This window comes from Callionymus lyra, chromosome 19, assembly GCF_982586985.1.
Source record: "Callionymus lyra chromosome 19, fCalLyr1.hap1.1, whole genome shotgun sequence".
NCBI classification, from domain to species: Eukaryota; Metazoa; Chordata; class Actinopteri; order Syngnathiformes; family Callionymidae; genus Callionymus; species Callionymus lyra.
Genome location: NC_141836.1, coordinates 16,739,294 through 16,799,792, shown reverse-complemented (window position 1 = coordinate 16,799,792; position 60,499 = coordinate 16,739,294). Strand labels below are relative to the sequence as shown.

The 60,499-nt window shown below is 38.7% G+C and overlaps 6 protein-coding genes across 9 annotated transcripts; 1 reads left to right on the top strand and 5 right to left on the bottom strand.

The window, feature by feature from the left end:
- Positions 1 to 6,093: 6,093 nt before the first annotated feature.
- On the bottom strand, positions 6,094 to 15,694 carry LOC148059746 (extracellular matrix protein 2). Its single transcript, XM_087781437.1, has 9 exons — positions 15,590 to 15,694; positions 14,802 to 15,008; positions 14,525 to 14,747; positions 14,295 to 14,410; positions 13,186 to 13,318; positions 12,966 to 13,117; positions 12,759 to 12,898; positions 6,326 to 6,652; positions 6,094 to 6,259 (listed from the first exon to the last, which is right to left on the bottom strand). Exons 1-9 carry the CDS (start codon positions 15,692 to 15,694, stop codon positions 6,094 to 6,096), a joined length of 1,569 nt encoding a protein of 522 aa, XP_087637563.1.
- Positions 15,695 to 17,701: 2,007 nt separating this feature from the next.
- Positions 17,702 to 25,773, bottom strand: tktb (transketolase b). Its single transcript, XM_087781263.1, has 14 exons — positions 25,503 to 25,773; positions 22,013 to 22,130; positions 21,830 to 21,943; positions 21,127 to 21,224; positions 20,841 to 21,032; positions 20,652 to 20,779; positions 20,376 to 20,572; positions 20,137 to 20,301; positions 19,541 to 19,697; positions 19,350 to 19,480; positions 19,192 to 19,275; positions 19,037 to 19,133; positions 18,826 to 18,945; positions 17,702 to 18,220 (listed from the first exon to the last, which is right to left on the bottom strand). Exons 1-14 carry the CDS (start codon positions 25,607 to 25,609, stop codon positions 18,048 to 18,050), a joined length of 1,881 nt encoding a protein of 626 aa, XP_087637389.1. The 5' UTR covers positions 25,610 to 25,773; the 3' UTR covers positions 17,702 to 18,047.
- Positions 25,774 to 26,955: 1,182 nt separating this feature from the next.
- On the bottom strand, positions 26,956 to 29,641 carry lrrc23 (leucine rich repeat containing 23). Its single transcript, XM_087781597.1, has 8 exons — positions 29,411 to 29,641; positions 29,219 to 29,322; positions 28,838 to 28,958; positions 28,625 to 28,766; positions 28,429 to 28,559; positions 28,232 to 28,368; positions 27,946 to 28,150; positions 26,956 to 27,876 (listed from the first exon to the last, which is right to left on the bottom strand). Exons 1-8 carry the CDS (start codon positions 29,465 to 29,467, stop codon positions 27,841 to 27,843), a joined length of 933 nt encoding a protein of 310 aa, XP_087637723.1. The 5' UTR covers positions 29,468 to 29,641; the 3' UTR covers positions 26,956 to 27,840.
- A 659-nt stretch (positions 29,642 to 30,300) lies between these two features.
- rbm10 (RNA binding motif protein 10) lies at positions 30,301 to 38,419 on the bottom strand. Of its 3 annotated transcripts, none has more exons than XM_087780778.1 (23): positions 38,305 to 38,419; positions 37,789 to 37,851; positions 37,299 to 37,710; positions 37,043 to 37,213; positions 36,738 to 36,807; positions 34,949 to 35,022; positions 34,143 to 34,229; positions 34,008 to 34,068; positions 33,791 to 33,946; positions 33,468 to 33,628; positions 33,289 to 33,386; positions 33,142 to 33,229; positions 32,903 to 33,065; positions 32,770 to 32,834; positions 32,623 to 32,704; positions 32,454 to 32,545; positions 32,185 to 32,373; positions 31,729 to 31,887; positions 31,562 to 31,618; positions 31,290 to 31,484; positions 31,139 to 31,186; positions 31,013 to 31,068; positions 30,301 to 30,921 (listed from the first exon to the last, which is right to left on the bottom strand). In XM_087780778.1, exons 2-23 carry the CDS (start codon positions 37,797 to 37,799, stop codon positions 30,831 to 30,833), a joined length of 2,586 nt encoding a protein of 861 aa, XP_087636904.1. In that variant the 5' UTR covers positions 37,800 to 37,851; positions 38,305 to 38,419; the 3' UTR covers positions 30,301 to 30,830. The 3 variants fall into 3 exon arrangements, with proteins under 3 accessions (XP_087636904.1, XP_087636906.1, XP_087636905.1); XM_087780780.1 differs by having other exon boundaries at positions 32,770 to 32,831; XM_087780779.1 differs by having other exon boundaries at positions 38,367 to 38,397.
- A 393-nt stretch (positions 38,420 to 38,812) lies between these two features.
- LOC148059742 (rho-related GTP-binding protein RhoA-C-like) lies at positions 38,813 to 43,734 on the bottom strand. Of its 2 annotated transcripts, XM_087780800.1 has the most exons (5): positions 43,657 to 43,734; positions 41,115 to 41,270; positions 40,773 to 40,893; positions 40,571 to 40,701; positions 38,813 to 40,427 (listed from the first exon to the last, which is right to left on the bottom strand). In XM_087780800.1, exons 2-5 carry the CDS (start codon positions 41,268 to 41,270, stop codon positions 40,254 to 40,256), a joined length of 582 nt encoding a protein of 193 aa, XP_087636926.1. In that variant the 5' UTR covers positions 43,657 to 43,734; the 3' UTR covers positions 38,813 to 40,253. The 2 variants fall into 2 exon arrangements, with proteins under 2 accessions (XP_087636926.1, XP_087636925.1); XM_087780799.1 differs by lacking the exon at positions 43,657 to 43,734.
- Positions 43,735 to 44,865: 1,131 nt separating this feature from the next.
- On the top strand, positions 44,866 to 54,012 carry dhx35 (DEAH-box helicase 35). The gene is made up of 21 exons (XM_087780783.1): positions 44,866 to 44,942; positions 45,289 to 45,416; positions 45,493 to 45,585; positions 46,806 to 46,883; positions 46,967 to 47,071; positions 47,143 to 47,204; positions 47,270 to 47,339; positions 48,090 to 48,149; positions 48,358 to 48,470; positions 48,605 to 48,701; positions 48,764 to 48,922; positions 49,710 to 49,920; positions 49,993 to 50,117; positions 50,284 to 50,338; positions 50,443 to 50,633; positions 50,706 to 50,783; positions 52,160 to 52,289; positions 52,367 to 52,448; positions 52,514 to 52,585; positions 52,662 to 52,773; positions 52,844 to 54,012. The coding sequence occupies exons 1-21, from the start codon at positions 44,903 to 44,905 to the stop codon at positions 52,880 to 52,882; spliced, it is 2,100 nt and encodes a 699-aa protein (XP_087636909.1). The 5' UTR covers positions 44,866 to 44,902; the 3' UTR covers positions 52,883 to 54,012.
- Positions 54,013 to 60,499: the final 6,487 nt, after the last annotated feature.

Below are 60,499 nucleotides of genomic sequence, written 5' to 3'. Positions count from 1 at the left end.
TGTAAGTCACCGCTGTGATTTGAACTAATAATCTCCAGTTTACTAGAGAGGCACTTCAATTCAATTCAATTCAATTCAATTCAATTTTATTTAAAGTTTCTTATCATAACAAAGTTATCTCAAGACACTTTACAGTTGAAGTCAGACCATAGTTGATTAAGGAAAAACAGATCCCAGCAATACAACAATGAGCAATAAGTAAAACACTGTACAGTGAGCTATGGCGAGGAAAAACTTCATTTTAGAAGGCAGAAACCTCGAGCGGAACCAGACTCATTGTTGACGGCCTCCTGCTTTGACCGGCTGGGAGGAAGGATGGGGGGGTAGACAGATGGATGAAGAGAAGAGTGAGGGAGGATATAGTAAGACAAAATAGGAGTGTAGGAGAGTCCATGGAGGTGCTGGAGAGAATTCAGGATCTGATGACGTGGTGAAGATCCTGGATCAGCAGCAGCTCTGGAGGTGGAGCCCTTGGGCTCCGAGAGAGAAATAAAAAGCTGTGGGTTTAAACTGCACAGGTGATGAATGTAATGCAGAAAAGAAGGATATACAAAGCTCAGAGTCTAAATCGCTTCCAGCATTCTCAGCCTATAGCAGCTAAGATAAACAGTTAGGATTTGGGAAAGCTGACCCACAACACCATATTTCTTAATTTAAAAGATTTAGAGTTAGGTCCCTCAAATAAATTATTTTTGATTGACTTTACTAAGAACCAATAAGGCGGTGCTGGGATTTGAACCCAGGATCACCTCTCTACTTTGTCAGTTTAGCCACTGCACCTTATTTTGTTTAGTAGATTGCAAATTGACACATTTTCAATCATTTTATACTATTGACTGATATTTGGGATGGGAGACACTGCTAGGACTTGAACTAATGATCTCCTGTTTATTATACAGGCATTATGACCATCGAAGGCTGAGCACCATTTCTGTTGATTTCATAGTCGGATGGTGAAGTTAAACTCTCTTTTCTATTTTGCATGTACAATATTGCCAGATATAGGCAATGTAAGGCACTGCTAGGATTTGAACCCAGGATCCCCTGTTTATTAGACAGACCCTTCAACCAACTAAGCAACAGCAACTTATATTGTATACCAGATAAAAAGGATAATAAAGCACTAAACAGATTTATTTTTTATTTTTTATAAAGTCTTTTGCATGTAACATATTGCCAAACAAAGTTGGTCTAAGGCACTGTTGGGATTTGAACCCAGGATCCCCTGTTTATTAGACAGGCCCTTCAACCAACTAAGCAACAGCAACTTATATTGTATACCAGATAAAAGGATAATAAAGCATTAAACTGATTTTTTTTTTTATAAAGTCTTTTGCGTGTAACATATTGCCAAACAAAGCGGGTCTAAGGCACTGTTGGGATTTGAACCCAGGGTATCCTGTTGACTGGACAGAAACTTAGACCAATTCAGCAACAACACCAAAACATGGGCAGTACAATTACAAACTGATTTGTTTTTCGTAGTCATTTGTATCTTAAATATCGCCAAGCAAATGGATCCTATGGCAGGGTTGGGATTTAAACCAAGGACCAACTGCTCGCTTGACTGGAATTTTGGCCAACTGAACCACGGCATGTGTTACAAAGTAAATAGTGGAAAATTAAAGTAAGCTAACACACTTACCACCAGGTTTGTCCATGTAGGAGCAGGTGAACACAGCTGGAGCAATCATCGGTCAAGACTTCAGCCAACTTGGCGACACACACACACACACACACACACACACACACACACACACACACACACACACATTGTATATCAACACACATGCTCACACTAACAAGTGGGAACACTAATCACTGTGTACAGGCAAGTCGAACACTCGTAGGACAAAAAGAGTTTATTTGGATACCAAGCCCTGGAGCTGCCGACCAACTCCATAATCAAGTGCACCACAGCCAGAGTGGGAGAGACGACAGACGGAGAAATACAGAGCGGAGAGACTCCAACTACGAAATGAAAGAGCAGGAATGTTATCTGCGAAGCCATCTATCAAAAACTGACCACTGCCAACACCCCTGCAGGCTCCGGCTCCCGAACGCAGCCATGATGTTGATTATGTGGATCAGAAACGTTGGCTCAAATATATTTTTTTATTTGAGTTAAAAGCTTATATTTTGGTAGCATGTTAGCTGAAATGGCCGCCCAGGGTTTCTTCTAGATCTCGGTGTGAGATTGTCGCTGCATTCTCTTGTTTGTGTGGCTCTTATCAGCCGGAACTTCCCCCTTGTCAACAAACACAGGAAGCGGTCCGGGAACAGATGGATCACGCCAGGAAATCCTCACGGCATTAGATGTAAAAATCGAAAATAACGATCATTTGATTGTCGCTCGACTAGATGCAGTACGACTGTGAGCCTGCGGTTGGTCTGACAGTGATGTGTCGCTTGTCAAGTGTACAATTACGCACAAGTTCACCGCATGGAGAGGAGCTTCGGTCCAACGTGTGATTACTGGCAGAGAAGGAGAGAGAAAAGTGTAAATTTGGGTTTACGACAAGTCTTAACAAGTAAGGTTTATTTGTCACTTATCACTTTGCACTAAAAATAATATATTTTTGATTCACATTATAAACGACACATATGGTCTAAAAACATAATTCCCTTTATATTATCCTTTATGTTATGACCAGGTTCTTCGAAGATTTGAATTCATCCTTATCAGCCTGTAACGGACAACATACCCCATCGAAGAAATAATACATATGTTTGTTTGTCCAAAGTATTTCTGTCATGACAATGTCGCTGTTTGCAGCTAGCTTTTGGACTCACTGGGCTAGCAAGAATACCAGCTGGTTTAGAATTAAATTTAGCTCACATTACTGTTTTGATTGTCATAACTTATTTTTAATTCATATTATATGTAGATATTTATTATATTTATATTATAATTATCTCTCAGTAAAAGTGTGTTTTTGATTTTTTTTTATGACACTGTATCGATATCCAACTGCAGTTTATTGATTTGTTTTATTTAATTAAAAAAAAGAAATATGTTTTAATTCTTTCAAACAATAATTTATTTTAACGTTGGTTCTTTTATGGTTTACATTTCAACAATGTATATGTAAAATAAAATGATTCTGTTTCTTGTTTTTTTTTAACAATTTACATGCAAATATTGACGTTTGTTAATTTTTAAGTTGCAAATAAACTTCCGATCGCTAGATGGCAGCAGTCATTACGACCTCCGCAGCCTAAGAAACAATGAAAGCCTGCGATATAATTGCGATGACTGAGCACCGGAGGATACAGTCGACTCCAGCAGCTTTTAAAGCCGATGTAAGGACGTATTTTGGTTTCAAAACAAATGAAAGCAGTTACAACTTTGTTAAGAGTCATGTGGCCTGTTAATTCTGCAACACCAGAGTCAAGTACTCAACAATACTACAAGTATATTCTTGTTCCTACAGTTTCACAATATATCATATCGTTGTCCCTTTATTGTACTTCGAGATTCTTTACAATACACATCCCTAGTAGAATTAACATACATGTTGTTTCAATAAAGTTATAAATGTACTTATATTACGGTAATAAAGTTAAAGTGGTCAAATGCAATGAGAAACAGACAGAAAGAGTAAATTCTATGAAAGATTTTTTTTATTGTTAATTATAGTTCAGACTAAATGCACCATCAAGAGAAAGAAAACACACAATTAGAATTCTGCGTCTTACATTTGTCTTCGCTCCATTTCTTCTCCGCCACCCTCCACTCTTCCACTTAGGTGTCGTATCCTATCATTTCCACAGGTGCTATTTTCACTAAATTTGCAGCCACCCATCGTTCTTTTTCAAATTCCCAAGCAGACGATGCATTTGTTGGGAAAATACATTTTAGGGCGTAAGGTGTCACTTGCTCGAGACGAAGGCATGTTGTATTCAAACACGTTTTCTTCTGGTAGTCAGGCCGGGGATCTGCTTGACAAGCAAAGATGGTTCCACTGTGAGAGCACCAGGATGTGGGAAGTCACTTTGTCAGCGGGGCTGGCAGGCGACCAGGACACCAGAGCTCGAGCGGCTTTACTTCCCAGACAGGAATAAAAGCTCCGAACATGCTCTGCCTCCATGCCAAGCTCTGCTTTCTTGCCACGTCTCTCTGGACTCCACATTCTCTGCCGCACATCTCATCTTTCAGTAATCAGCTCAGCGTTTTGTTTTTCCAGGAACAATGGTGCCAGTGTGCCTCTTCAATGATACTATTGTTCCGCGCCAAGGTGCGCTCGCGGTCACCTTTTTACGATGCTTCTCGTTTCCCTCGACCTTTACCAGCCTCCCTGACGTCACGTTGGGGGACCTCAAGCCCAATATGGATCCGGTTGTTTCTGCATAAGTCTGATGCTAATAACCCCCTCTGGTTTTCCAAAATTGTATTTAAATTGTTATGCAATCTCTCCTGTTTCTTGAGGCTTCATCAGAAAAAGAAAATATTATTATTATCATTTTCCACTTATATTAATACAATTTAAAGTATATTTTCTATACTGTGATCCAGTGGAGCCGTGCATTTCAGCCCGTCAGTGACGACATACTTAGTCCAAACTAAATGAACACTTCTAATAATAGCATCAATACGACACCACGGCTGGAGACTTATACAGAATCACTCAAACACATGACATGAACCTGAATAAAGGCTGTTCAAGCAACAGTTCACTCCAGGGCAAAACAAACAATAAGCACATGTTCAGCATTAAGAGTAAAAAAGTAGGATCATAGATAAATGTGACAAATCTCAAAATAAAAGCTGATTTTAAAAGATTAGTCAATACAGTTTAATAAGTCAATAAAAGCTTTAGTGACAAGTTCACGGTAGTTTTTCGATTTTTTTCTTTCACTTTTGATCCATTACGAAATAAATGTCAAAACATGTTAAAAAATACAAATTAAATGCTTGCACTCACCAACAAGGATCGCCTTCACGTCGGCTAGTTACCGGAATTAAAAGCCATCCTTCAGATCTCAATGTCTATCAGTTTTCCTCCTTCAGCCCTGGTGTATAGTTTTTTAATGTTTTGTGTAAAAAACAAAGTGCTTATCCATTCACAGGACACTTACCTGATTGGATAAATGATCTTCCATGAATATCTATCTGTAACATGATTGGATGCAAACTGCACCATTATATTTTAAACTAGAAACAGTCCGTCCATCCATCCATCCGTCTATCCATCTAACTATCTATCTATCGTAATTATTCAAACAGATTCTTTACCCAAATATATGTAGATATTTATTATATTTATATTATAATTATCTCTCAGTAAAAGTGTGTTTTTGAATTTTTTTTATGACACTATCGATATCCAACTGAAGTATATTGATTTGTTTTATTTAAAAAAAAAAGATGTTTTAATTCTTTCAAACAATATTTTCTTTTAACGATGGTTCTATTATGGTTTACATTTCAATAATGTATATGTAAAATAAAATGATTCTGTTTCTTGTTTTTGTCAACAATTTACATGCAAATATTCACATTTATTCATTTTTAAATAGCAAATAAACTTCCGACCGCTAGATGGCAGCAGTCATTACGACCTCCGCAGCCTAAGAAACAATGAAAGCCTGCAATATACTTGCGATGACTGAGGACCAGAGGATACAATCGACTCCAGCAGCTTTTAAAGCCGATGTAAGGACGTATTTTAGTTTCAAAACACATTTAAAAATGTAAAACATTTTAATGAAAATATCCACAGCGTTTGTTCCTCCATGGCTAAAGGAACAATAAAACCCCTGCGACCAATGACTTAGGATGAGAGGATACAGTCAATTACAGCAGGTTTTAAAGAAAATGTTTAGTTTTTATACATTTTGGTTCGACAGTCATGTTGTTCGTAAATTCTGCAAAGCCAGATTCAAGTACTCGAGCAATACTTCACTATTGTTCCTATTCCTAGTATTGCAATATACCGTGTTGTTGCCCCTTTATCGTGCTACATATCTTATGGTCAGATTCTTGCAAATACTCACCCCTAATTTCCACAACACAATATGTCATTTGAATAATAGTTTGAGTGATTGTAAAACAAAAGAATAAGAGCAAGATGTGATCAATTTATTGCCAAGTTATTTCTCCAGCTGTGGATGGAGGGTCAGTCCTTCGGTGTGAGAGAGGCAAGAGAATGTGTTTGGCTGAATCTTCTCCACCGACAAACGATTATTTTCCAGGCGGATCGAATCCAGGGTCGACCCGGATTTGCTCGGATGACACACGGCCCACTTCCCCAGCAGCCTGGAACCAAAAGGAACATCTGAATAACGACCCTGAGAACCAGAGTAATCCCCAGATCAGAACTACCTGACCAGGTTGTTGTCCAGCCTCAGCACACGCAGGTTCTTGAACCAGCGGACGCAGCGAGGAACCGTCTCCAGACGATTGTGATCCAGCGAGAGCTCGGTCAAAGATCGGTACGTCCCGACAAAAGAGTCCCGCTCGAGGCCTTCATCCGTCAGGACGTTGTGCGACAGGCTGAGCGAGCGTAGCCCGGGACGCAGGTGCCGGAATGTAGCGGCAGGAATGTGGCTGACATTGTTGTGGTCCAGAGACAGTTGGAGCAGAGAACGAGGGAGACTCGGCGGGATGGAGGTCAGTCGGTTATGGGACAGGTCTAGGGCCTGAAGGCTTCTGAGATGAAAGAGACTTCAGTTTATACCTCGACATCTGTTTACAACTAGCAAAACAAAAGCAAAATCAACATTTGTCAGCAGGTTATCAAAGATAGCTCAATAGCTGGGACAGTTTTACATAAAGTAAAAGCAAAATATATGTAATTTTAAAAGTCTTAAAAAGCAATGGGAAGCCATCTCTATTGGGAAAGAATCTGTCAGTATTATGTCATTTCACGATCTAGAAAATCAGTGATCCATAACACAACACTCTATCTCTATAACCGAGAATGTCCTGTCTAGTCTTAAAGCATCAATTTCATGAAAGTCTTTGTGTACAATTAGTCTGGACATCAGGACGTTTTGTCTTCTTCCGTGTACAATTAGTTGAAACACCAAGGTTTGGCAGGGACACTCTCTTTTACTACGATGCTCGACACAAGCTCACGACTGCGGATCTCACGGCATGTTTTCCTCTGGAGTGAAACAACAAAAACATTTCCCTAAACTGCTCGATCATTTTCTTGATGTCAACCACTAGATGGTTTGGATTCTTTCCCTTCTTTCTTCTTTCATAGAACTGATGTTTTGAGTCTCAGAGATTAGATTATCGGCTATAAAAAATGTGCGGTTTGTTTACTGACATACAATATCATAAAAATGATATCATTTTTCACTCTATTACTATACTTTATGTATTGTCCATCTGTATCCTCTTTTGTTTGTTTGTTTTTGTGCTTTTGTAAAGCATCTATGGGTATCTTGAATGGTATTTTTCTTCTTCCTATTATTATCATTAAAGCTTTTTTTGGCAGGTAATTAATTCATTTCCAAAAATCCAGATATTGCAACACAACAGGTCACACAGTCGTTGGTTGGTTTGTTACCCTTTAATGTTGTATTTCTGATGAGCAAGCTTTATATTGCTATCTTAAATATAAATTATATGTGACAGATTATCTGTAACAAACAGTGACGAATGATGTGTAAAGCTACAACCAGCTATTGTAAGCGGATACAGCGTCTATTGACACATCCAAATTTATGAACGTATAAAAACAGGGTTCAGTAGGAACTGACAGATTTAACGCAACACAAAATAAAGACATGAAGGATGTGGTGAAAAAACAATAATTTCTTTGCTCTTTTGCTGTTGTGGTGGAGAAATCAAGCTCCCCATGTGGCAAACACAACTCTGCCTAAACTAAATTGGAAAGAAAAGAGAAAAAGATGCTTTATCGCAACCATAGTATCGTATCACATACTTAAGTACACACCTCAAATTTCTGTAGATAGAAGTAAATCTTTTCATGGGACAACATTGAAGAAACTATACTTGAAATTAAAATGAAAAGTAGTCTGTGTGCTGCTTATATAACAGTCTAAATTTTATTTTCCTCTCAAAATGACTCAAAATATAGCCATTAATTGCTAAACCCCTGGCAAAAAAAAGTGTCAATATTTTGTGTGGCCACCATTATTTTCCAGATCTGCCTTAACTCTCCTGGTCATGGAGTTTACCAGAGCTTCACAGGTTGGAAAGCTCTTCCACTCCTCCATGACGACAGCGAGCTGGCGGATATTCGAGAATTCGTGCTCCTCCACTTTCTACCCCAAAGATGTTCTACTGGGTTTAGGTCTGGAAACATCATCATGCTAGAACACTGCTTGTGACTGATAATAATGTCTTCTTATATATTATATTATATTGTATTACAAGCAAATATCAGTGGCAGGAGACAGTTCTGCCTGTAAAGTCTGTTGTCACTCCAAACAGTAGGTCCCTTGTAAAATAAAACCTGCCATAGTCTATTGTTTTTCACTTCAATCTGACCTCATATTTCATTACTGGACCCCTGCAAGGCGCTGTGAGGAAGGCAGACGGTCGGGAGGGTACCATGTAGGGGGGGTAAGGTAGCTACGACCAGCGGGGGAGAAAATAATGGGGTCCTGGGGAGGCATTTTATAGGACAGGTTTGTTTTTTATGGCTGGTGTTTTAAATTATTAGCAGAGACTGGAGTGAGCAACAGCTTGATTTAATGTTTGTGTTCAAAGATCGCGCACAGCTGTTGTGAGTTTGTCGCACACAAGGCTCGGCGGGAGGGAAAGCTGATTTCCCCCGATTCTCTGCCGCTCGTCCATAAAACACCACATCCAGTAGATCCGACAAGTCATGATTCAAATCTTAGCATCCAATACCACAGAAGAAGAGAAAAAAAAAAGACTCCACCACACCTCCCGAGATATAAACACACCAACAAGTTTAACTAGAAACAAACGTGGTATTTTGGAAATGTGGTTTCTTCTTCCCGCAAAATATGTCTCTCTCCACGTCCCTGCACCAGTTGAGACCGGTCGTTGCTCGTGAACACACAGCACCAGCAACCTTAGATCTCCACGTGATACTAATGAGCTGGTGTTCTCTATTGACATCTTCCCGAAGCCTTCAGCGTCGCCTCCCGCAGGCCTCGGCGAGCAAACACACACGCTTTGAATCGAACCGAATAAATCTTTTCAAACTCATCTGTTGCACGTTTTGAATGTCAACTCAACTCCTGGATTTCATTTCTAAATAAAGAGTTCTTGGCTTTAGGACTTTTCATTTGTAGTGTTTGGGACTATGTATTTTCCAAAATAATAAAAAGAAAAGAAAATCTTTGTGTTATCTCAGGGTCAAGGTGACCCGGAGGTATGAAAACAAATGTATTTTGAACATAAAGAATAATCATAATTCTACATCCGGATTGTGGATTTAATTGTTTATATAATCTTTTTTTAATAACGTAATACATCTATTTAACACCATAATCCCAAGAAAAGTTTGTTTTTTTGTTTTAATAAAAAAAAGCATTTTCTTATCGATCAATTTGATCTTCTTTGTTTTATTAAATTTCCCTTGTTATTGCTTCAGCTTTGAGATCACTAGTTTGTGTTTTATTAATTTAACTGGTGAATTAAGTCTGAGTTTCTCATGGGAAACAGATTACCAGGGATCAGCAAAGTTTCCATTCCGAGTGCTAATGGAACGCAACACAACAGTTTTGCTGAAAACATTTCTCAAGATTTTATTAATTTATTTCATATATTTCACATAAAGTGAAAATAGTTTTGTTATCATCATAAAACGAATTTAAAAAATGTATGATGTGGGAAATAAACTCATTTCCAAATATACTCCTGAAGCAAAAACATACTGAATACGGGTCGATGTCACTGAGACACATTAGCATTGACGTATTATGCAGCTTTATTTTTGGAGGCTCAATAGACCTGTCATGATATATTGTGACACATTTAGGTTTTCCCTGTGACGACTGCGGTGGCGTGCGTAAGCATGGAGTCAGACCGGCAAATCAGTACAAAAAAAATGATAAATCTGTGCCAAAATAACAGGTTTTATTAAAGCGAGTGACGAAGGCTAAAAGAAGAGGTAGTTCTTAAATGACGGAGGACGAATAAAAGGTGGATTAAAACCTAATTTAGTGAAATTTTGTGGCTTTATTTACATTTTAATGAGGTACAAATCATCACTAAATACTCTAATGAGGCTTCTTTTTTTTCGATCCAAACGTGGCAGCACAGGGTTTTGGGCATCACATGGAGCTTGTTAACTTGTCCATGTGAGTAAAAAACACAAAAACAAAGTGAAAAATGAAGATAAACCATTTTATTTTATACCTATATTGTCAGCTTTTTCTATCTATGAACTATTTGGGTTTTAGTTCCAGCACTGGTGGTCTTTATGTCCCTTTTTTTTCTACAATCTCGTCTTTTGTGTGTGTGTGGTGGATAGACTGGGTCTCGGGGTGGGGTCCAGACTGCTGGTCCTGATCTCTCGCCTCATTGCACTCCCTCTTTATATGGCCTTGTATCTGATTCCTGAGCGTGTTTGTTCCCACGCTTCCTCACGTCCTGCTCAAACTTTTTAATCCACAAGTTTGCTCCGAGTTGCATTTTGACATCAGATCTGAGATCAATTGAACATGCCGGGAGCCAAATAGAACATATATTCATTTATAAATTATCCTTCGGTGCAGAAATATGCTGATTTATGAAGCTGGGTTCTTCATCTTGTAACCTCCAGGTCTGCACTTAAACCCACAACCTCAGTGGGGAGCCATCTGGCTCCAGGACGTGCCACTGCGGCACTTCACCAATAAATATCAGCGCTCAGCACTTTGTTTTATCATTAGCTTTCCATGCGTCCCGCTTCTGTTTCTGCCCACGCCTCCGCACATGTAGCCTACGTGTGTGTCCCATGTGGAATTAATGGGTTCAAGTCCGCTCGGGGTCAATATTGGCTGTAAATGCTGCAACGTGTCTTGACTTCCTGGTTGCCAGTCACGAAGAGCAAGTCGTTACATACAAAAACTGAAACTTAACAGCTAAAAAATATATTTTATTCATATTTTTCTTTACTAAAAAGAAAACAAATGGTCTCATAATTGTATTAACATAAATATTTCGGATGGTTTAAGCAAGTTCATAGCTCAAGTTAAAGACAAAAACCTGTTCAAAACTGGAGGATAATTAGCAACAACAAACTCATGGCGCTTCACTTCGCTCTCCTCGTGCGGTTCGCAAGGTTCCCAGGGAGCGACGACTCGAAGCCACTGGAATCCACTATATTTAAACAACACAAACACGGCGAGATACGTCCACAAAAGCCGTGACTCGCACGCCCACCGATCCGGCACCACAAGGTCAGCTGTTTAAAATACCGTCTCCAAGTGCAAGTGTGTGAAATAAAAAAGGCAGGAAAATGTGAATCAAGACGTCTGTTGACGTCAGAGAGGTTAAGCAGGAAGTCTTCTGGATGTGCTTGGAAGCAATATATTGTTTCAAAGTTATTTCTGTTAGTTTAAAGTTATGGTACATGTGAGTAGTCGTTATAGTTATGTAAAGAAACTGTGTAAAAATGTATAAAATACGTTTAGTTTAAGTAAATTAAGTGAATAAGTTTTAAGTTTAGATTAAGTTGATTAATCAAGATTAAATAATGCATCTTTGTAGATGTATATTCTAAATTTTTGCTATAAAGATATAGATATAGAACATTTTTGCAATTTCTGAAATATCCCATATTGAATTCATTAATAATTTAAGCAAAATCCTCATTAATTTAATTATAAAATTGTGCTCATTGTGGGAGCAAAAAGGCAGATTGCCTCACTCAAACCCTTGCAGGAGCCAAGGCCCCCCCCGCCCCCCACTAACACAAGGGTTAAGTTAAGTTTTTCTTTTTTGCTAACTAGCTTGATTCTGAAGGTTTCTCACCACCACATAACACATAAATAGAAAAGCATGCAGACTTATGAAGACATTAACTGTTTATACATTGACAAAAATGTGTAAAAATGATTGTGTTATTATGGCTACAAACAAAATGACCCACACCAAAACAGGGTTCACCACCCCATTACGAGGTGGGTAAACAACTAGAGAAGTCTAGAAATATTCTATTATAGATAAGATTGACAGGGGAAAAAAAAAAGCTGGTTCTTTTCCCGCTTGAGCCAACATGCGTCCTTTCAGTGAGGAGTTTGTTTGTTCTTCCCATGATTGTGTGGGTTTACTGCGAGCTCTTCGGAATGTGAGCGGTTGTGTGTTTATCGTTTTGTCCTCCTAAAGGCTGTTGCCCTGTTCAGGGTGTCCCAAACCTCTTGCCCTAAGTAGCTGGGACAGCCCCCCCGCTAACCCCAATAAAGGAATAAGCGGTAGAGAACACAATAATTGTCATGTTCGTCTTTTGAAATTAATATTTTGGAGATTAGAATCTGAATTCTTATATCATCATTTATAATTAGTGATGTGTTGAGGAGGCTTCATGAAACAGTGTCATGTTGTTTAGGCCTCAGTAGGTGGCGCCATCAGTTTAAAAAAATGTGATGTTTCATTAGAACAGTTGTTGAAAACCAAAAAATAGTTTAAAGACCGCCATCTAGTGGGCTCTGAAAATACTGACACTGATTCATGAAGCTTCATGAGACCATCACCATTTACAATAATACTTTCAGGTGAGAATTACTTTTTTTTTAAATAACTGCATGCCTTTTTTCCTTAATAATATGTATAAAAATGATTTAAATTTTAAATAATTTTATACATTTGTTGAAAAACCTACTTGAGATGGATCCAGGCCTGAACATCGATGCTCTTCTCGTGCAGCTGATTGTGACTCAAGTCTAGGTCTTGCAAATGATTGACACCTGTCAGCTGATCACGCCTCAGCTCCTGAATGACGTTTCCCTTCAGACTCAGCTTCTGTTTGAAAAGACAGGAAAAATGGATATAAAACCAAAATTGGATTAATTCACAGTCATACTGAGACCTGCAGAGACGACGGAAGTCCTCTAGGGGGCGCGTGAAAGTGGTTTTTCCCCAGATCCAGCTCCAGGAGTTTCCCTAAAGGTCTCAAGTGTGTGAGATCAGCATCATGCAGACGGTTGTCAGCCAGATGCAGACTCAAAATGTTCACCAAACCTGGAAGGTAAAAGTGGAAAAAGTGAATATCACTGCAGTTCAATCAAGATGTTGATGTTTATTTGTACCTGTAAACCAATCAGAGGAGAGAGAAGTGAGGCTGTTGCTGTTCACATTGAGCTCCTCGAGGGACGATGGGACTGTCGGGATCTTGGCGAGACGGTTTCCTGCCAAACTCAGCTTCTTCAAAAAGCTCAAATTCTACGACACACATTGAAACCTTGAGGTCGAGGCAGGTGACGACAAAAGTCCTTTCATCACGCACTGAAAATAAATCATCCCTAAATAAGTTCCTTTCATTCTCCACATCAGCAGCTCACAGCTGTATTCCACTGTGTCCCGCCGGCCAATACCGTGAGAGCTTGCTGGCGATGCCGGGTAACCATTGGTCGACGGCCTCGGTGTGGTCGGGATTCTGGTCAATTTGGGGTTGGACCACGGTTTATTCTTAGAATAGATTACTTAATGTAATGCTCTCTCCTCTTATATTACCGTAATGACACAGGATACAGACTGCGTTGTATTTTAACTACAAGCCAGTGACCTATAAACTCACAAATAAAACCATTTGACATTCAGGAGGATTTGATTTTCCCAGAGGAGGAACACTTAACAGTGGACTAGAAAAAAAGGGGCCATTAATCGCTTAGACAGGAAAGTCTTGGTGAAGTCACTTCAAGATGGAGTGAAACGTAAACGCCGAAAAGGGTTTCGTCGTGATGATTTCTCTCTCTTCATTAGCCGACAATGCAGCAAGTTAACTTAAACGTTTCTTTTTTTTTATTAGCCTGACTCTGACATCAAGCTAATCCCGCCATAAAACTGCACGGATTACTAAAACCATTAACCAATAAAAGCCACTTTAACACACGGAACATTCACGGTTTCCATGATCCGCGACACGTCAGCACATTTGAGGTTTATTTCAATATTTTAGGAGGATTCATTTGAGGATTTCTAAAGCGCATGTTGTCTAATTCAATCCCATTGAAGACACACAATTCAATAAATTTGAACTCGTGAATAAGTGAGTTAGTGACTCCATCTACCGGCTGTTTGCAGTATTGCCATCAAAATGTGTTTTTTTCACCTCTAAAACCATGTGTCTAATTACAGTCTCAATATTTATAATAAAACGTGGTTGCAATCCAAGTGAAATAAACTCAGTGTCACTTACAGCGAGAGGGTTTTGGTTGAAAGACTCGTCGTCTAAATCATTCCCACTGAGGTCCAGACTGAGGAGGTTCGGCAGACCAGAGAAGGAACCAGAGGGAAGGATTCTGAGGTTGTTATCTGGGAAAATATGAAAGTGGATCAGAGACTGGAAGACACTAAGTAAGTGTCATGAAACACATGCTGCATGTGTTTGTTTCTTGTGTGAGAAGAAACACACACACACACACACACCTCCCAAGTCCAACTTCACCGCCCCTTGGTCATGGATGATTGACAGGTGGGTGAGGTTGATGCTTCTGCAGTTCACTTCTCCATTTATAGTCAGACACTGACCAACCGTGGAATTAGTTAGTGTGTCTGTTTGGTTACTAGGAGATGCTGTTCCCTCCTCCTCTTCTTCCTCCTCCTCTTCTTCCTCTTCCTCCTCCTCCTCCTCCTCTTCTTCCTCCTCCTCCTAAAGGTAAACACAATATTAGAAAAAGTTTTTGACATATTGACATCTAGCTACATTTCTAACCTCCTCTTCTTCATCATCATCATCATCGTCGTCCTCATCATCGTCGTCCTCATCATCATCCTCATCCTCTTCTCCACCTTTCCTATGATCCATCAGCCTCTTTTTTTCAGCATGCAGCTCTTGAAGAACAGCCATCAGTCCTTGAGGATCGCGCTCCCTCCTGTGACTCCAGCCCACCAGGGGGCGCCCCAGCCCGGCCTGGGACAAACCAAAAGTTACTTATTGCTTGTCTTTTTAATTGTAGTTCTAGATTGGCTGATGCTTAAGTGGCTAATTTTTTTGTTTTTTATTGTACAATAAAATAAGTTTGTCTCACCTGTCGATACGAATAATATAAATATTAAAAAGGTTTTAAAAATAGAAAGGGAAATTTTACAATCCTTATTGTATCACACTGGCTTCAGGTGTCATGCGAATGATGTTAACTATATATTTTCTATTTATATACTGTAGAGAGTTAAATATAATTTAAAATGCACAATAATGTGCCACCTATTAAGAATACTTTTTTTATTTGAGGCAAATCAAAGTATTCTTAATCTGGGCCCATAAAAAATATATATATATATATAAATGTCTAAAGATAGTTAGCAGCTCAGTTAAATAGTACATTTGAAAAAAAAAAAAGTAGCAATAAATGATTCAACCTCGGACAACTTGAAACTAACAATGATAACAGTTGTGATGGAAAAGATATCTTCTTAAAATGACACTTCCATGAGAATCTTTTCATTTCTACCTTCAGTCTGAACCTGATACATGAACATTCGTAGACTCACAATCCTGTACGCTGAACTCTCCACAGGAGCCGTGAACCTCCGCCTGCCCCACACACTTCTCTTCTCTCTTCCAGCGTCCACGAAATCCTTCTCATGACCCTTCATCTCTGAGGCCGCCTTCAGAAGGACCTCCTCGTTTCTCTTTTCTTAAGAAGAATTTAAAAATAAATGGAGATTTCTAAAAAGGATTTGAAGCAGGGAATTACCTGGAGGTCGAAGATCATCTGATGATAAAGTTGTTGGGTCGACAGTTTGATCAGCAGGTCCGGTGTCCTCGTCTAAATCCATGAAATAAACACTTTCTCCAACGATGATCACAGAGACCAAAAACAGAAGCGGCTTCCAGGAGTTAAACATTGTTGGACGATGTGTTAAGATGTGAATCCTTGAGTCTTTCTGGATCAGCTTTGAGTGAAAGTGAGAAGGAAGGTCTGGACACCTTCCCGGGAGGTGCAGCTTAAATAAAAGAAAAAAAGAAAAGAAAATCTCACATTGTTAAGAAAAGTGCATCCCAGCATGAAGTAGACAGTCCCACCCTACGTCTCCTCGTCTGCCCCGACTGACCACACGAGGGTCAAGGTCAGGAGAAATGTGAGGCATGACACCCGCCCCCAAATAGATGCTGTCAAAAGTAAACAAAAGTGAGGAGAGAAGAGGGAAAGAAACTTGGATTTTGAACTAGTGACCTTGTTCTGTGGAGGTCCCAGGTTCAGCTATGTTAACACCCATGTCTGAAAACACACACCAGAATGGAGAAATAAGTTCATCTCAACTCTGTGCAAACAGCTGTCGTGCTGACTCATGTTAACGTGTGCGTTGCGTCTACACACCACGCAGCCGAGGAGCCAAACTGGGGTTGTCACTGTGGTTCCAAAAACCTGTTGACGCTTCCCCTTTATTTGCCCGGTTCACCACATTCCCTCGCAGTATCTGTCTGAGAAGGCCTGCATGTCGCTCACAGCACCGATGATTGACAGCTGCTGCCAAACTACCAAATGGAGTATTGCACTGGTCACTGAAACAGAGGTAGGAGGCGCTCTTTGACGAGAACATGCAATAACTCAGGGTGTACTTTCCCTAACCTCTGAGCAAACGGGACCTTACATCAGTGCAGGAGCAGTGACAAGGGGTATTAAAAACAACTTTACATTGAAATCATTTTTAATGTGATACTTTTTCTGTGGATTTCAAATAATTCATTTTTTTTAAATTATAGTTCTTGTCATGGTTCATTTCAGTAGTGTATAAATTTAATTTTACAATAAACAAATATTCACTAATTGATGGCAGTCATTATGTTCTGCACAGGTAAAGGGGCGAGGAGATCCAGTGATGACCCTTTTTCTGAAGTGTCAAAATCCAGTATTTAGAAATGAAAAACATTGTCTATTGTCGGCAAAATGCTATTATACAGTCTGAGGTACATTTTGTCTATCACAGTCCGGTGGCTGTGCTTTTCAGCCCTAAACCAGCACTGATGTCAAACCAAGTCAACTCATTCACTCAAGGTCTCATTCATTCCTCGGGTTATTAGTTTGTACAATTCTGAGTTTGGGGGCAGAAGTTGAGAGAAAGTAACTTGACATTCTATGTTAATCTTTGTCTTTGATCCATGTTCTTCATCTTTAGACTTAGATTGCATTATCTTTTCATTTATCTTGTCCTTATTTTTATGAATAATCGTCTGTATTGCTGTGTCTAATTGGAAAAACAATTTCCCAAAGGATACTTCCTGAGGGATCAATAAAGTTCTACCTAAATGAACACTTAGAATACAAAGACAGGGATCCTACACATTAAAACCTTAAACGTTCGTTTATGAATGAATTATTGCTGCCATCTAGCGGCCAGTCCTATGCAGTTGAAGGAAAATCCAAAGAAAAAAGGAAAGCCTCCCACAAGATCCCAGCCATGACATAGGACAAGAGGATACAAACAACTCGATCAGCCCTTTAAAGCAGAGTTTGGCCATATTTTGGTAAAATACCCAGAAAATAAATATATCCATGTCATTACATCAACAAAATATATTGTTACCTCTTTAAAGTGACACATCGGAATATTTGAGCCCCTAGTGAACATGTGACCCAAAATGATAAGACACAAAAAAAATGTGTTGAATATTTTTTATTGAAGCACTTTTGAACTGGAAAACAGTAACTATGGGTAGTTATTGGTGCCTTCAATGAAACGAGTTGAAAGTGTGAAGCAAACTGCTTCACATTTTAGAGAATGGGAGAAAACTCAGTAACAGAGTTAGGAATGTGAAGAACTCATGACGGAACACAAAAGGACCAACATGGGCAGGATTTCTAAATCTTAACACAGTTAACCAAGCAGTTTAAGACTATTGGAAACAGGAATGTTGCCCAGGAAAGCAACACACAGAACACTGGAGGACAAGAAGCGGAATTGAACACATCACTAAGGGTCAAAGGCCGGACTCTACTTCAAGTCCTCAGTTAGCGAAAGTGTTGCGCACAGCAGCAGCGATGTGTTTGGCGCTGATGCCGAAGATGTCCAGGAGCTCTTGAGGCTTTCCACTGCGAGGAACTCCACTCACTGCCAGTCTGGTCACGATGATGCCAGGCTCAGATCCCACTGCCGACAACACCGCTTCACCGAGACCACCTGTGGAAAAATAAACCAACTTTAACGAAAATCAAATCTAAATACTTGCCCACATAAAAAATCTAAAAAATCTTTACAATACAATCTTAAAGGGTTGCAAACTTGCATTTAAAGAATTAACCAGGCACGATAGTATGATTGATTTTAGTGTGCGTTTCATTTGTAGTGATAGTTTACTTCCATTTTTAAAGGCAAAATTCAGTTCATAAAATATAATTTATTTGTCAACATTTTTTTTTTTTTTAATCACTTACCCGAGTGTAAATGCTCGATTACATTTCATATAATGCATTTTGAGCAACACTAATTTGAAACATTGCAAAAGATACATTTTTACAATGATAGCATCAAGTGAACACTGCAGAAGGCATTTTACGTCGTTACAGTAGAGACTTCATTAAATATGAGGAAATGTAATTTAAATTTAAAATTTCTAAAGATTTTATTCATGATTTTAGCAAGTTATTGTGCCTCAAATACAGCTTGTAATTAAAGTTATCAATTCAAATAAAAATTGTTTCACAACCCAAAAATATTGCCATCAAGAATTTTTTAAAGCAACGAAATGGCTTTATTTTACCAAATGAAGTGACAAGAAAGCGTACCCTCTTTGTAGTGGTCCTCCACGGTGATGATGCGTCCTCCTGTTGCCTTGGCGCTGGACAGGATGGTCGCTGCATCCAGTGGCTTGATGGTGAACGGATCGATCACACGGATGTTTTTACCTTAAAACAAACCGTCACCATTTAAATACAATGTAAGAAAAGGGTTAGAGCTTTTATAAATCAATTCTCCACTAGAGGGCGCTGGCATTACCTTCACTTGCCAACATGTCAGCAGCAGCCAGAGCCTCATGCAGAGTCACACCAGCTCCAACCACGGTCACATGATCGCTGTCCGACTGACGCACCACCTGCAGGAACGACGCCATTTAATCTACATCTTCTACCTTCAGAGGCATCAGCGATTACCTTCGCGACTCCAAGTTCAAACTTCTCATCGGGGGAGTAAAGCACAGCGGTGTCGGGTCTGCTCGTTCGGATGAAACAGATTCCCTGAGAGAAGAAAAACATGAAATGTAAACGATCCCATGTATACAAGTGAAGACGACACGTGAGCAGCAGCTAACCTTGGTGTTGGCTGCCAACTCAACAGCTCGCTCAGTTGACACAGCGTCGCTGGGGTAGAAGACTGTGCAGGTCGGGATAGCGCGGAACATGGCCAGATCCTCCAGGGCCATCTGGGACGGACCATCCTCGCCTGATTGAGGAGCATGAACAATAAGAAAAGGTTTCAACTATAGTCAAGGGAGAGTCTTACCGATGGAGACTCCACAGTGGGATCCCACCAGGTTGATGTTGGTCTGAGAGATGGCTCCCATACGAATCTGGTCGTAAGCTCTGGAGAAGAATGCGGCAAATGTGCTGGCAAAAGCAACCGTACGGTCACGGGCGGCACAACCCATTGCAACTCCAACCTACAGAAAGATAGAAAGTCATGTGTGAACACTTAAGAAAAGTCAACAAAAGAAGCACACAACAAACCAAAAAATAACGAGTTACATGATATTTCTGTGAACAGGTTTGTGTCAGATTAGGTTGCAATAGCCACAAACTCAACTCAAGCCACAGAGGAAAAACTGGATTACTGCTGGTGGGAATATTAGTTACAGATTAGACAGATTTAGAAAAGCCTCTTATGAGCAGGAGGTCTAAATGCAGGTCTTTGAGTAGAACTTAAAAACTCAGAAGAAACGTCAAATACTGAAGAGAAAAAGTTGTAGCGAAACTAAAGTAAATTATAGATTTGCTGCAAAGATGCATTCAGCATATTTAACATGCCAGTGACATGTTCTGACCCGTGTTGGAACCCATGTCGACTAAACCATTTCAGGCATCTTGTTAAATATTACTTACCATGTTCTGCTCTGCAATGAAGCACTCGATGTAGCGGTCGGGGAAAGCCTTCTTGAAGGTTAAAGAGAAAGTGGAGTTCTTGGTATCGCCGTCAAGAGCAACAACTCTCTGACTGGACTGACCCAGTTTGGCCAAAGCGACACCGTAAGCACGACGGGTTGCCATCTGGAAAAGAGCAGGAGTTAAAATTAAAAGACTCTAAAAACTGATGTGAACATCAACAAAAGGTTTTTTCGTACCTTGTCTCCCTTCTTGTAGGCGGGCGGAGAAGACAGATGGATTGGGCTCAAGTCTGCAGGTGCCGTGTCTTCAGCGGGTAGTTCTGGACACAGAGTTTTGTCGGGAACCTGAATAAGTGACTGCAGCTGGTTCAGAAGCTCGTCAACTCTGTCTTTGGGGATTGGTTTTCCATGCCAGTCGTCAAGATCCTCAATATCTGTTCACAGACAGGAAGAACGTTATTCATGTACCATCAAACGAAATCAAGACCCAACCCTTGAATAAAAAGGACCTACTTTTCAACCCTTTGCCTTTGAATGTTTTTGCCACAATGCAAGTGGGCTTTCCTTTAACCTGCTGAGCTTGCCAAAATGCTTTGCACAGCTCTTCAACATCATGCCCATCCACCACGTACGTGTTCCACCTACAAACAACAGTTTGGAATCAGTTCACCGAGACTGAAGACAAAGAAGAAGGTCACTGACCCGAAGGCTTCGCAGCGTTTGAGATAAGTGTCCATGTCATGCTGCAAGGGAGCAGCCTCACTCTGACCCAGACGATTGACATCCATGATGGCCACGAGGTTGTCCAGTTTATAGTAGGAGGCAAAGGCCATGGCTTCCCAGACCGAGCCCTCAGAACACTCGCCATCACCCAACATGCAGTAGACTCTGTAGCTGTAAAGAGAAATACAAACCCCATTTTGCTCAATATTTATGGGAAACTCAACCAGGGATTCAAAAAAAAATATCCCAAAGCAGTATAAAATACCTGGATTTGTCAAAGTGTTTCCCAGTGTAAGCCATTCCACATGCAGCACCAAGACCTTGTCCCAGTGATCCGGTGGCAACGTCAACAAATGCTAGTTTCTGACGGACAGAAGAGCCAGAAGATTAGTTGGAAGAAAAACTTCAACATAAAGTTACTCGTCATGTTATGCATGTCCAGACATGCATAACATTTTTTACTCATGTCAGGCACTTTAATGTATCCAGCTTCATTCCATTACATTCAACATGTCTTGATGTGTCAAGAATGAACTAAAAACTTAAATATTACCACTTTGCAGGTACTTAACAAGTGAGCACAAGCCTGCACATAAATGGTTGCTTTCTGAAATGACCCAAATATTTCCTTGAACTTTTATGTTATTCTCATCTTGTTTGGCTGTTAAAATAAAAAAAAGTCCAAAATTCACCAAAAACAAGTTGGTACATAATCAGAAATCATCCTGGTTTACATAAGACTTGTTATTGATGTCTGTGCACTTTAATGTTTCAGCTTTACAGCATTTATTCATTTGTACCTTGTACCAAGTTTGGGGAATAATGCACAACATGCCCTACTTTATTAGAATACAGTGCATCATGACATAATTATCATGGGTCTAATGTTATTACAGTATAGAATCGTGAGTTACTCACATCGTCACACCCCAATATGTGAGATAGAAAAATAACTAGCCGGGACCTACTGGTGTGGGATGTCCTTCCAGTTCACAGTCAATTTTGCGCAGGTTCACGAGTTCAGACTTCTTCACGTAGCCCGCCTCTGCCCAGGCAGCGTAGAGGACAGGAGCAGCATGGCCCTGAAGTCAAACAATTCTTTAGTTGGCACAGCTACAAAAAAAAAAAGAAAAAAAGAGGAAGTTCCAAACCTTTGACAGGACAAAGCGGTCGTTGCATTGGTTGCGAGGATCTTTCGCTTTGTAGCGCATGGTGTGAAAGAAAAGCACAGACATGAGCTCTGCAGCACTGCAACATGATGTTGGGTGTCTGGGGAGAGAAATAAACATCAGTTATGCCGAATCCAGCTTTTCAATCTTAAAATGTAGCCACGCCGTGCATCGCATGCCTCAGAATTCTCTTCTATGACTCTAAAAGAGACTGATCAAGTTAAAACATGTTAATATGTATAGAATTTAAAAAAACAGAACTGTTAGTTTCTGCGTTGATGGCATGGTGAACCATATGTAACTTGAGTGGTGTTAAATTTGTTGTCCAAACACCATCTGGTTATGTAACCACACATGGCAGTCACTTTAAACAAAGCCATGCTCATGTTTACCCATCATCCTCCTGTGGGCCCTAACAAGGGGGAGAAAAGGCATTTATTAAAACAAAGTAAACTATATTTGAGTCCCATACATTAAAAAAAAAAAAAAAAAGGAAACAAAATATTCCCTGATGACGAAACTTTTAATTTCCTGCTCAACGTGACAAGGAAGTAAACCAGAGTTACCAGGAGTCCCTTTGTTGCGTAAAAAAGGATGTGTTCACTATTGGAGTTCAACGTGGATATGAAGGCTATGAAGTTAGACTTTTCATAAAAATTAAAAAAAATGTACAATGAAAACAGCACCTGTACTGTACATTAAAATTATTTTGTTACACTGAACTTTTGCAAACAAGCTAGTTGAACAGATAGTAAAATACCATCTTATAGCAGGTCTCAAAAGACAACCGCCTTGCTCGTACGCACATCTCTGTAGGCCGTTGATCACCATTATAACATACGTGTAACCTGAACTTGAAGTTCTTGTTCGTGGGGTGAGTGAGTTTACAGGTGAAGGCGACGTATAGAGCACACATCCTCGTGTTTAGTGTCACGACAGGTGATGCGTGGAGGGCCCAGTGTCGTAGTCTCAGTGCAAGTCATTGGTTTTAAACTAAAATAAAAAAAAGAACAAGTTCACCAACATGAAAGTTTGGTTCATGTTCCCTCACATAAAAACACTTAGGGTAAAAAAAACAACAATCTATTCTTCAAGTTTATTTACATTACCAATTGTATCTGCTCTTAAATGTTCAAGTAAAAGCAAATCATATTAGCTCAAAGTTCTGTCATCTATGGATGCAAACGGAATTATTTAACAATCATTGCCTTCGACTTGCTGGGTCAGCAGATGTCTGGCCCTCACCATTTATCTCACTGAACACCCAAGGGCCAATATTTGCCTTCATCTACCTAGCAAACTTTGCAGTATTGCACAGTAGTGAGCGGTAAATTGCATGTTAAAGAGATTCATGCAATAAAACAGCCCAACTAATATTTCTTCATGGTGCAAATATTGACCATGTTGTATTAATTTAATGCGGCAAATGGATCTATAACAGTTACCATTCAATGTAAAAATACATATTTACATAATACATTAAAATGTTTACTCAAAACTCTAAATTGCTAAGTTTTATTATATTAACATACTTTACAAAATATACCTACAACAAAATTCAAGGAAACCCCGTTATTAAAAACAAACATTTTTACATGTCAAAATGGGTCTCAACTAGGTCTGGGTTATTTTGTGACACCGACAGAAATACTTGAGAAGAACACAATATTGAAACGGTACCAATGTGTTCAAAACTTGATAATGTGTGACAAAAGCCAGTGAACATCATATTGATTTGTCACTTGGTAGGAAGTGTCCTTTTGTACTGGAAATGATTTGTCATTTACTTTTTTCGAAGTGAAACTTTACAAGTAGAAAATGGTACCGGTATCGAAGTGAAGGCATCAGTATCTGTACCGGTATCAAAGATTCTTTAACTAGAGTGCAAAGAGACAGCATTAAGCATCGCTTTGGTTCATGCAAGGACACAAATGGTCCATATTTACCAGCGACTCGAAGCTCATAACACATGGCACACTCCTTAAAGTGAATCCACTCTCGCTTCATTCAATTAACTCCCTTCCTGAAGTTAAGGTTTTACTTTTATTTGGGGGAAAAAAAAACAAAAAAAAACATTTAAGGGATAGTCAGGGGACACCAACAATCCATACTGATAGTCTGTAATGTCCCTCTTGTATCAGTTTTTAAAGTCTAAATTTTAAGCTTGCATGGATGTAATTGAAACTATTTGGTGTGACATTCTGGATGAACAGAAGAGAGCCTTTGGCTATTGCCATTATGTAGGTATGCATGTATTTTCCTCTTCCTGGTTATCGAGAGTGGTCGTTCAGCAAGTGTCACTTTTGTTCCCACAATCTTAAGAGCTGCAGGATCCATGTATTCACCGTCAAACTGCGTTCGCTTTGTTTACGTCACCAATAGTTAATACTTGATGACGTAGAAGACACGTCATCGTTTCTGTAGAATATTTAAATCTCCAGATTGACCCAGTATACGTTCCACAAATCGCCCACAACTTTTGACAATTTTTTCCACTCGACAAAACTCCCTTGCAAAACCTCTTAGGTGAGTAAAATATTCTTTGGAACCCGCATTATATTATAAAGTATATAGTTTCCCTTCCGACTAATTTCATGAAATTCATCAATTCAAAACGTAAATTTGCCATTATTTTACATTTAAACAACTTAAAATGATTAACATAAGCAAGCTTTCCAATGATACCAACCTTTCTTTAAATTGAGCAAATATTGAGCAAGTTATAGCATTTTCAAAGTCGGGTTTACCAAACGGTCACACCTAAAATATTGACCCCCCCATTGATAAATAAGTGCATTTTCAGGGGTTTTTACAGTCATAACTTTCTTAATATTTTTCGCAGAAAAAATATACTTGTATCACTGGAATCGTCTTGACAAGACATTTTATATGCTACTGGTTTTATAAGAAATCAATTCATATTTAAAAATTTTACACCAACATTATGTGGACATACAGTGATGAACAAATTCCCCTTTAACCCAAAGAGAGACATTACTCTGAAACTCCGATATTATTTAGTTTTTGGTTTATTTTGTCAATCTTTTGGCCACTAAAATTACATTTTTTTCCCCTGGACATTGTGTAGCAAAACGTGACAGATTTATGACAACCTTTCGTTTACTACATCTAAATGACGTCACGTAGAGATTTCCGCTGACTCATGGTGACAATAGCGAACACTGGTAATTTTTTTTTTTTTTTTAATTGACACTTTTACGTCTTATTAGCTAATAATGAAACGTTTAATTTGTGAGGACATTTTGTACAGTCGTTTTGACAACTGTTAGCTCATGCTAAGTTTGCCACAGTTATGTTGTGAGTTTACGTTACGTTACGTAACCGCGTCTGCAGAAGGCTAATCTGCCGCACGTGCGCTCCGGCCTGCAAGTGACGCTCGCTTGAAAACGTTTAAAAATAAAATAAAAATAACATTGAATTAAAACGTAATTTCGAAGTTTAAATACTTTACCCGGAGTTTGAAGCACATGTCGCCTTGATGGAGTCAATCCTCAACTTGTTGGCGACGTCTTTGAGCCCCTGCAGAGTTTTCTCGTCGGGTTTGTGGTAGCTAGCCATGTTGTTATTATTATTTGTTGTTGTTTTCTAGGGCGGTGATAATGCGAGAAGGACGCTGGAAGGTGTCGGGTTCGAATGCGAGGGGCTCACGCTGCTGCTTCTACTGCTGCCTCTGGAGGTGAGAGCGACCGGCTGCCAGTCCCACAGAGAGAAGGAGGAAGAGAATCAGGAAGCGACGGATTTATGGCTCCATGGCGTGACCACGCCCACTTGAACATGCGATTGGTGGCCCGAGGCAGAGCGAGCAGGAACGGACTTTAAATTTAAACTAAGTTAAGATCAGTCGTATCTTGAATTAAAAATACAATAAAAATAATGTATTCTTATTCTTTGGCTCTTTTTTTGTTTGCATCCTCAAGGCTGCACATCGCCACCTACTGTACACACTTTGCTAGTGCATTCTATAGGCAGGTAAAAAGTAAAATATAGTATAAACAACTACTCACAGTGATATTATATGACATTATACTCATTAATGATGTGTTCAAGTACATGTGCAAAAGATATGTTTGACCAACTTATCCCTTTCTCTGATCTGACTATAAAGAATAATATAACAACAATATACATCCTTCTTGGCGAACACAAGATCAAATAATTGAATATAAAACATTAATTAAAACGGATTAAAAAATAATATCATAATACCACACATACAATTACTGACTCCTTTAAGGAACATCTAAACAACTTATTTGTTCAGGCTTTTCATCAAATCAAGGGATTTTCTGGAACTCCTGTTGTATTATCAGTTTTATCTTGCCCTTTAAAGTATGTACTTTATTGAGTATTGTTTTGATTGTTTAAGCGCTTTGTGACCATGGTCTGGAAAAGCGCTATACAAATAAAAATTACTTACTTACTTACTTACTTTCTCTGATCTGACTATAAAAATAAAGAATAACGTAACAACAATATACATCTTTCTTGATGAACACATTTTCTTGAGATCAAATAATTGAATAAAAAACATTCATTAAAGCTGATTAAAATAATATCATAATACCACACATACAATTAAGTATTTATCAATAATGTTTGGCACAAGTGTCTGAGAATGGGAAAGGTCTTTGGGAAGAGGAAATGTGGCGTTTGAGGCAGCAGGATAAAATGGTATTTTCCATTCTCAGTGGTTCAGGGGTCAACGTATTTACTACTAGGTAAACACACCTGCAGACTAAAGACGTCTTTTATCAAGAGCTACATTTATTAGTCGGTGTCGAGCAGGAAGTTAAGTAATACAACACCTGTGGCATCACTAAGATTTCCTCATTCTTTGCTTCATGTCCCGACTAAGATAAGGAAGATGACACAGTCCAGAGTACAAAGAAAGCTATTCATCAAAATGAGATTCACAGGAAATGTTCGAAGTAAAATATTCGGCATTTCCAGCATATAGGTTTGTCTTTTATTTAAATGTATTAACTGCAAAATGAATATTATTAAAATAATTCCATGTGAGTAAAATGATCCTGGACACACATAATGTGCACATGACAAATAGAATGATCATGTGAAATACTGCAAAAATATAGTTTACATGACACACAAATAATCAGAGAAGAAGAAAAATATATATAATTATGTAACATTAGAGATGAATAAACAACCTAAATGCAAGTAATAAGTCAATATTCTGCCTACTGAAATAAAGTATGAATAGAAAGCAAACATAATAAGAATGTCTCTTCTCTACTTCTTTTTAATTGTTTAATTTGAGTGAAAACAGTTTGAATAAAGATAAAAAAAAAACTGTTTGGTTGACTGTCGGTGATTGTAATTTTTTCCTACAATTGATTGTATGATGTATACTATTCAGAAATGTGTATAACTCAGACTATATATATATATATATATATATAACTGACGTAAAGGAATTCAATGAAAAGAGTAACAAAGGTTCCAGGAAGAAGCAGCACATTTCCTTGTTGAGAAACATTAGTCAAAGTGTAATTGTACCTCGCCTTACATGATCGCTGAAGGGTTAGAAAAGTTTTTTGTTGTATCTTTTTTTTACTGGAAGTCTGCCAATAAGGTGTTTTCGCCATCTAATCCTGAGCCAGTGAATAATGAGGCGAACAGTGGTGTCACTTACACGGCAACACTTTGCTTTGTCACCGTGAAACAGCAATATTGAACCTTTAGTATTGATCTCTATGATCATATATTGATATGAATACATAGATATTCCTCCAACTGTTTTCTGTATCTCTCAGCCGACAGTCTTTTGTCTATTCTTCCTTATCTTTTTCTTCCTCTTTGAGTTCCTGAATACACAAAAAAATAATCATGAGTGTTATCGCATCCGTCATGAATGGAGTGATTCTCATATTTACCCTGATTCTCTCTGCGACTTCCTCCCTCTCTTCAACGGTGACTGGATCTTTGTCCAGTCGCTCCAGTGTGGGAATAACAAGCAGGACATCTGTTCGGTAGTCCGTCTTGTCAGAAATCGGGTTCTCGTAGAGAACCAAAACTTGGAGGCTTTTAGAAATGAGCTTGATAGCTTGAAGGCCACTTTCATCTAGGATTGCATTTCCTCTGAAAGAGATGAAGAGAAAAAATAATTTATTTCCCTTGTCAAGCCTTCTTTGCGGCAAATTTAATATTGATCCTAAATACCTGATATTTAGGTATTTTAGATTTTTCAGCTTGGGTGTGAGACCTTCTAGATTCTCCAGAAGATTGTCTCGAAGGTGAAGTATCACAAGTTTGGGACAATTCTCCAATCCCTCCAGGCGGTTAATACTATTCTGAGCCTGGAATTTAAAAGACTCATGTAACAGCTCTGTTATCTATTAGTTGACACGAACACTTACCAGATATAAGCGTCGTAAATTGGGGAGGCTGATGCCATCAGTGGTTTCCAGCTGGTTCCCCCTCAACTCCAGAGTCACAATGTTAGCAAATAAATCCCCTTGAAAACTCTTCATCGATGAATATCCGTTTCCTAAAGAGAACATTAAAGAGTGTCATAAGAAAAAGAAGTAAACCTCTTTTTGACTCAACCCTCACCTGAGAGATTCAGGTTCTCGAGTGATGGCACCTCCAGGCCATCCAGGACTTTCAGGTAGTTTGAAGACATGCTCAGCCACTGCAGGAAAGTGAGCCGGTCCAATGTTTGACCTTTGAAGGAGCTGATGGCGTTGTTGTCCACCTGTATGATGGCAGGAGGTTTACAGCTGCGACATTATTTTAACTGAATGTCCAAAAAAAAGCACCACCTGCCTTGAGCCAAAGCAGCTGAGTCAGTGATGCCACGGGTGAAAGATCCATCAGGCGGTTGCTGGACACGTCAAGGAAGCGCAGGTGAATGTAGCGTCTTACCGCGGTGATATCAACCAGGCCTCTGGTGATGATAGGTTTAGAAATAAGTGAGTAAACCCAGTGTGATGAGTGTTTAATAAAGTAAGTAAGTAAGTGATTTTTATTTGTATAGCGCTTTTCCAGACCAGGGTCACAAAGCGCTTAAACAATCAAAACAATACTCAATAAAGTATATACTTTAAAGGTCAAGATAAAACTGATAACACAACAGGAGTTCCAGAAAATCAAGGAAAAGCCTGAACAAATAAAAACGTCTTAAGATGTTTCTTAAAGTGTTCATACTTGTCCACTAGTTCCAGTTTGACAAAAGCATGCTGTAGTCCATTTCCTGTTCGACACAAGAGGGAGAGCCCTTGGTTGATCGTCTCTTGTGTCAACTCATTGATCTGCAGAAGCATTAAGGGACAAACTCAACTTAAGTTGACACTAATGCGAAAAAAGGCAAATACATGCACGAATAAGCATATATCGTACCTCTTTCTCTTCTTGTTCTTCGGGCTCGACATCAGAAAACGTGACTTCGTCATCCATTTTCGCTTCAAGTGAATTAATTCAAACAGGACGTTTCAGTCAGATAACTGAATATTTGAAAGGACACCACGAAATATATATTTGTTACCTTTTTGGATTGTAAACAAAAGTTATTTCATTGGAATTTTATCGCAAAGTTACTGCGAGAAGTATTGTATTTTTTGTTACCATAGAAACATTGGCGGCGTCACTAAAGAATAGCACAATTTCCGTTTAGTTACGCAGCTTCCGGTCTTGGTGTTTTCTTTAAAAAAAAATATATATATATATATAAATAATAAAAATTGCTGTTTTGTTTCGTATTTTTTACATTCGTGCGTGATCTAAATTTTAAAAGTTCACCAACATACCGAGTTATTGTTTTCACGATTTATTATTTTTCATGCTTCAAAATGGGGTTATGTTTATTGAGACAACAAATAATATTGACAAAGGCTGGTACATTATGGTCTCGTTTCAAATTAAAGGACAAAAAAAATCTTCAGGGCATGTTGTGAGGGTTGATTTTTTTCATCCTACATTAGTTTACCTCAAGAGATAAAAAAAAAAAATATAAATTCTCTAAATACTAAATGCATCTTTCCAAACCCACTTCAATGGATTGAGAGAATGTTGAGGACGTTTTTAAATTAAATTGTAATCGAAATCTTTATGGATATGAGGATTTTTAATTCTTATGAATAAATAATGTTCAAAAGTGAGTCAATACAGGTATTTGAAGCTGGTGTAAAAACTCCATGAACATTAAGAAGCCAAACAAGTTGCAATGTGGTGGTGAAATGGAAGGTGTGAAACAAACAGTTTTGAAAAAGAGTCAGGAAGTTACACCAATGAATGTTGAAATCATAGCTCCTTTACTGAGACATCTTGCGAGAGCTCAATCATCCATCAATAAACACCCAAATTTACAAACAAGTTGATGCCAACATTTGACAAATCATTGGGGAGAAATAAGGATACACAATAATAAACCCCCACACGTTCAGTAGATGAGGCCACAGTCTTTAAGTTCCCACAGTGGACAGTAAGAAATTAAACAGGGCAAAAGGTCCTCAAAGAGCATAAAGTTCAAGCCCAAATTAGTCATTCATTGAATGACGTACAGCGTTCAGTAAAAAGAACTATGGTGCATAGACGATGCAAGTTGCTGCCACGAGTGGACAGCAAGTCTGTGTAAACAGCTATATAGCAAGTGACAGAAGTCAGAAAGAAAAGGTGCGATATGTGCTTCATCTTCTCAGCCACCGCTACACATCGAGTTTCATTTGTGAGGTAAATATCAACCAAAATCAAGGTTTATCTACAAATTGCTTATGTTAACAAAGTTAGTTTATCTCCCGCTGTTTTTGGAAAGCAGACGGTCTTATTCCATTTGCATATTTCGCAGTAGAAGTCCCCTTTTCACGCCTCCTTGAAGCATCCGGGCGCCGAGGCTGCTCCCCGAAATCCCATCACTGCAGAGAGAGGAGGATAAAATACATGTTCATGGGGGATCCTTCATCAAATCATGGTGTCCTGTGATAAGTAATCCTGGAAAATACTTACATGGAATTTACCCTTCTCTTCTTTGCATCTGGAGGCTCGAACCCTCCTGACAATCTCTGCAGGAAGAACGAATGTTTAATCACATCTGTTAATAATATTCCAAGCTACGCCTTCAAGATGACCAACCTCTTTGCCAACAGCTTCTACTTGGGCTCGTCTTTGCTCCAGATTTTGCTGTAGATTGAAGAGTGATGAATCGTGATTAAACAACATGATTTCACACCTGTGTGTTGCTATTAGATAACAAGTGTGTGTGTCTGTGTGAAAGCAAGCCTACTTTATGTAGGTCAGACAGTTGCTGGTGTCTGATAAGGGCCTCTTTGCTTGGGAACTGTCGTCTACACAGGAGACAGGCTAGTTTGACCCAGTCCGTCATTCGCCCTTCCTTCTCATCCTTGTCGCCTCCTTCTTCTTCGCTGTCGGTCTCTCCGCTGTACGCTGGGACCAGACCGTGTTGCTGAGAGGTGGGCGACTTCACACGGACAAACAAAAAGTCAATGTTTTGAGATCATGTTTTTTTTTTTTGTTTTATCTTGCAAAATGTCTTACATCTGCTGCTTGTCTGATCTGATCCAACAGAATCTGAGGCCGTTCAGACAGCGCCCCCTGCAAGAAATGCAAGAATAACAAGAATTCTAAGACACCACAGTGGTCGTTAAGACTACAGGTGAATCGGCGTGGGAATGGGAGATAAAACATGTACATATGAAAGTCACCTTTTTCTCCAGAACTGCATAGCCAGCATCTGCACTAGCGGACTCTCTGCGCTCGTCCAGACGTCCACCTGGTCCCCCCAGACCGGAGGAATTTCCAGCACGCATGTTTTCCTTATGTCTGTTGAGACTTTTAGCCCAGCGCTCCATGTCTTTGGCAATCTGCAAAACAATTTTAGAAGAAAAGGTCAGAGACATTCTTCTTCGGTTCACGCCTACTGTGTGTAATGTGCAAGTGCGTTCTGGAACACCATCTGTAGATGCCGTCACATTTAAATGTCTAGCAAAACGTAGGACAATAATAATAATATGGATCTGTATCCATAGATTTTAAACAATTGATACACATTTTTAGTTTATACATCTTAAACGTACAATATAATAATAATATTCATCATACAAATGAGAAATGATGTTGGGTGAAATAAATACTATGCTCAATAAGTATAATAACTCTACCTGTTGAGCAGTTTTGCTCTTAGGCTTGTCTTTTCTATCCTTCCCAGCCAAAGCCTCGAAAGCAGAATCTGAAGTAGGATCAGTGGAAGGAGTTCCATCTGTGTTCGACAGACTTGATGCAGCCGGAATGTAGGTTTTCTTCTCTCCGTCCCAGTACATGTACTGCTGTGTGTGAGGGTTGTAATAGTACTGAAAAGTAGAATAAAAACATTAACAATAAAGAACCAACATTTAAAAGCATGTGTCTGGTGCCATGTTTGTCTCTTCACCTGTGAGTTGGCATCATAATAAAGACCAGTCAGCGGGTCATAATAATAGCTGGAGCTCTCATCGTACTGGTACGTGGACACATCTGGGACAGCTGTAGTGGAGAAACGGGAAAGTCGATCAGACCCTGCAAAGGTCCGGTGTCCGACCTGGAGATGTGTGAAGTCTCACGGTATTCCTGAAGCTCGTGCTCTGTCCCCGGCGTTGCAAGTTGACTTTGAGTTGCTGGTTGTGGCTTCCCGACTATCTCAACCTATGAGCAGGAAGAAATCAAGGCTTAGTGTGTTCAACGATTGTAAGTGCAAATACATTTCATACCTGTGAGGCCGGTGCTGTGCTCTGAGGCAGAACTCTACTGACACCTCCCTCAGATGAAATGACTGCTGGAGAGCAATAACAATTACAATCAACATTTACACAGTGTGCTGGACAGTTTGCTTTTGTTACTAACCTGGGGTTACTGTCAATGCTGCTCCAGCAATGGCTGGGACTGCCACCCTGGAGATTATCCCATCTTGCCCTGTAAAGTCATGACCTGCCTGGTTGTAGGACACTGCTGCCCCCTGCTGGAACACTGTGGACTCTGCATTTTGGGCTGTACCGTTTTGATTCGTCTGATGTACAGCATAAAAAAAACTAATTAGAAAAAAGAAAAAACAGTTTTTAAAAGGACATAGTTCTACAGTGTACCTGTGTTACAGCCCACTGAGCTGCAGCAATGGCAGTGCTTGCTACTGTTGCGGCACTGACTCGTCCACCGTCGGTCATAAATACATCCCTGCAACAAAAAGGTTTTAATGCAACTTAAATGACTTTGCTTTGTTCACATCTACCAACCGTTTAGAGCCCTTGGCATACTCCACAACGATGACCTTTCCATCGATGGAGAGCGGAGGCTGTAATGCCTGCAGGATCTGGAGCAGCTGGGAAGCCTCCTGTTGGCAAGCATAGCATTACAGCTTTGAAGTAAAAAAAAATTTTTTAAAAAATTAGCTTCGTCTGCAGATCTTACTCACCACTATGGTAGTCAGCTGTAGGAACGCAAAGCCCCGGTTCAGATGCGTGTGCTTGTCTTTGATGAGACGGATGTTGGAAGGGGAGAGGGTTGCAAACGGCGCCAAAGCAGAGAGGATGACATCCACCGGAGTGTGTGGTCCAAGGTTGCGGAGGATCAGAGCTAGTGTGAAGGGGGAAAAAAAAGACGTGAAACCAAATTTTATTTTGATTCCATGCCATTTATTGCAACGACAAGTCAGAATATACTGTACATGACTTGTATCCTTGGGAAGATGTACAATTTATAGATTTCTAGAATTTGGGGAAAAAAAGAGAAACTCACTGTCATTAGCAACATCTGCCTGGTGTGAAGCTTGTCCTGGGTTGGCAGAAGGACCAGAATGGTAGGGCAGAGGCAGCGGCAGTAAGCCCTGCGCTCCTTCCTTTTGAGGATGAAGAGTTAAATCCCTTTGCAACTGTGGCAACTTCAGTTCCGCTTCTGTGGAGATATTATATTGAATTAAAATAACCTAAAGTTGTTTTTTTCTTCGATAACTTACCCGATTTAGGAACGTTGCATTTGAAGCACTTCTCTCTTCTTTTGAAGTTTTGCACGCCACACTGTTAAGATTCAAAAGAGGCGGTCAAAAGACCGAAACGGTAACGGACAGAGCTTTGCATAAATTGCATTCAACCTTGTTGCAGAGCCAATCCTCATTGGCACGGGGTTTGGGCTCACTGTAGTGCATTGAAACTCTGTGCCCGAGTATTGACAGCACGCCCTACAACCAAAACATAGGAGGGGAAAAACAAAGGATGATTGTATGCTACAACTAGGTCAAAAAAGAGAGAGGCCTCATCTCAGAGATGAGAAAGAAAAAAAAACAAAGAGGAGGAGAAGAGTGGGTAGATTGAGTCGGAAAGATAGAAGACAACAGAGAGAACAGTAACCTTCAACTTTAGAAATTTGGGACGGACTGAGGTGTTTGGTTTGAGGTCTGTGTGTTCAATGTGTTGGATTCACCCCTCCCCATTAAGGGAAAAAACCTCCATGCAGTGTTTCACACATTTCACTGTCACCATCTTTAATAAGCATACATTTTGCATAATGAGTAAATCTGGACTTGACTTGACACAAACTTCAGATTTGTCGCTCATGGAATTATCTTACATTAGTTGTTCTGTTGAATCTTTTGAACTATCCTTGAGGTGACAGTGAAAACTTGAACAAAAATTTGAACAAATCCTTGATAAAGAGTCAATTATGAAAAAGATATGACTCGATTTGATGAAAACCATTTGGTTGCATTTGCACAACACTTAAGACATCATGATGTAACGTGAGTCTGGTTGATTTGGAAAGAAGAAAAAAAAAAAGAATCCCTTCAATTTTCACTTAATATTGATTCTTGTGAACATTACTGTGACTCTTGAGAACCTTGTGTTGACAGGTGTGTGTCTAAACAGCATGTGTATGTGTGTCAGTGTAAGGGAGAGTGACCTGGTTGGTCTCCATCCAGCGGGTGGCCTCCTGTATGAGATTAAACTCGACGAAGGCGAATCCTCGGCTCTGACCTGGACACCACCCAGCGCCATGGTTACCGAACAACAACAACATAATGACAACAACGCAGTGAGGGGTTAGTGCTTCATGTACAGAGGAGAGAGAGACCCTGTATCGGCACCAAATGATTTAACCAATGTTTCCTTACAGTTCACACATTCAGTGCTAAAGAGTCACTGGTGATATCTGTGCAAGAGTGCACGTTTGTATCGTTGAAGATGTGAACAGGGTCAGGGAAAGGACAGGCGTGGAGGAATGATGAGAGCCTTCAATCAGAACCATGAACTATTAATAAAGGCCTCAGGCACCACTGGGCGCACACATACACTTGACTGCAGTTTCCGAAATGGAATGGTTTTTCCTAACTAAAAATAACTAAAAATGTGATGTAGAGCGAATACTTAAAACAAAATTAAGGTGGTTATTCTACAAATTGCTTTACTTAAAATTAATTAAAGTTTGGAGTGTAAACCATATTTTCCTGAAAGGCTATCCTAAAACAAAGATGTGAAAGTGTGGCCAACTTCTATTTTTTTAGTGAAGTTGTTACTGCAAGTAATAATATATTAACTTTGACAGTGATATTGTAAAAGTATATTCCATCCCACATCCACGGAGAGAAATATCAGATCGGATCCTCAACCCATAGTTTCATCTGACTTGCGAAAAATGAAAAAGGATTAAGCTTTTGATCATCTTTTAGAAATTGATTCACCCTACCAGACTAGACAAACTAAAAAAATGTTTAAAAGTGTAGCTGGGAAGATGATGTTGTAGAGAAATTTTAGCTGGTTGATGCATGGTTGTAAGAACTCTTCATCATCCTAACACGGATGTGGATAAGAAACTAAATATGACATGTCTGGAAAAGAATGTGTCTGTTTACATTTGTATGCCAATCATTTTAACAAAGTTTTTAAATGCATCTAAATCCCAATAACTGGAGTTATGTGGAAATGAATATAGCAGCAACATGAGAATTACAAATCTCTTTATTCTCAACATGAATTATTCTACAACTGTTACGTTCTACATTCTGTTTCAGTAGTCATTTTATTTTTCTCCATTTTTTCAGTAACTTTACAACTGTGTATAACCAGATATTATTAATAAGTTGCTTGTCTCAGCGATTTTCATGACTCCTGTGTGGTTTGAAGCTATTTTCTTGTTGAAATGATTCATGCGTGAAACCCTTTTTGTCGTTGTCCTACTTCTGCAAGACTTCAACAGCATATTAACATCTATTTTGATTGAGAGAATACATCCTACTTATTTGAAACAATTTGAAATCCAAGCTAAAATGTGCTACAGATAAAGGATACGATAGACTGTCAGTGCCGTGTACAGAGAATCACTATCATTTAACCTCCACTAGTTTTTATATTGACGTTGAGCTCAATTAGCTAATATGGGATATTATAACTGTGACAACACTACTTTCACACAATGCTTACCGAAGACTATACAAACTGACTTTTAAAAATAAATTAAATACTGCATCTCCTTTGAGTGCTATCAGTACTATTGCAAAAGTGAAATTCCTGTGAGCAATCCTCAACTTTCCATAAGTACAATGACGTTTTTATGCATCACAAAATAAAACATGATTAAAAAATGCTGTCCTGAGCAAGCAATGTAATAAACTGGTGGGAATAGTGGTGGAATCAGTATTGGTGCAATTGAGTTGAAAGGGATGAACTGCTCAGGAAAGTGGAAAAGTTCTCACCTGATGACTTGTTCCTCATGAGGCGAACCTCCCTGGGCTCTATTCCCTGCTCCTCCAGTTGTGTTCGGATCTGAAAAGTACATTTACGTGAATCAACATTTAAGAGCACAATTTCAAAAGGGGACCATCGTTCATAGTGTCTGGTGTGAGGGGTTAGGGATGAGAATTCTTATTGATCAGGATTTCTAGTAAGGTAAGGTAAGGTAAGGTAAAACTTTATTGATAGTAACCAAAAGACGATTCTTAAAATGACAGAGCATGTGGCATCAACAGCTATAAGAGTGTTGCTTGGGTAGTAAATGTACCTTGTTAGCGGTTGCATTAGATGGCAGCATGCGAAGCATCACAATGTTGCTAGGCCGCTGATTGTGGTCCAGATCGGTACGATAATCCTGCTCTCTTTTTTCAAACTCCTCAAAGGAGAGTTCTGAATCAGCATTGCCGCAACCATGTTCATCTCCTTCCGCCGAAAATTCCTAGAGGTCATTTTTTACAAATCAGCTCTACAGGCAAATGAATGATTAACAAAATAATGATAAAAAAAAAAGTGTTGTGACTTACCCGTCTCCTCCCTGTGTCTGCTAGTCCTGCGACATCATCTAGTGTGTCGTGTCGAGAACTTCCCCAGGTGCCCTCTCTGCTCCCCAAATGCAGGCCGATGTTTTCGGAGAAGCCTCTTCCAACGCTGCTTCGAATTCTACCTTCTTGTATGTTCCGCAATTGTTCAAAATCTCTCCTGGATGCTTCCTCTGCGATTGGCAGCATGGTATGGACTTGCGGTAGATGAGGAAAAAGGGGCCACAAAGACTCCTTTTCCTCAAACCCATCTGCACTTTGGCGAAACCCAGCGTGGTCTTTATCCATGTTTATGTTATATTCCTCGCCGTCATGGCCATAGCTCTGGTAGTCTTTCTCCAAAAAGTTGGGTTCGTTGGAGAGACCGTACCGTCCCATACGGTCACCTCTTCCGCCCCTAATAATAAGCGTTAAAATAATTTTAATAAAAGTAAAAAAGAGTGCATGCATTGACAGTCATGGAACTTAGACTAACCTTGGCTCCATGTCCTGGAAGAATAATAATTATACTTTTCCTTTAGTGGCAGTCTGAGAAATCCTAAAATGCACATTTGAAATGCAAGAAGAAAACGTAGGTTGTTAGACGTCTAGTAGGAATTTGACACCATTTATGTTATGACCAGTAAACACGGCATGACAACAATCGATCCTGGTAATAAATATTATATTTGATTTAGACAGAAAAAACGAAAGATAACTCCCAGAATGCAAAGTTGCGCATGCACCAGCTAGTGGGGTTGTTAGCTGCAATTTATCTGCTGCGATTTGTGAAATCGTGTTACAAACAAAATAACACGAGGATAGACAACTGTGCAACCACTTTGAACACAGCATTTGCATAAAAAAAACAATAGTTAACATTTCGACAGCATTTAACATTGACGTCTAGCGGTCATTTATGGTAGCCTGTTAGCCGCCAAATAGCTCGAGTGGACAGTCAGCGAAATATACTGAATGTTTTCAGCTGCTTGAGAAAATAAGGTGAACCTACCATTACGAAAGGTTTTCGAAGGTTTAGTAAATAACAAAACAGGCGAATAGAGGCAGACAGACCTTTTTTTTTAAGGACTCGTCAGTAAAATGGCTTCAACCAAAATCAACACTTTAGAATGGGCGGGCCATATTGACCACTCTAGTTAATAATTGGCTAGCGCAGAGCGGAAGTTAACACGGATTGGACAAGAAACAGGAAATACAAAAGCAGGTTGCGTCACACTTACACGTAAATAAAGCGTAGTAACAGCACACAATTAAATAAATAAACAAATATTGCACTAATACTAATGTACGCATATAGAAGATATTTTGCAGCTGGTTGTTAAGCAGAAAAAACGTGATACCAATAACACTCATTTGCCACTTCTGACGTACATTTCACAAAGTTATGTTTATTTTAAAATTTTCAATGTCATATAAATGTGAGTTGCATTTTATTTTGATCAAGATTGAAATGCTCTTTAGAGAAAAACAGGAATAATAATTAAAAAAAAGAATCTTCATACAAATTACCCTAATACCAGCTTTATTTGAAAAACAAAGATCCAGAAAGTTTAGAAGGTCACAGTACAAAAACAAGGTTATCCATCAGCCCTCCCATACATGAATGCACCTTTGCACCCCAAATGTTGACCTTTCAATTTAACAACATAATGCTTTGGTTACAATCAATGACGATCATAACGGTAGAAGTAAAACGATTAAAATAGAAGAAAAATAAGAGTCAACATTAAAATACACAATATCTTAAAAGCAGGCTGAGAAGATGTGAGTAAAAGGCAAACTTGAAATAAAAAGCATCATGTCATTACAAGGCCTTGTAAGACATACAGTACATCATCAACTTAATAATAAAGAGATAGGTCTATCATCTAAAATAATATTCAACACAATAAACTACACCACTCTTGATTTAACACATTGATATACACAATCAAATGATGGTCTAGTATAAACATGAAAGGTCCTTAAACTTATAAAATGTTAACCTGATTGTGCATCAAACTGTCCTACGTCATTTTCCTGTAACGTGAAGGTTTCCATGTCACTCTGAGAAGTTGTTCATCGAATTACCCGTTTGAGCTATCGAATCTGACCCGGGTTAACTTTGGCATGGCAGAAAAGGGGTCAGTGATGCAAAAAAAAATACCAATTCATGCGAACACTACTTCGACACTGGTTAATACACACTCGCACGGATGTTCACACATTCACTGCATGCTGGTCTGTACTTGGAAAAGCAAAGCCCCATGAAAATGAAGTTCTAAGAGTGATTGTTAAGGGGAAATACTTAATACAATCTTATTCAGGCATCCTGTTGCATAGTGCCTGAGACAGAACAAACCAGTGACTGGCAGAAAGCATTCACAATTCAAGACACGATATAGGTCATAAATTCACTTCACCTCCTCTGCTCTCAAGGCACTGCTTGAAGGCAAAACATTGATTTATACTTTTTTTTTTTTTTTTACCTCAATCTGTTAGAGATCCCCTTAGCCCTTCAACTGATTAGGACATTTAATTTTCTGGCTTTTTCTCTTAACTCGACTCATGGCACATTTCTACCCCCACATATCTCCTGTCTCATCCGGATCTTTGGCCCTGAATGACCTACTTATAACCCATAAAAGATTTGCCTTTGTATGACATTTAAACCCCCATTTTTTGAATGTTCCATTTTTCTAAAGCAGCCCGTCGACTGGACTGATCTAAAGCCCTGAATATTAAAACAAATGAAATCGAACTGACAAATGACCTTATCGCATAGACACATGACCAACTGAAGCCAGAAAAGCTTTGAAGTTCTGCTCTAAATCGAGGAATGGATGATCAGAAACTGAGCGACTTTTCCGGGCTCTCCGTAATATTGTCCCCAATGCATCTTCCCGCTGGAAGTTGCCTCCTTAGTCAGCACTTGAAGGCATCTTCCTCTTCTCCTTGAGCTTATAAGAGGTTGCAGGCGGACTTTTTGTTCTTCCTCTTGGCCTGTAACGCTGCCCTGGTGGCCATTTCAAAGACTTCCCTCACACCATCTTTGGTTTTGGCGGAACACTCTTGGTAGCAGTAAGCATTGATCCGGTCAGCCGTCTCCCTTCCTTCTTCTGACTTAACAGGCTCCTGAACATATAAACAATGAAAACAGTTTTTTTAGAAATGAGGAGACATGGTTAAGCCATCATCATTCTGTACTAGTAAATCCCTTTTTAAAAAACATTTGTCTGAACAATTTGGTGTCAAATATGAATATAATAGTCCAGCACCTGCTTCATTTTTCCAAGCTCCCGTCTGGTGTGCTCATCATTGCGGAGATCTTTCTTGTTTCCCACAAGGATGATGGGAACATTTGGGCAGAAGTGCTTCACTTCAGGTGTCCATTTCTCCGGTATATTCTCTGCAATAAGAAAATCAGTCAGAGGCGCCTCCTTATGGAGTGATCGGGTTTGATCTGAAAACCATAAATACCTAAACTGTCAGGGCTGTCTACAGAGAAGCACATAAGGATGACATCTGTATCAGGGTAAGAAAGCGGTCTGAGTCGATCATAGTCCTCTTGGCCAGCTGTATCCCATAGAGCAAGCTCCACCTGAGAAAATAATCTGGAGTCAGAATGTGGTAGGATTCATGAAAAAACAAAAAATACAGACCTTTTGTTTTAGTTAAAACTAGAATTAATTACATATATTAAAGCAAAAGGGTTTCTGGTTAATCAGCAACAGTTTAGAGTTTCTCAATTACAAATAAATACATTTTAATAGATCAGCCTGACGTGTTGTATCCCAGAACATAACCTTGAATTCGTCTCACCTGTTTATTGTCCACCTCAATGTCTGCCACGTAGTTCTCAAACACCGTGGGGACGTAGACCTCTGGAAACTGGTCCTTACTGAAGACAATGAGCAGGCATGTTTTCCCGCACGCCCCATCACCAACTATAACCAACTTTTTCCTGATAGCCGCCATCTACGGAGAAGTGAAGGCACATGTTGAGTTATCCTGAAGCATCAGACTGGGAGGATCAATCAACTGGTGACGCCTATTTATCCACTAAACAAGCATGTTTTTAGTTTTTGTTCAATATTTATCTAAAAAGAGTTGTATTTACATATTCATTCTCCACCTCTATGTGCATTGTTACAGTTACTTTGTTATGCAGTCAGGTAATGTGCCTGGAATCCATCAAAACCGATGTTAGTGAGACATTTCTTGTGTGTAAAAGATCAATTTTTAAGTAAATGCTGAAATGGAGTTTTCAATTTCAAGTATTCAATTTGAAATAGACATTAGTCCCATGTATGTAATGTGGTAAATTATTTTATAAATGAGTATCACTTCAATTCGTTTTTATACATTTGTGCAAGATATGTTTTTTATTATTTTTCAAAGCAGTGTTTTGTTTATAGAATAAGAGTCACCAAGTCTTGTATTGAAATATTTGTTCCACTTTAAAGTTCCACGTGTGTCTAAACTACTTAGTCCACACACCTTTCTACAAGAACATACATGCACAGAGGTCTACACGTTGATGTCATTTTCAGAGTTAGCATTTAGTTTAGCATATAAAAAAATATTTTTAAAGGGGTCGCTGACAATCCTCCCCAAAAATTTATGAACATTAAAAAAAAAAAAATCTGAGCACATTCGCTTCCTGTTTCAACATTAAATTATCTCAGTTTTGAAGTATAAACTTTTTTTTAATAAGGGTAGACTTCAGCTCTTTTGGCATGATGTGTCCATGGTGACCTGTTAACTTGTAGTTTATGTTTATCACATGAATATTTATGCTCAAGCATTTATTATGGATTGTGTACGACGATCTTTGAAATATTCAACACGGATTGAAGCGTGCAAACAAACAGAAAAAATAAGATGGTTTTAAAACCTTTTTATCCTAGTTTTTGGCCCAGTAAAACTGACAAGACCCAGGGACCGGATCAGAGCCACCAAGTTTGTTGATATCATGATCTATGAAGAGTCCAGGAACAGAGACTACTGATATCAACAATTATTAACTTCAAATTAAAAGTTAAACTGATGTTTGGTAAATTATGTTAGAAAATATCTTTATGGTGATAGATCAAGGTATTCTTATTCGTGATATTGTATAAATTTTCTTAGTTGGCTTACAAATCATAATTTATGCGTTAGTAGTAGTAGTTTTTAATGGTTTACAGATCAATAATCACTGTAAAACCAAATAAATACACATTTTTTATTTACAATTAACATAAAATGCCAAGTTCTTTTTCTACGTCCTCCGCAGTTAACAAGTAGAACATTGAAATCCCTCGAGATTACCGAGGACGAGAGGTAACAGTCAACCCCAAATAGCTGATGCTTAGACATATTTTGGTTGAAAACAAAGAGAGTAGTTCCAAGTTCACCGAGAGTCATGTGGTTGGCTTATAAAAAAAGAAATGACAACATCACAACAAGACTACTACTAGCTACTTCCTGTTACAGAGAGTATGGTAAATAAACATTTTGTTAGACCTAGGATCTCAACTGTTAAAATATATTGGCCCCTTGTGTGTTTGAGTGTATGGAACTTCAGTTTTAAAGGAAACAATGATTTCCACATGATGCAATTCCAGAAAATAATTTAAAGCAAAAACAATACATGTATATGTATTTTAAAATAAAAAAATGTGTTTGTCAATATAACTGCTGGCAAACTGTCAAACAAGAAAATGATCACCAGCCTCCATCGCGTGTTTGAAAACCAACCCACAGCTGAAGAGATAAGTGACAGACACATGTTAACATTTTCCTTCTCAGTGTCATACTGAAAACATCTCAACTTCCAGACAACGTCACAAGTACCCGCAGTGTAGGATCTTGAGGGAAATCCCTTATTTTGACAACGTATATAATAATACATATAATAACCTGGTGATTCAAAGTAAGTACTTCACGTCCAAAATCCATTTGTCATAATGTGTAACTGAAAGGTTAAAAATACTTATGAGGCGTTTCAGTGGATTTTTGCCTGATGTCATTAGTCACTGCTATTTGTACGAGGATTTTAAAGAGTAACTAACGTTTATAAAACGTTTTAAACACCGATAAGTCAGCGGCCCAAGAGTTTTGCGGTGTAAACAGACAATATTTTCGAGCGATCTTCCCATTTGTGGTGGTTGACTCCAGCCTGGGCCTGTCAGAGCAGCTAACAGCCGTTAGCAGGAAGCTAACCCTGATCACTGTGATTATGATGACAAACGCCACAGCGATGCGTGATACTATGGCAGCTATGACATGAGATGTGTTGAGCTGAAGAATATAGTTTAAAATGACGACAGTCTCAAAGATCTTTGAAGCTGTCGCTGTAAAGAAAAAAAGAAAAGATTACCCCTTGATGTTGCTGTGTCCGCCTTTCTCCTCTTCCTGACCAACTGGAAAACGCCGCCCATCTCTCACGCACATGCGCACTGACTTCAACCTAAATTCATTTCAGTTCAAACATTTTTTTAATTAAAAAAAAACACTTTTCATGCGTCATTACGTTAATATTTTATTTTATTATTAGGGAGAGAAAAGTACTGGAATTAAAAATAAATAAATGCACTCACAATATTCCTTTAACAGTTTTACTTGAATGTGATATTTAATTAATTCACTGAATTTATCTTTCATCATTGTTCATTTCATCTTGTACATGTTTGAGACGTGATTTTTAAATACATTTAAAAATAATAAATATTATTATTATTTCTGAATGACCAGAACTTTTTCTTATGCAGGTAAAGTGTCTTGGTGGAGTGGTAGACATAAAACACACATATTTATTTACTCCAGGTACTGTTGTTTAAAATATACATTTAAAACCAGGTCTGCGCCTTATTGATGTAAAAATAATGGACACACATCTCCCTAAAACGTGTTTGAGCACAATTAAACCAAAACTATATATATATTTGTATAGAACAGATCTGGGGGTCTTTGATTATTATGAGACAATTTCAGTGTAGCACATCTCTGTGGTTAGTTTTATGATGAATATGTATATTGTTGGTGAATAAGGTTTTCTTTTTCTCTTTTTTTGTTGCTATATTAGAATTGTATTGGTCTGTCTGCTGTCCGGATCATGAATATTGTTTAATTAAATGTACTTTTTAATTTATTAATTTCTATACCATTTTGTGGTAATGCATCTTATTTTATTTTAAGTTATTTTATTTTATTAGTCTCTTTTTACCCATCTATATTATGTAATTGCTTTAGTCTGTAATGCCACCACGACATTTTCTCTTTGTTTTTGTTCTTATTTTATTTTGATTTATTTTTTATGAAAAATTGCTGTATTTTCTGTGGCTATTGGAAAAAAACAATTTCAATAAAGTTTTACCTTACCTTAGCTTACGACAAAGTCCTGTGTTGTGTTTTCAATGCTGACAATAAAAAAATTCTTATTCGATTCTTAACAATAAAAAAATAATAATCATTTTCATGATTTACAAGACAAACTAAAATAAACTTACTATTAAAAAAATATTTCGCTGTAAATAAAAATATAAACGTGCCGTTCAGAATTTGAAAATTTAAATAAACCCTACGTCATCATTCCGCTCAAACGGGAATGTGACGTCAAAGCTAAGATGGCGGCTCACCGCTCCACGATGAAATTTTGGAAACCGGGTAAGTACAATTAAAAAACTCTCAGCCATTGTTCGCATCTTTTACTTTTCGTTCGAATAACAGTAAATAAACAGTCCTTGTAGTTGTTGGGTGACTGGTGGTAGTTTCCAGTTGTTCGTCATCCGCGCGAGAACTGCAGCAGTGTCTCGAGCCTCGCTGCGGAATAGAAACTAGTGCGATGTTTTAATTCAAATATATATATAAACATATGAAATGTAGCTTAAAAATGGCTGGAGGCAGCTCTACATGTTGATGCAAACCGAACAAAGGCGATAATTTGACTGCACCTCGGGTCGCCGTGTAAACCCCAACCCTTGATACCTTGCTGGTCTCTGCGCCTCTGCAGGGACAGATGCTCCGGGAATATCCGAGGAACGGGATCTGCACTCCGACACCACCGGCTCCCCAGTCATCTTCAACCCCAACACCGCCCTCTCCATAGAGAAGCAAAGGCAGAAGCTGCCTGTTTTTAAGGTAAATCCAAATACATTTTTTTTTATACTGAAAAGAAAATCCAAATAACACTTAAATATGTGATGTTGCTCTGCAGCACAGAAACAATATACTGTACCTGGTGGAAACCTTCCAGACTGTCATCATAGTTGGAGAAACTGGATGTGGAAAAACAACACAGATACCTCAGGTAAGTTGGTTTTTGTCAATGTTTATGTGTTCTCGCCTAGACTATTGCAACAGTTTGATTTCATGCCTTTACAAGAAGGAGCTGTCTCGCCTGCAGTTAATACAAAACTCTGCAGCGAGAATTCTGACCCGCTCAAGTAGAAGAACTCGCATTTCTCCGATCCTTAAAACTCTTCACTGGCTTCCAGTTTCTTTCAGGATCAACTTTAATATTCTGGTTCTTACTTTCAGATCTATTCATAGTCAGGCTCCTCCTTACATCACTGATCTGATCCAGCCTTACACCCCAGCTCGGGCTCTGAGGTCTGTGGATCAGAATCTACTGATGGTTCCACGCACACGGTTCAGGACCAGAGGAGAGAAATCCTTCGAGGCTGTTGCTCCTAAGCTTTGGAACGATCTTCCTCTCCCTCTGTGTTTGATGGAGTCTACCGACTCCTTTAAGAAACATCTTAAGACGTTTTTATTTGTTCAGGCTTTTCATTGATTTTCTGGAACTCCTGTTGTGTTATCAGTTTTATCTTGACCTTTAAAGTATATACTTTATTGAGTATTGTTTAGGCGCTTTGTGACCCTGGTCTGGAAAAGCGCTATACAAATAAAAATGACTTACTTACTAATCTGTTCCTTTTTGGAGTTATAGGCAAAAATCCAAGTTCATTTTAAAGTAGTAACTGGAGCTCAGTTGTTGTCCTCTTCATCGTCGTGCTTGTATTGTCCATCCAGCATTAAAGCCTCGACACCAGGAATTGTTCCCGGAAAAAGAATCTTCAAAAATCGTTATTTTAAACTGATTAGGTCTTTCAAAGAGACTAATAACTTCCGCTATAAACAAACTTGCTTCGATACAAGATGGACGTTACAGAAGAGCAGTATGGAGGTATTTGGATGTTTTCAAGTATTCAAATGAACATACATTTTTGACTATTACTCCTAAAAGGAACATATTACTCTGAAAATAATCCCAATCCTTAGTCGACATGAGGGCGAGTAGAAAATGATTGAAGTTTTGGGTGAACTATAGCTTTAAAATCCTCGTTGTAGCCACAAAATACCGCAGTGGATGGAGGTTTTTCTCAGGAGAAATCTCCCTGCTTTGTGACCTTGCTTGGAACAATTTCGGTAACCTTGGTTTCAGCCTAATGGAGCCTTATCTGCTGCTCAACTTCATTACCTCATGTCCTTTTTTTTTGCATCTTCATTTTGTTTCTTCCCCGTTAGTATCTGCTGGAGGCCGGCTGGGCGGCCGATGGGAAGGTGATTGGGGTGACTCAACCTCGCCGTGTCGCTGCTATCACTGTAAGAAAAACTACGCTGCTTTCAGAAACTGTATTAGATTGCCTCAATCCTTTTTCTTTTTTTTTTCATTTCGACCCAAAAAGGTGTCAAATCGAGTTGCAGAGGAGCGCGGTGCCTTGGTAGGACATGAGGTGGGCTACACCATTCGATTTGATGACCGCTCCGACCCTCAAGCCACGCGGATCAAGGTTACCACAGCCACCGAGGGAATTGGTTATCACTGACTGTTTCAAAAATGTTCAACTCTCCCCTGCCTCAGTTTCTTACAGATGGCATGCTAGTGCGCGAGATGATGGCGGATCCACTTTTGAAGAAATATAGGTAACAGTGCACTTGTATTTAACTTGCCTCTATACCTTGTCTAATAATTACTTGTGATTCATCAGTGTACTGATGCTCGACGAAGCACACGAGCGAACCCTCTACACGGATATAGCCATAGGCCTTCTCAAAAAAGTAAGTGCTTTTTTTCATATCGCCGAAATAGTTGCTACAAATGTTCAAGCATGGACCCATGATTTAGAAAGATGAACTTCTTTTTTACGTTTGTTAAATCCCAATTATATTGTTCTTAACATAACAAACGGGGACATCAATTTCACATCATTTCGACTAAGGGTTGGCATTATTTACTATAGTACTTTTCGGATTTATCGGTGAACATTCATTTCCATATTACAGTCTCGAATGGAGCTCAATTTTCTTCTTTCCTAAAAGACAAATTTAAAAACATCTGCTCATCTGTAATGTCCCTCTTGTAATGAGGCAGCAGCTAAAAGTCTATCTTGCTACACAGACTGGAAACACTCCAGTTTTTAAGTCTTTTTGGACGAGGATAATGGAGTTATTAAGCGCTGTTTACTGCCATCATACGGACATATATTTTTTCCTATAACTCGAACACATTACTCTTAAAATAATCCCAACCATTAGTCAACATGATAGTGAGTAGAAAATGAGTGACATTAGAACTTTGGGTCAACTATCACTTTAATGATCTTATTTAATTTCCTAAATTTAGCATAAAAATAGTCAATTTGGCAATTACACTTTGTCTAAATTGAATGTACGTTCAAGTTAAAGGTTTTGTCTTTGTGTGAAATCACAGAAGGAAATCTTTTTAATTCTCAACCTACGATCTCTGAATGACCAGGACTTCTTTTCAAGCTCATCTTCACAATCTTCTCTTCTTGCTTTTGTCACCAGATTCAGAAAAAACGACGAGACATGCGCCTGATTGTAGCCTCTGCGACTCTGGATGCCAAGGTGACTGCGTCTTTAAGATGTACAGATATGCTTGTTGACTGACAGACAAGGATGGAAAGACAGTGGCTGTCAGAAAAGATTAGATTTATGACTTGATTACAAATGTTTTTGCACTATAATGATGAACATTTATGTGAAAACTAAAATGCAATCATTGACATTGTTTTACTCAACTTTTCAGTTTATAAAATGTTTTTGCTCTAAACAGAAATTTCACGAGTTCTTCAACCTGAATGATTCAGGGGATCCTAACAAGGACACCTGTGGGATTTTAACAGTCGAGGGACGGACCTTCCCAGTGGATACCTTCTACACCATCAGGTACAAATATTTCCCAATGTCCTTGAGCTTTGAGGAGTTAATGCACAACAGCTGATGGATCTATCTGATTCTGAATTATTCTCTGCTCAGATCAGGAAGATTCAATTAAATTTGTGTTCCTTGCTTGTTCCTAGTCCTGTGCCTGACTACGTGAAGGCCACAGTGGAGACTGTGATGAAGATCCATGAGATGGAAGAGGATGGAGATGTGCTGGCTTTCCTCACAGGCCAGGTATGTTTTAACTTTGTTCAAGTGTTTGTTGGACTACAATCACGTTTTCTCTGCGCTCTTAGGACGAGGTGGAGAAGGTGGTGTCTCTGCTTCAGGAACAAGCTCGATCACTGTCTCGACAGGGCATGAAGAAACACCTGCGGATTCTGCCCATGTATTCCGGTCTACCTTACGCTGAGCAAATGAAGGTCTTTGATCGGGTGCCAGTGACGGTTCGCAAGGTATTTTACCCAAGATACTATCGCGGTATACAGGATTACAACAGATCCTTAAAGAGCAACTAATGTGTTGATTTAAGTGTGTCTTAAATAGATATTGGACTCTTTTGTATCACCAGTATGTGTCCGTTTGTACAAAACTCTCTTTTCATAGAAATTATAACATTAGAAAATGATCTTAAGCCGCGCCCACTGAAATACACTTAATCTCTCTCTGACGCTAAAATCTTGTTTATCATTACCACGCCCACTCTGCTGTGATTGGTCAAACATCATGGTTTGTCACCATTTGTCATCAATCCCAGAAGTCTCCACCTCCAAAGGACTTGTTGTATAAACAAAGCGTGATTACAGCTGGCTGGAGGAGTGAAGCCATTATTAAGTGATAAAGGACTCTCTTAACCTCTCGTTCGCTGAGATTTCAGACGAAGGAGAGCTTAATAAAGTAATGACTTCAAAACGTCGTTATGCTAGGGACTTATAGAACATTTTGAACCCGTTAGTTAGCCCGTTAAACATCCTTAAAAGTAATATTTTGTTTGGGGGTAACATGTGTAAAACAGTTTTCTTCATGGCTAAAAGCGGAAAGTGGACTCAAAAGTCATGCCTATTTTATGTTAAACATTTGGGCAACATCGTCCCTAGAACACAGTTTGAGCTTAAGAGTCTTAAATGTAATTTCAATTGATATCAAAGTCTTGAAGTCCCTTAAGCTGATAGCAACGCTGGTGAAGGTGACTAGACGTCAGTGAAGCGACACTTCACCTCCAACCTCGTTGCTCTCTTCCAGGTGGTGGTGGCGACGAACATTGCCGAAACCTCAATCACTATAAACGGAATCGTGTTCGTCATCGACTGTGCGTTTGTGAAGCTGCGGGCCTACAACCCTTCCACAAGTATCGAGTCACTCGTGATCACGCCCATCTCCAAGGCCTCAGCCAGCCAGAGGGCGGGAAGAGCCGGACGAAACCGGGCTGGCAAATGCTTCAGGTTGTACACGGGTAGGTCGAACAAACGATATATTCCAAAGCAAAGTGATCTTTTACAATCTACGTCTTGTCTCCGCTCATTAGAGGAAGATTATGAAAAGCTGCCAGCCACCACTGTGCCAGAGATGCAGCGCACTAATTTGGCTCCTGTTATCCTGCAACTGAAAGCCTTGGGAATCGACAACGTTCTGCGCTTCAGCTTCCTCTCTGTGAGTTTAAATTCCACGTGGGAGCCTTTACCTTCTCACTGCAAATTAAAAGTCCACTTGTTTTAATCAGAAGATCTGGCTCTTGTTTGTGCTCAAGAGTTTTATTTTAACGTGTAAAGGATGCATGGGTAATCTAAATTCTCTGAGGTGTAATTCTGCTTCACAGCCTCCTCCAGCTCAGACTATGGTGCAGGCTTTGGAACTGCTTTACGCTTTGGGAGGTAAGAAACATTTGGTCAGCACGATGCTACCGTAAAAAATATTTAAGTGCCTTAAGGTCCTTGCGCACCACTCTGGATTCTTCACCAGCTGCTTTTGTTGGCAGGTCTGGACAATTACGGCCGCTTGACTGATCCCATGGGTATGCGGATGGCAGAGTTCCCCCTCACCCCCATGTTTGCCAAGATGCTCCTCGAGTCGGGAAACTTTGGCTGCTCCTCTGAGATCGTTACCATCGCGGCGATGATGCAGATCCAGAATATATTTGTTGTGCCATCAAATCAGAAGAAGCTGGCTGTAAGTACAAACTAGTCGTCATTTAGTGTTTTCTGCTGTTTGTTCATCTGGTAAAGACGTTTCTCTTTTCAGGCTCGTGAGCACAGAAAATTTGCAGTTGCCGAAGGAGATCATCTCACGATGCTGAACGTGTATGAAGCCTTCATTAAGGTAGAACGATTAACACCATTTTCTTTTTCATTGATGGCAACTTGGATAAAAAAAACATTTTCATTTTTGTAGTCCTCGCAATGACATATTTTTAAACTATGTTTTTTACAAACTGTGAAACTTTATCAACATCGTTGGTACAACTGTCAATTGAAAGTAGTGATTTAATTGTATTTTGTTTTTGATTTTTACTTTTTAATTAAAGAACTATAATTTTCCTTTGTGATTTCTTTGCATTCAATTTCAAGTCATAATGTTAAAACATGTTTAAAAAAACTCACCACATTATGACTATGAAAGTTAATCTGTTTTATAAAATCCAGTTTTCTTTATTTTTTATAGAAATCTGTTCACAATGTTTGTCAAATTTGGTATATTTTTCTTATGCCAACTTTATAACTTGAAGGTAAAAATGGAGTTATAACAAAGTGGGCATAAAGTTATCTAAATTATCCCAAAAATCGTTTTAAAGCTGCAACTACTATTCATGTCAACACGTTTTGTCAGGAAGTCTGTGCTTATTTTATTGTATGCAGATGTTAAATTTCTGATTTGTTTACAAAGTGAATTTCTCATTTTTTATTGAACATGTCAAATAATTAACATGTTAGCATTGACAAAGGTAAATAAAACCTTAAACAAATTCAGCATAAAACTATCTTAATTAACCCCCCACATTTTCCGAAGCTCAGATTATTATTTATATCAACCAAAATCATGTCAAATGAACAATATCAATCCATTTTGTCACCAGACATTTGAAGGTTGACTAACTTTGGCAATTTTAATGTATGCTGCTTGATATTATAATTTCTTTCAAGAAGAATGGTTAACATATTTCAGATTTTTTTTATGTTGACAAATAAACATACTAATGATCACAAAGGTTAAAAAATAATTATCCAGATTATCCCATAAAACTTTTTAAAGCTCCTGTCATTCATGTAGGTAAGTAAATTATTTAATGTCAACATAATCTGCCAACACGGCCATTCAAAGGCTGACTTATTTCAGCAATTTAATGATTTGCTACTTGATAAATCATTTTTCCTTCAAGAAAAATGGTTTACAACTTTCTGACTTTTGATGTTGATGAATAAATAACATTCCAATGTTGACAAAACTAACAAGATCATTCAACAAACTGGGTTATTTCTTTAATTTTATGCTCAATGTATTTATATTCATTTGTAATACAAATTTCCTTACGTCTTCTATTTATACCTGCTGACATCACAGTTGCTAAGCAACGCTGAGGAAGAATTTCATGTCTATCTAAATTCACATTGTATCCCACCCGCTGGTTTATTAATTGTCCCCCGGGGAAAGTAACAAACAAGTGTCTTATCAGTGTTTTGCTCTTTTCATATCTTCAGCACCAGAAGAGCTCCCAGTGGTGTCAGGAACATTTTCTTAATTACAAGGGCCTGCAACGAGCCATGACGGTACGAGAGCAGCTGCGGCGCCTCATGAACAAGTTTAAAGTTCAACGGACGTCAAGCGAAGGCATGTTTTTTTTTCTGAAATGTCTCAATTCTACTCATCAAGAACTCGAGGTTTCATCCTTTTTTTTTGTCTATTAGGTGACCCCGATGTGATTTTAAGGTGCATTGCGTCCGGGTTTTTCTCCAATGCTGCTCGCATTCATCACTCTGGATCTTACCGGTACGTAGTTTTAAACTTTTAACTGTAAATCAGTGGCTTATTTTCCTCTTTTCTCGCTGGTTCAGGACTTTACGAGACGATCGTGAACTTCACATCCACCCAAACTCTGTGCTGTACGGCGAGAAACCTCCAAAGTGGTGGGTGTATTCGCAATACTGCTCATTTATCGTCAGTAAGTGATCATGAATGTTAAAACGATACTCCGGTGTTCAGGGTGGTCTTCAACGAAGTGGTGCAGACCTCCAAATACTTCATGCGAGACGTGACTGCCGTGGAGTCGTCTTGGCTGGTTGAACTTGCCCCGCACTTCTACAAGCAGGCAAAAGTAAGTTGGGAGAGTTGTGGGTTGAAAATGTAACTTTTAAAACTTAACTATATATTTTTTTGTTTTCCAGCATGGATCATTGGCCAGCAAGAGATCCCGCGTCCTTTAAGTCTTTCAAGACGAGGACCCGACAAGCGGAGAAGTCCCCTCTTAAATCACCACTGTGCCCCCCTCTCCATGTCATTGTACATAAATCTGTATATTCACTGTCCATCCCACGATCATGCTCTCTAGTGTTGCCGTGAACACTCAGTAGTGTCACCGTCGTAGGACCGAACCATTCCATGACTCGCATTAGGGATGAGTCGTGCGTTTCTGTAGCTTATTTATATATTTGTAAATAGTTAGCCGAAGCTAAAGCTACATCGTGATCTAGCGCTGGGTTGATGAATTTTTTTTATAACGGTTGTAAAGAATGTAATAATGGAAGATAAATGATTGTAAGGCTATTTCCTTGTGAGAGACTTTATATTTATATTATTAATTTGCTGTCCTCATGACCTTGGTGCCTTTGTGTTTCTAATTTCTTCCCTTTTGTTATCTTTCAATTTCTCCTAAAGCTGTGAGACTTTTCTTTTTAGAGTCACTGTAAGATGACATTTACTGATAATACTGTGAAACAGCCGGTTTACTTTTAGAATTTTACCGTTGCCACCCAAATATTGATCCTGGAGAGCGGCCTTTTAATCACCAACACCACCACCACCGTGCCAATTTGCTTCACATTACAGACTGTGAAATTCAAATAGAAAGTGCATTTAACTTTTGGCCCAAAGTGAAATGAATTATTGCTTTCATTGGTACATCATTTATTTGTTTCCCCAAAACAAACCATCCTGTAAACATTTCAACTTAAATTTCCGTTGAGTATTTTGGCTCTGAAGGCATCCCTGGAAAGATGGTTCCGTACTTTACTCTGGGAGTTGCTTTTAGAAAAAGAAAAAATGCCCTTGTAACCAAACTTGTGCTTGCATGTGTAAAACAAAAATAGACTCGGTGAACTCAAGTCACAGGCTAGCACACGACATACCTCTCCTTCTGTTTGACGGACAGATGTCGCTACAGGTCGAGTAGCAGTGCATGTTTTATAGTACACAAAAAAACACAAATACATCTCGGATTACCTCAGAGAAATAGGGCCAATAAAAGGTGTTCATTTAAATCTTGTGATTATACTTATTAAGCCACACGTAGAGTCTCGTGCTTTCTGTCATCTTTCATGTTTTTCCCGTCCTTAAATAAAATCTTACTATCAACCAGTCTACTGAGTCCTTCAAGAAACATCTTAAGACTTTATTCGTGCAGGATTTTCCCTGATTTTCAGGGACTCCTATATACGTATATGTATATATTTTTTATTCTTTAAGCACTTTGTGACCCTGGTCTAGAGAAGCGCTCTATAAATATAAGTTACTTATTTACACTCATGTCTGTCAATGTTTCCCAAGTGGCTGTTGTATTGTTGTTTAGAATTTAAACAGTAGGGGGCGCCGTTGTATCAAACATCAGCACTAACTGGAAGTATGCGAATATGAACGTCTATGGATCCTGTCACCACAATGCTATTTAAAATAAACTATTCCACAAACAAACATGCAACAAAAAATGAAAGAATATATATTTAAAATGACGCTGAAATACAGATTTGCAAATAAAATCATTGCTATTCTTTAGATAAAACAAGAATACCTGGAGTTTAAATGGCTTTTATTAGCCAAGAACTAAAGGTTATACGTTAAATACAAGTGGGTTAAATGCACCATTCAAATGTGTATGACTGACTCACGAATATAAATAGAGACCAAACTATAATCGTGGATTAAATGTGCATTTTAGATACAATTGTGTGTAAAAATTGTATTGATAATAATATTCGCACAAAGCTTACATAAGAACAAACAAGCACTATTATAACTATTTATTTTCGTTTGTCTTCTATTGTGTTTGCAGTCATTATAAAAGTAGGAATGTATTTTTTATTGATCCTTTATTCGAAATATCAATAAACCTTTCGATGATTGCGAACACCTGCTGTGGCGATGGTGCGGAGATGACGTCAGAAAGGCGCGCCAACAACGTGGCAACAGGTGTGCATCATTTTTCCACCAAAAAAATACAGACAGGTGATAAGAAAGAGGTGTTTATTTCCCCTTGAATCTGACATAAGTCAAACTTAAAGTTAGTAAACATTTACTTTACCTCTGTTTTAGTAGTTTATTAGTGCTCAACTAGCACTGTTTTCAAGATAAATATATTACAGGTAAGAGTGTAAAATTGATTCGTATGAAACCACTACTGTCGTGTAAAGATGATTCCTGTGCTATAAGTATCATTTTCCAGTGATAAATATTAAGAAAGTTATAGAATATTGAAGTGAAAATACACTAATTTCTGCTTAATGCTTAGTCATTGTGACCGATTTGTTAAATCCGACTTTCAAAATGTGACGACTTGCTTGATATTAACCCTATTAAAAAAAGGTTGGTATCATTGGAAAGCTTGCTAAAAAAGAAACAATTTAGATGTAATGTTCAATCAATTATTTAATGTTAAATAAAAATTGGCTGTCACTATATGCAAAGAAAAAAACAACTTCATAGCCCATATAAACAAACACGCCATAAATATACTGTAATGTAAATGTAAAGCACAGTTACGATGTATTTTTAATTGATTAAATTCATGATGTTGCCTTTGGAAGCGATGGGAAAATTCCAGTAAACATGGCTAGTCTTACTTGACCAGACAATCGGTGGGTCCACAAAACGATTTGTGAGTCGACCAATTCAAAGATATTTGGCAGACTCAAAGATAAATGTATTAAATGTATCATTATATGGATTCAAATATTCATTTTACTCTCCTTAGTTGTTTTGCAAGGGAGTTTTGTCAAGAGAAAATTGTCGCACGTGTACATGATCACTCTTAATTTTTTGATTTTCTTGATAGGCTAGGAAATATGTTTATAAGTTATCAGTATTGTCGTATAGTGGTGCTGAAAACAACACAGTTGATCGGGGAATGCGCAGATGCCTATATATTAAAAATGTGTTTTTAATTAACATTTTATCAAATCTGATTAAAATCTTTGCTATGAAAAAAAACCCCTTTAAACACTTCTATTCTGGTTCATTGTTGAAAAGGGGGATTTCCTATTTAAGGATCTCTGCATTGAGAAAGACTAATTATGGGAATCTACTTAAAATTCACATTATTAACACCATTTTAATTTTGCTCCGTCACCTGAGCGGGTCATTCGTTACCATTAGAAATTGGACTCCGAATTAACATCCAATGTTGATTAATGAGTAATGCTTTTTAATTTATTTCCAATTAAATGCAATGAATAGATATTAACTGTATCTATTTTGTGCAGCTTTCTAGGTGTGATGGGGGGCATTTGTCAGGATTTCTCTCTGCAAGACAAAAACAAGTAAGAAAACAAAGGCTTATTTTTCTATGTATGTTCTTCGGCTACGCTCTGTTGCTCATTAGCATTTTGTGTATAAGTGATTAATCGCGTTCATGTGGCCGGGGTGAGGCCGGGGCTCGTGTTTTTTGTGGCTGGATGTTCCTAGCAGGCACCCGAGTTGGTTGAATAAATCACTGACGTGGGTCAGTCGAAGAAATGTTTAACTGTTCTGAAGAGTTGGATGGAAAAGTGAGTCATGTGTGACTTGTAATTACCCCTGTTCAAAGTTTGAACATGTTTTCTTTCAAAACACTGGAGTTAATGTTTCTCCTCCTTAATGTCCTACAAGTCATGAGTGATGGCAGCCGGCTTTTTTGGCACAAGTCGTCGTCATGAGGTATTTTAATTGACTTCTATATAACATTATTTGAGAGCTATGTGAATAACCAGTGATCTCATTTTGAATTTCATCGTGAAAGAAAAAGGAATTAAAGTGTTCAAAATCTTGCACCAACATGAGTTTAATTAACTATTGGTGGTGTTAGAATATCAGTACGACGATATATCGCGCATTCCTTTTTTCCAGATTCGATATTTGACAGCACTACATAAATAAAATAAAATATAACGTATAATATTATAATAAAATAATTCCATTTTTTATTTGTACATTTTTTTGTTGGAATTAAAACATCCGGCCACTAGGTGGCAGCAGTCTTTACGTCCTGAAATCCTGCAAGATAACCGCAATGAATGAGGACGAGAGGATACAGTCGACTGCAGAAGCTTTCAAAGCTAGTGTCTGTACATACTTTGGTTTAAAAACAAATAAAAGCAAGTTACAACTTCATCAGGTAGGCAGCAAATTCCTAAATTCTTCAACAACATAGTCAAGTACTCTGACAATACTACACATATACACTTCCTACGGCATTGCAAAATATCATATTGTTGTCCTTTTTACCGTGATCTATATTGTATCGCCCGATTCTTGCCACTACACACCCTATTAATAACAAATACTTCTCAGAGTTGCAACAATAAGTGTATGTAACCATTTTTTTTAATTGCATCCATCTTAAACCTGTTATTTAAGCATGGGTCATGGAAACAACAGTGTTAACTTAAGTGGTCCAAAATGAATCCCCCTCCTTAAAAAACTTCTTCCTTTAAGGTAACAGTAGCGTTTCTAGGCTAACAACGAAAACTGTGTATGCTCCTTGTTCTCCTACCTGTTGAGCATGCCTGGAAATGTGTTCTGGGAATCATGTAGAAAGAAGTCCTCTTAAGAGCCTTTAGATCCAACAAAATGTATGTTTTTCAAACTAACCAAGTCTGATTACGGCATCGTCTTGAATCGTAACTGCTCTGGCGGGCCACAGAAAATAACTGTGGGCCGAATGGGGCCTCTTGGCCTTGAGTTTGACAATTGAGTTATAGAGCTCTATTAAAAAGCATGTCTTAAGCACAAGTTCGTTCAATGTTCATTAAGTTTTCAAGGTAGTGGCAAGGGGTATGCTTTTTTATCTTTATTTTGACAGACAAGAAATACTCCCTTAGTTTTTTTGTTTTTTTTTAATTACTACACTCTTTTTCATACATAAAGTGCATCATACATAGTGTGAGAAATACTGTAATGAAAAAATACAAATTCTTTAATGATACGTTGAATCTGAGCTTGGCTGCATAAATACTCAATTTTTCAGCGTCTTCTTGGAATTACTGGCAGAAAAGTACAGTACGTTCATATGACTTGAGCTCACCTTTTCTTTTCAACCTCCTTGTTCAAAAAGAAAGTTGGAATTTTGGGTTAACTATCCCTTTAAGTACAGTGTAGTGGTCTGAGGAAGCTTCATGAAGCAGTGTCATTATTTTCAGAGCCCTCTAGATGGCGCTCTCTGCATTATTTTCCTTTTTGTTTTGAGCAACTAGTTTAATGAAACCTCGCATCATTTTCTTTACACTGATGGCGCCACCTACTGACCTCTAAACATGGCACTGTTTCATGAAGCTTCATCAGCACATCACTATCTTTAAGTTTTCGTAAGAATCACATCCAGGAACAGTGTTACTCAGGGCCCATCCGGTAAGAGCAGTTACCACTGATTCTGGTTCTCTTGAGGTCTCTGCTGCAAAGGGGGTAATTTTTTTTAGTAGGGTACTAAGGCTCCATAATGCATATATTTGTCCATTACAGCATTTTAATTTGTCATCTGAAACTATTTTATCATATTAAATATATCAGAAGGTGAGACTTTTTTCAAAAATATAATATATTAAATAAGTTTTATTATTTTGTCAGCTCAGAATACATTACAATTTAAATTCATATTTTTAAATGAAATTACATTCAGCTATAAGTTGTTATATGGTAAAAAGATCCTTCAGGAAACTAACTGCGTGGATTCTTTGGCGTACGCCTGGAAAAGACCTTAAGCATGAGCTAAAATCTCATAATATTTGAGCGGTAGGATACAATCTGTAGCTCGTGACTCACAGAGGCCTCCCCCGGTGACAAATTGAAAGTGTCTCAGTCTAGTTTATAGCCCTGATCAGGTCAAACGAAAAATATTGGAGGTCTGGGTGAAGAGACAGGCCCGCCTGGTGCAGATAAATGGACTGATCATTTCTTATTGAGAAACAATTCCTAAAAGGTAGTTTACTGTGTGACTGGGGAAGCGTCGAGCCGGGGAGCCGAACACGCTGCTCCCTCCCTGACCCTTCCTCCAGCGCCGGAATTAAATGGATAGAGAGAACGCACGTTTCTGATGGCACTCCTCCGCCTGAGAGACACTCCATTTGTTATGAAGTAGGGGTTCTGATGAAGTGTAGGGAGCTCCTCTTTCTTTTTTCCGCCCTTTTTTCATCCTCTGACTCTCAGGCACTACAAGGCCGGCCTTCAGTCTGCTTCGCGTGAAATGGATGGAAGGAGCCGATTGAATTTTACACTCCCCTGGTCATGATTAATGTGTTTGGTGTGGAGCGTCTTAGTAGTGAAACCCCACTACCGCTAGCTGGAGCACAAACTCCTCCATGGTTCCAGCTTTATTGCGGGGGCAGGAGGGGTGGGGGGCTGGTGGTGTGTGTGGTCCTTAAGAGAGGGGGTCAGCTCCAGGAATCGGTCCTCTTGTACTCCTCAACCCTTTTAGCTCCTCTCCGAGCGTTAATAGAAAATCTCTGCTCGTTATTACTTCTGTCAGCTTCTCGCCGTGTGCCGGACACAACGTTGCTTGGCAGGGTGTGTTGTAATGTCGGTTTATCACTTTCACCGGGTGAAAGGTCTCATCGAAAAATGCCGGGTCATGTTAGCGGATGCTCCAACTGACAGTTTTGTGTCTGCCGCGGACATCGTTTCAGTGTGAAGGGTCAGTGTGAATGCTACTGGGAAATGGGGTCAGAATTACAAAGATGAATATCAAACTTAATAAAGGAATTTTTTATTTACTTAGACAAGTGTTCTGTCCTGATTCTTAACATGTCCAACTTGACACCTATTTTACCGCGGCAGTTAATAGATGTAAATTCATATAGGTAGTTTAAAGGTCAACTAATGTGCCCCCAACTCTCCTGACTTACTCACAAGTCGTCCTCTCCAAGGTGCAGTAAGTCTCTCATCATGACCATGTTTTGAACTTATTACTTTATAAAGTTCTCCCCTGTCCGAATTATCAACGAACGAGAGGTTACGAGAGCGGAGTCCGTTATGACGTAATTACGGGCTTCAATCCTCCTCCAGCCAGCTGTAATCACACTCGCTTTGTTTATAAAAGGAGACTTCCAGGATTGATGACGCACAATGGCAAACATTGATGCTTAACCAATAACAGAAGAGTGAGTGTGGTTGATGGTTTCAGTGGGCGGGGCTTAAGCACTTTTTCTAATGTAAACATTTAAATGAAAAGAGTTTTGTACAAACAGACACATACTGATGAGTACAATAGAGTCCAAGATCTATTTAAGATTTACACAAGTTTTAAAAGATTACATTTCCTCAGGGGCCACGTAATATACTGGGACTGTTGTGAGGGGCCGAAACTAAAAGAGAGAAGCGACAACCAGAATATGATGGAAAGAAAAAAAAACATGCAATGAACCTTACTATGTCAAAAACATATTTATAAACCTATAAATTAAAAAATCCTAATTTAATGTCAATATTCATTCTTGTTTCGAGGGGCAGGAAATATTGATCATAGGAAGAAGAAAACGGTTTTAAACAAGTAGTATTTTGAGTTCATATAGTAAAACATACGAAATAAGTGTTGCTTCCACTGTCATAACATTTTCTTTGCATGCTTTAGATGAAATAATAAG

Excerpts from the sequence above, each read along its gene's own strand:
- rbm10 (XM_087780778.1), bottom strand. Across the intron at positions 35,023-36,737 it reads CATGAGGAACAAGTCATCAG|GTCAGAGCCGAGGATTCGCC; the intron begins GTGAGAACTTTT and ends GGTGGTGTCCAG. Across the intron at positions 33,947-34,007 it reads ATGCAACGTTCCTAAATCGG|AAGCGGAACTGAAGTTGCCA; the intron begins GTAAGTTATCGA and ends ATATCTCCACAG.
- LOC148059742 (XM_087780800.1), bottom strand. The coding sequence starts at position 41,270 with ATGGCGGCTATCAGGAAAAAGTTGGTTATAGTTGGTGATGGGGCGTGC. Across the intron at positions 40,894-41,114 it reads TTGAGGTGGACAATAAACAG|GTGGAGCTTGCTCTATGGGA; the intron begins GTGAGACGAATT and ends TTATTTTCTCAG. Across the intron at positions 40,702-40,772 it reads AGACAGCCCTGACAGTTTAG|AGAATATACCGGAGAAATGG; the intron begins GTATTTATGGTT and ends TTCTTATTGCAG.
- tktb (XM_087781263.1), bottom strand. The coding sequence starts at position 25,609 with ATGGCTAGCTACCACAAACCCGACGAGAAAACTCTGCAGGGGCTCAAA. Across the intron at positions 21,033-21,126 it reads AAACACTTTGACAAATCCAG|CTACAGAGTCTACTGCATGT; the intron begins GTATTTTATACT and ends TTCTCTTTACAG. Across the intron at positions 19,276-19,349 it reads AGTTGGCAGCCAACACCAAG|GGAATCTGTTTCATCCGAAC; the intron begins GTTAGCTGCTGC and ends TTCTTCTCTCAG.
- dhx35 (XM_087780783.1), top strand. The coding sequence starts at position 44,903 with ATGGCGGCTCACCGCTCCACGATGAAATTTTGGAAACCGG. Across the intron at positions 46,884-46,966 it reads GCCGTGTCGCTGCTATCACT|GTGTCAAATCGAGTTGCAGA; the intron begins GTAAGAAAAACT and ends CGACCCAAAAAG. Across the intron at positions 48,471-48,604 it reads GATACCTTCTACACCATCAG|TCCTGTGCCTGACTACGTGA; the intron begins GTACAAATATTT and ends GCTTGTTCCTAG.
- LOC148059746 (XM_087781437.1), bottom strand. The coding sequence starts at position 15,694 with ATGAAGGGTCATGAGAAGGATTTCGTGGACGCTGGAAGAGAGAAGAGA. Across the intron at positions 14,748-14,801 it reads AAGAAGAGGAGGTTAGAAAT|GAGGAGGAGGAAGAAGAGGA; the intron begins GTAGCTAGATGT and ends GTTTACCTTTAG. Across the intron at positions 6,653-12,758 it reads CAGGCCTGGATCCATCTCAA|AAGCCTTCAGGCCCTAGACC; the intron begins GTAGGTTTTTCA and ends CTTTCATCTCAG.
- lrrc23 (XM_087781597.1), bottom strand. The coding sequence starts at position 29,467 with ATGGATGACGAAGTCACGTTTTCTGATGTCGAGCCCGAAGAACAAGAA. Across the intron at positions 28,369-28,428 it reads ATTTACGACGCTTATATCTG|GCTCAGAATAGTATTAACCG; the intron begins GTAAGTGTTCGT and ends TTTAAATTCCAG. Across the intron at positions 28,151-28,231 it reads CTAAAATACCTAAATATCAG|AGGAAATGCAATCCTAGATG; the intron begins GTATTTAGGATC and ends CATCTCTTTCAG.